Source organism: Amblyomma mixtum, chromosome 7 (assembly GCF_055824585.1).
Source record: "Amblyomma mixtum isolate Tamu chromosome 7, ASM5582458v1, whole genome shotgun sequence".
In the NCBI taxonomy this organism is placed as follows: Eukaryota; Metazoa; Arthropoda; class Arachnida; order Ixodida; family Ixodidae; genus Amblyomma; species Amblyomma mixtum.
In genome coordinates this window covers 87929976-88001676 of record NC_143018.1, presented here as the reverse complement: position 1 = coordinate 88001676, position 71701 = coordinate 87929976, and the positions used below count along the sequence as shown (strand labels likewise).

The window sequence follows — 71701 nt, the reverse complement described above, 5'->3', positions numbered from 1 at the left end:
TTTGTTTTTATTTCTGCGGGAATTTTGGGAATCTGTGCGTTTGAGTTGGTAGCTAGCGCCAGCGCAATGGCTGCCTCCTCCATTCACGCAGAGGAGGCAGCCATTGCGCTGGCGCTAGCTACCAACCCAAACGCTAATGTACTCACAGATTGCCAAAATTCCTGCAGAAAAATAAAGGAGTAATCGATCAATCAGGTTTCACACTCTTAGCCAAACATCCTCTTAATCAAGCCTCAATCATATGGTTTCAAGGGCACACGGACTACATGGGAGGGAATGATGCCGCCCAGCGTCACGCCTGAGCTGTCATACCGGGATTCCCCTTTAGCCGAGGAGGCAGAGGAACACGTTACACAGCCCATAATCAGAGTCGCCGAACACCTACAGGCCTCCAGACAGGCCAGACAGACATACCCCACACCTCACAAAACTCTAGACAAAGCAGAAGAACACACGCTTCGCCGGCTACAAACAGACACTCTCGTAACTCCACTTGAACTCCACCAATGGTACCCCTCACTCTACAAACCAGAGTGCCCACACAGTGGAGAAATAGCAACAGCTTTTCACATGGTGAGGGCATGCCAATTCCATCCTGCTACAGACGCACTTCCGAATCCCGATTTGGAGCAGTGGGAGGCCATTCTGCACAGCGAGGACCGCGACCAGCAACGAGGACTGGTTCGCAGGGCCCACGCTGCGGCGCAGGCCAGTGGGCTGCCGGAATAGGCGGGCCACCCAAGGCTCTGGTAATTGCCATTGTTTAAATAAAGTTTTGTTGCGAAAGCAACACTATGCTAGTCGCCGAGCCATTTCGCGGAGCTCTGGAAAGGCCAAGCTGCGCATGCGCGAGGAGCGGGTGACGTCACACGACGCACAGCTGGCGCGCCGGGGCCGCCGCCGGAGCTGCCGCGCGCTCTTCATCGCCTCGCCGACCGTCTCCCTTTCTCTCTCCCGCTCTGATGCGCAGTAGCGATTGCGCATCGCCATCTGCGTGGTTTGTGGTGTATATAAAATTAACAGTGGCTTAGACCTGCTATGCCAGGATATACACAGCGTGAGGTGAGGGCGAGATGTCCATATCTCGGTGGACACCTGAACCAGAGGGAAGGCGCATAACTGCCCTCTTGGAACAGTGGGCACCTCAACCATTAACCTAAGTGGCGGCGGTAGTGACAGATGTGCGCTGCAGGCGTTGGCATTGACAACGTTAACCAACAAGATGCTTCGTAACCTCGAAGATCAGTCCGTCGAGGCACTCACGGACCTCTTCAACCAACACTGGCATGAGGGTCGCCTTCCAGACACTTGGAAGCATGCCAAAGTGATTTTCATACCTAAGCCAGGCAAACGACTCGAGCTGGGCAGCCTTCGGCCCATCTCGCCCACGTCCTGCCTGGGAAAGGTCATGGAACACGTCATACTCAATAGACTGCACACTCACGTAGACCAAGAGGACCTTTCCCCCCCCCCTATGATCGGCTTCAGGACCAGCCTCTCCACTCAAGACATTATGTGGCAAATCCAACAGCACATCCTCGATCCGAGACCCATCCGAGCTACACGAACCATCCTAAGCCTAGATGTCAGCAAGGCTTTCGACAACGTGTCACATGCTTCCATCCTGGCAAACCTCTCACAAATGAATGTAGGCACTCGCACTTACAACTACATCGCCGACTTTCTTCATAACCGTACAGCAGAACTTCACATTGCAGACCTCCACAGCGAGAAGATCACACTAGGCACCCGAGGAACACCACAAGGAGCAGTCCTATCTCTGTTCCTTTTCAACACTACAATGAGAGGCCTCCCTCCGCTCCTGGAAGAGATACCTCACATTAAACACTCAATATATGCCGATGACATTACCCTATGGACCAACTCTGGCTCTGACGGGGAAATGCAAAACTCCCTCCAAACAGCAATCGATAAAGTACACTCCTTTGTACAGGCGAACGGGCTCACATGCTCCTCCACGAAGTCCGAATTACTAGTCATCAGGGACAGACGAGCTCGCCTGCTCGTCCCCGACCCGCAAGAACCTATTGTGCTTCAAGTCGACACACATCCCATACCTCCGGTCCGCACCATCCGCGTTCTGGGTATGTTAATACAGAACAACACGCAAAACTCGGAGGCCATTCAGCGCCTCCGCACCACAGCCAATCAGATCAACGGCCTTATCCGCCGCATCAGCACCCGCCGCAGAGGTATGAAGGAGGATGACCTCTGTCGGCTCACGCAAGCTTTCCTCATTAGCAGGATAGTCTACTCCTACCCCTACTATCACCTCCGCCGGAAGGACGAGGAAGCTGTGAACAGCATTATACGTTCAGCGTACAAAGCGGCACTGGGGCTACCTCAGTACGCCAGCACACAGCACCTCCTCCAACTCGGCATCTACAACACGCTCACAGAACTCATAGAGGCACACAAGACCGCCCAAATCCACCGCCTCTCCCGCACTAAACACGGGCGGCTCATACTTGACCGTCTCAACATCAACCCCATAGGCGACGTCCACCCCACGACGCCCATTCCGATAGGGGTCTATAGCCGCCTAGTTATAAAACCAATCCCCAAAAACATGCTACCTGACCGCCATGATACGCGCCGTCAGCTGAAAGCCCGAGCACTAGATGCCACATACCTTGCCGACGAACACGCAATATACGTAGATGCTGCACGGCAAAGTGAAAACACATACGTGGCTTGTGCAACCACGCCACAGTCTACTCTCGTCACCGCCGCCACAGTAGTAGCTCACTCTCCGACAGCTGCAGAAGAAACCGCCATCGCGCTGGCCATCGCTGACCCACGTACGCGCACAGTCCTCAGCGACTCCAAAAGAGCAATACAAAATTACTCGGCAGGTTTTAACTGCCACCCCGCTGCACGCATCCTTCGCGGCTGCACTCCCGACCATAAGATCAACCTGGTCTGGGTACCCGCCCACGCGGGAAATTCTGGAAACGAAGGGGTCGACCGACTAGCCCGAGGACTAACCAGCCGGGCGGCCGGCCCCACGGACCCAGACGCTCTTGCCGAGGCTCCCCAGACCTTTGCCGAAATTACCAACCTCTACAAAGAGATGAGACGCCAGTTCCCGCCTCCACACCCCGACTTGAATCGAGCGCAAGCCACCTTGCTCCGCAGGTTGCAGACACACTCTATCCTTAGCCATTCTAGACTTACACTCATCACAGATGGGGAATACGACCCCGTCTGCCAAAATTGTTACCAGGGAGAAATCGCCACACAGGCTCACATCCTCTGGGGTTGCGCGGGAAATCCGCCCCCTCGAACCTTACTGCCAGCTCCCTCCGAAGACGGATGGAACCAACTCCTCAAAAGGCCAGACAAGAGCATCCAACTGACACTCATTTCGTGGGCCCAGGAAGTCGCCCCCACCTGGGGGCCACACCAAGCCCACCTGCCCTAAATCCCGCCAATCTATGGCAATAAAGTTGTTTCCCTCTTGTGCCAGAAACGCTGCGCTGAAGCCTTAGGCCGTCGGCGTTCCTTGTGTTCAATGGCGTTCGCGTTGACCACGTTTTACACTCCGATGATTTTAAGGAAAGGAAGTGCGCATAACTGGCTCCCTGGGTCAGTAGGCGCCTGAATCGTGCTTATAGGTACGTGAGGTGATGAGAGAGAGATGTGAGCTGCAGACATTCACAAGGTTGTGCCAGAAAGGCGGCGCTGAAGCCATTGGCCATCGGCGTTCATTGTGTTCATTGGCGTTGGCGTTATCAACGTTTTACACTCCGATCATTTTAAGTAAAGGAAGATGAGTGCGTGCGGCGAGGCACGCCAGCTGTGTGTAGTGACGTCACTTGCTCCTCGCGCATGCGCAGCATGGTCGTGCAAGAGCACGCAAAACGGCGACACAGTGGGCAATGTAGCTCACGACTCTACATCCACAAACACAGGCGGCCAGGCACTACATTGGCTAAACTCCGTAAGGTGGGGGACCAGGTGGGCCGCATGGTCCGCCGGGTTTCTAACAAACGCGGAGGGTTACGAAGTAAGGATGTCTTGCGGCTGGCAAACGCCTTCGTAACTAGTCGAATTCTCTATTCGACTCCTTATCTCCACCTACGGAAACAAGAGGAGGATGCCCTTGAGGTCATCCTTCGCAAAATTGTTAAACGTGCCCTTGACCTCTCCATCACTACTTCGAACAGCCGGCTTATGGCCCTTGGGATGGTGAATACTTTCCGGGAGCTCCGGGAGGCGCACCTTACAAACCAGTACACGCGTTTGTCGCTAACGGAGTCGGGTCGCCGCCTTCTTGCTCGACTCCATATACAACACACCCCTCCAATGGAAGACAGGTTTCGCATCCCGGAACTGTGGAGACGTGCCCTCCACGTGCGGCCTCTTCCAGCAAACATGTCACATGAAGACCATAATGGTCGGCGCCTGGCACGAGCGGTGGTGGTGGTGAAAAACATTTATGGGCAATTAAATTTTTACAGAAAGGTGATTGGGGTAGGACCCTATTGGCCCTTTCCCCTCACAGTACTAGGTGGAGCCCCTATTCCGGGGCCCCATTGGCAAGCAACGCCGCCCGCGTCCGTTGAACCAAGGCCTTTTGGCTCTTTAGATCTTGACAGCCGAGCAGGGCCGCCTCCCAGTCCTCTCTGGTGGGGTTGGGGTTGGGGGGGATAGATGGGTTAGATTGGCACGCCCAAACCATGTGGAAGGTGTCAGACACCTCCCCACAGAACTGGCACGTGCCATCAAAGGATGTATTGAAATGTTTAAGCACCGCCGGGCACAGTACAGTGTTAGTGAGAATTTTGATGAGGAGGCGCTCGTCAGCGCGATCCAGACCCTTACAAGGGGCCGGGTAGCGCCGGTGCTCCTCCTTGTAGTAATCGGTGATTTGTTTGAATGTAATGGCCAGATTGTCTGATTGGGAGTACCCTTCCAAGGACAGGGAGATAGCCCGGTGAGAGAGTGCGCGGGCGGCCTGATCGTCCTGTTCGTTTCCCTGGAGTCCCTGGTGACCGGGGGCCCAAATCAGGTTGCGTGGAGTTGGATCTTCAGATCGACAGCTATATTCCAGTGCAAGCGCTAGCCCGATATTATGGCAACAAAACAGGTGTATACTACGTGGACGCCTCCGGCCCTCACCACGGGGGATGGTACACGGCCGCGGTAGTTCACAACAGCAACACAGTTAACGGCCTCACTTTCAGAGCCCGCAGTGCAACACAAGCAGAAGAGGTTGCGATTGCTCTCGCGGCCTCACATTCCAATTCAAAATACATAATTACCGACTCGCGAGGGGCCTGCCGGAACGTCGAACAAGGCAGCACTCCCTTCCTAGCCTATCGAATATACCAAAATTGCATACGGGATACGGACCCCGCACACCGTCACCTCATATGGGCCCCTGCTCATCAGGGGTTGGCAGGAAACGAGGCAGCAGACGCAGCCGCCCGCGCGCTCTCTCACCGGGCTGTTTTCTCCTCCCCACCTGATCAGGAACCCGATTTTAATCCGGTTTATACGTTCAAAAATATCGTAACCTACTTTCAAGATAGCCATCGCCTTTACCCTAGCCCATGTAAAGGCCTCAAGAAGGCGAATGAGCGGCTTCTTCTCCGCCTCTTCACCAATACATTGCTGTGCCCGGCAGCACTAAAACATTTTGACCCCTCCTTTAGCGGCAGCTGCCCGCACTGTGGTGCGGTGTCTTCGGACACCTATCACATGGTGTGGGCCTGCCCCTCCAACCCGGCCATTCCCCCTATCCCCAACCCAACCCGGGAGGACTGGGAGGCGACCCTGCTCGGCTGCCACGACTTACAGGCCCAACAAGCCTTAGTCGGGCGCGCCCGGGCGGCGGCTACCGCCACTGGGGTCCCAAACTAGGGACCTCCACCTAGTGTTTGTAAGGATCGGTCCCTTACGGGCCGATCCAAACACCTTCTGTTCTGAATAAATGTTTTCACCACCACCACCACGCAACAATATATGGCTACGCGCAGATGTTGCTTTCGCAATCCTCCAGGTTTAACCAGACCTAAACCACAGCCAATTTTTCAAACATGTGCCCTTTGTGCCTGTCGCCTCACCTCTTTCATTTCATTTCTCCAGTCTGCCTGCCATCCCCCTATTTCCGCTGCCCAAGCACAGGTGCTGCCAGTGGCGGTGGCAGATGCCGGGGATAGCAAAAATCATTTTTCTTCCTTTTAATTGCTCTTTTAGTCAACCACTACAACTACTACTGTAGTTGCGCGCTCGTGAGGCAGAGCGACAGCGTCAATGACGAGATCAAACAGTTTGAGGTGACCGTGTGCTGTCCGATGTCAGCGCACGTGAAAGGTCCCCAGGTGGTCGAATTTATTCCGGAGACCTCCACTTGGGCACCTCTCTCTCTCTTTCTTCTTTCTCTCCCACCTTCCTCCCTTCCCTTACGGCGCGATTCAGGTGTCCGCCGAGATATGTGACAGAGATACTTCACCATTTCCTTTCCTCAAAAACCAATTTGCCAATTTATTTGTGTTATGCGCTTTAGCGCCCCAAAGCGAGACGCCGTAGTGAAGGACCCCGGAAATTTCCACCACCTGGGGCTATTTAACGTGCACTGACATCGCACAGTACACGGGGAGCGAGCGCGGCTTCGGCCGCTTATCTGTTTTTTAGCCAGCGTCCGCTTCGGCGGACGCAGTTGTTGCGACGCACGTCTTTTTCTCCCCCCTTTTTACCTTTCCTCATATCTTTCAACTCTCTTCTATCTGCACGTGGCAGCGGTGGTGGCTCGGCTTGAGCCAGTAGGCAGGCCCGTGCACTTACCTTTTCATCCTTCCCTCAGTCGCAACCAACCAACCAGCACAGTACACGGGCCTCTAGAATTTCGCCTCCATCGAACTTCGGCCGCCGTGGCCGAGAGAGAGAGAAAACTTTATTTACAGAGGAATTCGGGGCACGCCCCAGGGTCCCCGCACGACCCCACTGCACTCAAGTGTTTATGTTCCGAAGGTCCATAACACTGGCAGCACGGCCGGTGGCGATGGTCTGCACGGCCGGGTCCTCCGAGCGCAGCAGGGTCTCCCAGTCCTCCCAGGTCTTGAGGTTCTCTAGGTCCCGCGGGGGAGGGTCCGCCGGGCAGAGGGAAATGATGTGGAGGGAAGAGGCGACGGGTTCTGGGCATAGAGTGCATGCCGGAGTGGGGAAGGAGGGATGATAATGGGCTAGGTTAAGGGGTGAAGGGAGTGTGTGTGTCTGTAGTCTGCGCCAGAGTGTTGCGTGTTTGTTATCTAGGGAGGGGTGGGGCGGGGGGTAGAGCTGGCGTGAGGCTGTGTGCGCCTGGGTCAGCTCACTGAATGAGTGCATGCGCTCCTTCGTGAATCCCCGATCAGAGGCCACCTGAGCCCGGTTTAAAGAACCTCGGGCTAAAAGGTTGGCGGCCTCGTTTCCGGGATTCCCGGAGTGCGCGGGCACCCATATCAGCTCCACTTGGCGGGGCGGGGGGGCATCGGGCGAGTCCAGTATGCCAAAAGCAGGGACATGGACTCGGCCTCAAGCAAAATTTAGAATCGCAGTTTTAGAATCGGATAAAATGTACCGGGCTTCCGTGCGGGTTATAGCAAGGGCAATGGCGGCTTCCTCTGCAGCCTCTGGGGACGTGTCTGGAGGGAGAAGTAGTGTGAGGAGGGCGGATAAAGAGGAGTCCACCACAGCTGCTGTCGCTTCATCACCCGTGCAGGCAGCGTCCACCCACACGGCGTCCGGCTGGGGGCCGTACGCTCGATGAAGTGCCTTCGCACGGGCTCTGCGGCGCTGCTCATTGTGGGACGGGTGCATCTTCCTCGGGAGCGGCCTGATGAGGAGCTCTCGGTGAAGGGATCGTGGGATGGCGAGGAGGGTTGGGTCGTTGGCCGGTATTTTGATTCCGAGGGTGTCCAGGATATACCGACCTGTGGAGGTTTGTGTGAGCCTGATGTATTGGGCCTGTCGGTGGGCCTCCACCAGTTCCCCGATCGTATTGTGGAGGCCCAGGCCTAGTAATCTGTCTGTGGGTGTGTTGAGGGGAAGGTGAAGTGCTACCTTGAATGCCTTGCGAATCAAAGCATCCAAAGCGTTTATGTCATGTTTGGATAGGTGTAAATATGGGGTAGTGTACAGCACACGGCTCAGGACAAAGGCATGAATGAGGCGACATAGGTCGCGCTCCTTCATGCCTCTATGACGTCCCGAAACCCTGCGGATGAGGTGCGATATCTCGCCTACAACCTGCTTGAGTTTCTTGAGGGTGGTGGTGTTTTTGCCATCGTTCTGGATGTGCAGGCCCAATACACGGAGGGTTCCAACCTCAGGTACCGGGTCACCATTCAGTTCAATGGCAATGGGGGAGCGGGGGCAGCGGTGGTTCTTAGGCCGGATGAGGAAGAGTTCGGACTTCTCTGGGGAGCAAGACAGTCCGATGGTCTGTGCGTAATTTTGGGTGAGGGTGGCTGCTTCCTGTAAGGTGTTCTCTATGTCTCCGTCACTGCCGTGAGTGGTCCACAGGGTGATATCGTCGGCATAAAGAGTGTGCTTCAGGTGGGGAATAGTGGCCAATTTTCGGGCGAGGGGGATGAGGGTAATGTTAAAGAGAAAGGGAGAAAGGACGGACCCTTGAGGGGTGCCGATACTCTGAAGAGTGTAGGAGGGGGAAGACAGAGGGCCGAAGTGTATCTCAGCTGTGCGGTCAGTGAGGAATGCTTGAATGTAGGCATACGTGCGCACACCCACATTCAAGGGGGATAGAGCAGTCATGATCGCTTGATGTTCAATGCGGTCAAAACCTTTGGAGAGATCCAAAGCTAAGACTGCCTTGGTGTGACTCGGAAGAAGCGGGTCAAAAATGTCGTGTGTGAGTTGCAGCATGGCGTCTTTCATCATGTCATCAGCCGGGCACCGTATCCGTTGAGCCACCACTGCGGCCCAGAAACGGCAATGGATACCACAGCTAGAGCTGCGGTATTCATGCAATATGTTTAACCTGTTTGACTTCTGTCATGATTCCACGCTGCGAACATAATCTTAAGTGTCCACTGACATGTCTGCGCGACACCGCCGCACTTGGAAAATGCCGCGAACAGCGAATGCTGAATAATTTGAACTTGGAAACAGAAGATTATTTCTTCGAAATTTTCAGAATGAGAAAAAAAAATGTGGAACGCTTCACGATTTTGCGTGTCATCCTTGCGCAGGGGCCATGCTAATCTTCGTTCCAATTTTAGTATATGTACTTGGAAGTACAAACTGGCACCTTTAGTTGCCGTATTTATAGTCGCAAGGTGAGCGCTGAAACATTTCACAGTTCCGCTCGCAAGATATGAAGAGTTTTTTTTAAAATAATTTGATTTCTCGTAATCACTACAATGTATTAAATTTTTGAGATTCACTCACAAAAGACTGTTAGTTGAAATAGTGCAATTACTCATTTTACTATGAACAAAATGAATATTGTTTGTCTTGATCTAATCGTCTTTCGTAATACAGTTTTTAGTGGCCTCTTGTGAGTGTTGCAGCAACTTACTTTACCCGCCCAATTTTGAATCCTCTTCCGACGCTCTGCCGTAGCTCTCTTCACGGTCAAAACTCTTACACCTATGGGAGACTCAACAAGGCCTCCAAAAACGCTGGAAGAAGAAAAAACACTACAAGAGAGAACGCAAAAAAATCACTGAAATCGAGAGGTGAATCGAGGAACAAACGCTTACACTCCAAATACAACAATGAAACCAAATATGTGAAAGCATGAACAGACAACTCGGAAATGAGAAGACGTGGCATCTTGTAAGACACCTGCTTGACCCAGAACAAGACTTTGTTCTGGGTCAAGCAGACTTTGTTGACTTTGGGCAGAGGTGAAGCAAAGTTTTGAGCAAAGTTGAAGGAGGCTATGTTGCACGTCCCGTGCAACAAAGTCAACTATACAGACTCATGCATAAATATGGGACAAGTGAAGACCTAATCAAAGAGCTAGCACAGCGCTACCTAAACACGGATGAGGGTACCATGCAACCAGACTACCGGGGGACCCCAAATCCAAATTTCGATGCGGACATCACAGACGCAGAGGTCTGGTACGCAATTGGAAAACTGCGGACAACATCTCCGGCAGGACCACACAAACTAACGAATAAGACTCAGGAACTTAGACACAACATCAATCGCGGCGGTTACGGATCCTATGAACAAATACTAGCAAGCAGGCAACATAGCACAATGTTGGAAACACGCGAAATCACCTTTATTCCTAAAGCAGGTAAGAGACTCAGCACTGAAAATCTACGCCCCATTTCTTTAACATCATGCCTAGGCAAACTAATGGAGCATGTCATCCTCAAAAGGCTCCAGAACTATGCGGAGGACATGAACCTCCTGCCTGAAACAATATTAGGATTCAGGGCCTAGCTATGTATGCCCAGGACATATTCTTGCAGCTTAACAAGGACATAATCGAAGCTGACGAGGGAACAGGACCGAAAGCAGTATTGAGTTAAACCTTATTAAAGCTTACGACGACGGCACTCCCAAAGTCATTTTGACAAACATGTCAGAAATCAACCCCGGAGAAAGGACGTACAACTCCTTCGTCGCTGCGGTGGCTCAGTGGTTACGGCGCTCTGCTGCTGACCCGAAAGACGCAGGTTCGATCCCGGCTGCGGCGGTTGAATTTCGATGAAGGCGAAATTCTAGAGGCCCGGGCACTCTGCGATGTCAGTGCTCGTTAAGGAACCCCAGATGGTCGAAATTTCCGGAGCCCTTCAATACGGCGCCCCTCATAGCCTGAGTTGCTTTGGGACGTTAAACCCCAATAAACCAAGCCAAACCAGGCCAAACCTACCTCAATAACAGAACAGCAGTGATAATGTTCAATAACAGAACAGCAGTGATAATGTTCGGAACAATAAGAGTCTGCCCCAATTACACTAGGAACAAAAGGAACACCACAGGGCACCGTCCTGTCCCCCTTCCTTTTCAACCACTACCTCATCAAAATTCCGCCCAAACTGGCACAAATAACAGACCTACATTACAAGTTCTATGCAGATGACATCACGCTTTGGGTAAGCAAAGGATGCAAAGGCTATAAGAAGAAGCAGTGGGCATAACTGAGGCATGCGCATGGGAATACGGCCTCACTTGTTCAGAGGAAAATGTGAACTCTTCGTGATAAGACATAAACAGAGTTAGGAGAACTACAACCCCCCTTCTGCAAATAAACATCTATGTCAGTGGACGATCCGTCAAAGAGGAACAAACCATGAGAATACTGGGGTTCTTTTACAAACAAATGGAAAGAATAATGACACATTCACTACGCTAAAATGCATGGCAGAAGCAACGACGCGATTAGATAGCTAAACAAAGGCAAGGGGTGAGGGACAAAGATTTATGCCGACTAGTGCAGGCCTTTGCGCTAAGCAAGATACTCTATGCCACCCCTTATCTCAACTTTGCGAAAGCAGGAAAGGACAAATTGGATTGCATGATACGGCAGGCCTATAAAGCCGCCTTCGGACTTTTACTAACGCCTCAACCGAAAGGCTGATGAGGTAAGGAATGCACAACATATACAATGAACTGAAAGAAGTCAATTTAATGGCTCAAGCGGCGAGATTAGCAAGTTCCAGAAATAGCAGAAGTATTCTAACCAGGCTTGGAATTGAATTTCATACTACGAGTCAGGACGCTAAAGTAGACTTGTACCGCGACTATACGGCGGCCCTACTAATCAAACCACTTCAGAAAAACATGCACCCCATACACCATGAGGGTAGGAGACAAGCACGTGCCAAAGCCTTACAAACATACGAAGAATACAAACATACGAATGACTTTGCAATTGTGGTTGTGAACGAGAACAGTGACCACATCGCCTCGGGAACAAACAAAACGAAATCCTCTGAAACGGCAAAAGAGGCAGCTACCATAGCCCTCGCCCTAGCGAATACACAAGAGAACATCATTCTCAGCGACTCCAAAATGGCTATCATTATATCAATAATTTCTCAAAAGGGCGAATTACAAACACCTCCCTCACCAATTCTCAAATTCTCCAAATTCTCACCAAATTATTCCGAACTGATATTGGTCCCAGCCTATTCGGGGAATCCGGGGAACGAGGCCGCCCACAAAAAAGGCGGGACAACGACAAGACAAGCGCTTGTCTTGTCGTTGTCCCGCCTTTTTTGCGCTGTTCGCCAGTATGAATGCATACCAACTCGCCCAGATCTCATCCTTACTATTGCGACTTGCTCCGCTCGCGTTGCCATCGGCAATACCATGCTGAATGCACCGGTTCTCGTCTTTGGAGGTCTATCCGCTTCAAGGCGCGGGTAATTATCCGGCGCTGGTCAGCAGCAGCGAAGCTGGCCAGGAGTCTCCCAGTATGACTCCGCCGTGGTTGGGGATGGTGGGAAGGTAGAGCACGTGAGGAAGATGTGAATAAAGTCTCCTGTTTTCCCGAAGAGCTTACAGAAGGAGAAGAACTGGGCGCAGATCGGAGCCTCAGTATATGAGATGGTGGTTTCGTGGACACAAGTGAAAGGAAAATGAACGAGATGGATGGTTGGTAAAACTTTATTCCAGATTCAATGCGAGGGTCGCAGCACTTTGTACTCTTACCCCCGCTAGGCGTCGGCCGTAACCCCTTGGGACTCGGCGACGGGCAAAGCTTGACGATGTTTCTTTGTAGTTCTGGGTCTGGGTTGCGAATCAGAGCCTCCCATGAGTCTGGTGTGCGTGTGTTGTCTTTATAACGTGGGCATGTCCAGATCATGTGTACCACGGTCGCGCAGAGCATTCGAGCTTCGAAACGGCAAAAGCTACATGCATGTTCAGGAGCAGTTCTCTCTGGACATCGTTAGTAAGGTGGCCTACAGTGTCCAGGAAGATTATGCATGCTTGTTAATGTGTACTCATGTTTTTGCCGCGGATGCCCCTCCTGCCTGGGCCATGTATATGTATGGTCTGCAGTATCTGCACATAAATAAAAATAAATAAATAAATTATCGCAATCGACAGCAAATGGGACGAGCTTTTCAAGTAAAGAATTGTTAGAATTGTTTATCTACAGGAAATTACATTATGCTAGATATTGAGGGAAGCTGTGCTTTAGTCACTGCAAAACAGAGTTTCTTCGTATTCCTTCGGCGCACCTCGTACTCAGCAGCGGAACGCCGTAATCTTGGCACAGAATACACAACGCGGCAGAACAGCACCGTGATGGGTGCCTTATAGGGATCGCGTGAACGACGCAGCAATCCTCTTTCCAGCGGAATAGCCCCGGACAGCAATGAATTCGAAAGTGACACAGGGAGTGCCTGAGTTTACAAAAGTGATTTTAAGGCGCAAGACTTTGATGGCTCATGCTCGCTGTATCTGTCCATCCATGCTCGTGGTGTCCGCCCATGCTCGTGGTGTCCGTCCATGCTCGCGGTGTTCGCCCGTGCGCTGGAATCGTGCCAACTGTGGTCACCGCGCAGCAGCGCAGCCTAGGAGGTATTGGCGCAGCCCCCTTATTTCCTTGCCTCAAATTCATTTTCTTCATTACGGCCCCTCTTTCTGTTTCTGCTTTCACACCCACGTCCCCCTTCCTCTGCAAACGGATGACGGGTGTCCACCGAGATATGTGAGACAGTTACTGCGTAATTTATTTTCCTGAAATAAAATTTTAATTTTCTTCACTACGGCCCCTCTTTGTCTTTCTTCTTTCACTCCCACTTCCTCCCTTCCTGTACGGTGCGGTTCGGGTGTCCACCGCGACGGTTGCTAGGCAACGGCTCATACGGCCGCATCAACAACACAAAAGGGCGTTTCAGGCGTGCACTGACCCAGAAAGCCAGTTTGCGCACTTCCTTTCCTTAAAATGATCAGAGTGTAAAACATCAACGCCAACACAGTGAACACCGAGACCCTCAATATGACAAATGCACTAATCATTAGCCGCATTACATATCACCTTCCATACCACATACTCACTCAGCGGCAAAGACAACAGGCAGACATCCTAATACGCACGGCTGTCACCTCTGCCTTACGTCTTCCACGGACGGTTAGCACGAAACGTCTCCTGGCCACTGGTACCCACAATACAGTGATGGAATTAATAGAGGCTCAGCGCACCAACCAATTAGTCCGCCTGAGTCGCACGGAAACAGGACAATGCCTACTGCGACAGCTACGTCTCAATCCACCAATTCCCACCCCAACAAGTCCTACACCTTACATGATTTCTCTGCGCACGCAGGATCACATATATCAGAAGCCCCTACCGCGCAATATGAGTGCTAGTCTCCATCACGGTAGGCGGCAGGCACGAGCGAGCTATTACACGAAAACATACAGCAACCGCTCCGATATCCTTTATGTCGACGCGGCACAAAATTCTAAACCAGGATATTTCACGGCAGTCGCAGCCTATGAAGACGGCACAGTGGGGGCCGCTGCCACTATTCGAACTAATTTGCCTGCAGAGGCGGAAGGAGCCGCCATCGCACTTGCTCTGGCCCACTCCATCATTGACAAAAACATAACAGAAATTTGCACAGATTCACAGGCCGCGTACCGCCACTACCTACAGGGCGTGGCGACTCCGGCAACACACCGTATTCTTACCACGGCCACCTCTCTCGACCGAACGGTTACTCTGTCGTGGGTCCCTGGGCATGCCTCGATCCCCGGTAATGAGCGCGTTCATGCGCTGGCCCGAGAACTCTCCTCCCGGACCCCGGAGGATCAGGCACCCAACCCTGCGCAAGAAGCCCCTTCGGTCCTCTCTACATATCACCAAATTACCACATTTTACAAATTTAGCCGCATGACACTGCCACCACCCCACAGTACCTTGTCGCCCTTATCCAGCGCCACATGGCGGCAATTACAGACAGGCCGCTTTATTTCACCCCACCGCCTCTCATGCTTTCATCCCACCTTTCCTCCTGATTGTAACACCTGTGGCGTGCCCAAATCCACACTTTTCCATTACCTTTGGGAATGTCCTTCCCCAAAGGCAGTATCCCCCATCCCCAATCCCACTCATTCTTCCTGGGAGGCTGCTTTACGGACCGCTCAGCCCGCCGGCCAGAAATGGCTAGTGGATCGGGCTTTACGTGAAGCACAAGCCCGTGGACTCCTGGACCAGTAGGGGACCACCCTGGAAGATTTTTTTTTTGTGTAATAAAGTTGTTTCCATCCATCCACCGAACGGGCAACGGCGACGGCGACGCCGCGAAACGGGCGCCCAAGAGCTGCGCTCTAAAACAATACAATAAAAAATGCGACTGCCGTCGCCAAAGGCAATAAAAAATTGGTGTGGTTTAGCTCTGGTTAAACCTGGTTGGTTGCGAAAGCTTAGCTTGCTCCGCTGCTTCTGATTCACGTCGTTTCCGCAGTCGCTCTTCTCGTTGTTCTTCTGTTCCCTGGGTACCTTTCCGCTTGGCTTCATTCCGTTTAGCATGCCTAATCCCAGCTTCTGAACTCGATACAGCTTGTTTAGCTGCTTCGGCTTCTCGTCGTTTCCGCAGTCGTTCTTCTCTTTGTTCTTCCGTTTCTTGAACACGTTGTCACCTCTTTCTTGCATTCTTCCTAGCTTTTCTTGGCTGTCGCCTTAGAGTTAAACTGTTAAGAAGCAGTAGAGCAACTAGATTCAGATACAGACTCTTCGTCCGTGACTTCCATGGCGAGACTCTTCGAGGACCGCGGCACGACCGCACTACCGGCTCCTCCTGGCAGCGGTGTAGAGATCAAGCTGACGTCACGAGTCGCCATAGCAACGGAGTGGCTGACGTCACAACATCTGTTAGGCGCGGTGGCAGCTCCTCGAGGAGGAGGGTGTCCATGGACCATGCGACGAGCGGTTAGACCTGGCGTAGTATTGCTTTCGCAATACTTGCTTTCGCAATATTGCTTTCGCAATAAAACCGCACATGCGCGAAGCCCGCCACGCGCCAAGCGGTTCTAGATAACAAACAAACAACGCACTGGCGCAGACTACAGACACACTCTCTTCTCTCACCCCTTACCCTAGCCCACTATCATCCCCCCTTTTCCACTCCGGCATGCGCCCTATGCCCAGAACCCTTCGCCTCTTCCCGCCACATTCTTTCCTTGTGCGCGGCGGACCCTCCCCCGCGGGACCTAGAGAACCTCAAGACCTGGGAGGACGGGGAGACCCTGCTGCGCTCGGAGGACCCTGCCGTGCAGACCATTGCCACCGGCCGGGCTGCCAGTGTTATGGACCTTAGGAACATAAACACTTGAGTGCAGTGGGGTCGTGCGGGGACCCTAGGGTGTACCCAGAACTCCTTTTACAATAGTTTTTTTTCTCTCTCTCTCTCTCTCTCTCTCTCTCGGGGAAGCAGCAATAGGTTGTCCACAAGGCATTCGCCAAGCACACTTTAGAATTTCCAAAGCGTCTTCGGTAATTTTTGATGAAGGGACTTACTGGCCAGGCATGGCGACCAACACAGGCAGCAGCTATAGCACAGAGCAGTACAGAACAACCAGCGCCTGGTCACAACTTCAACGCGAGTTTCGGGTCCGGGCTCCCAGTGATGATGATGATGATGATGTACTCAGTCTTAATAGCACATACCAACGGTGGGGGATTGGCCACGGTGAATAGCGGATACAAGCGCACTCATGTACTAGAAGTATTTGGATAATTTTGGTGTTTCGACTACAGTTTGTACCAAAAAAAGCTCAAAATAAAAAGCAGTGCATTCTCTTTCCAGCAGAGGAATCTACTTGATGTTTTATTTATAGGCGTGAATATAATCGCTCACTGGTGTCAGGGCATATCCCTTGGATGGCGACGAAGCGTGGCGGCGTTGAGTGGTCACCTTTTTCTATTAAGGCGGAAGCCTTTAATGTCTCATCGTTGTAAGCAGCAGTTGTCGACAGAAAATGTCACGCTTTTCAATTGGTGGAAACGGTCGTGACGTCACAGTGCGCGAATTTCAAACGGGGCCAATTGCCCTTTGGCTAGTAACCATACAACCAATTGAAGGGATCGTATAGTGATGCTCCAAGTAAGTGGGACTGAGCTTAGTTAATTGCGTAATTACCCAATTAGCCTAATTAGCTTTACTAGTCAGGCCATATAAATAAATAAAAGCGATTAAGAAATTGGTCGAGCTCAGGAATCGAACCCCGGTCTTCGGCGTGAGAGACGAGCACGCTATCCACTCCGCCATGCCAGCTCGATGGTTTGGAATGAACAAAGGCGCGTCTAGTGAATACGGTGTCTTCACTCACCCTCATCCTCCTCCATTCCCTTCCAGCGAGGTTTAGGTGTCCACCGACAAATGAGAGACAGATACATTTCCTTTCCTCAAAAACCAATTTACCGACGAGCGAGGCGTAGAACCGAATGGGCGATGGCGTTCTATGGACTCCTTTGCAGCGTTGCAAGACGCTGTCGCGTTCCACTCTTAGGGGCGAAGCTTAACATCTTAACCACACATCAGTGACCACACTTTAGGTCAAAAAAGTGCCCCCCTGAATTTTGACGGGTGTCCACCGAGATATGTGAGACAGTTACTGCGTAATTTCCTTTCCTCAAATACAATTTTCATTTTCTTCATTACGGCTCCTCTTTATCCATCTTCTTTCACTCCCACCTCCCTTCCTCTACGGTGCGGTTCAGGTGTCCACCGAGATGACAGAGAATTACTGCGCCATTTCCTTTCCTCAAAAAGCGTTGCGTTCAAAGGGCAAGGCATCGCGCCGAACGGGTGGTGGCGTTCCGTGGATTCCGTGGCAGCGCTACAACACGCTGTCGCGTTCCGCTCCTAAAGGCGAAGCTTAAGCGTCATTAGTTAGCAGTTAATTAGTATCCAGGCATTAATCAGTAATTAACAATTACTTAGTGATTTGCCATCACTTAGTAATTAGTACTCAATTATATGTGACGCCACCAGTGCCACAGAAACAGCGAAGGTGGTGCGGAAAACGCTTCCGCCTCTACCCACTTTAGACAGTCAAAGTGCCCCCTGAATTTTTCTTCTGTTTACTAATTAATTTTTTCGTTGATTTGTTTATCATGTTTGGTCACGGACCAGATGGCATCAGAGGTGTGAGTGAGGAGTGCTAATTACTAAGCAAGAACAATTAATCCATGAAACTTTATTAATAATTATAAAAACTAACCCATGCGGATCAAAATTTAACAGCAGACTAGTACAGTTTGAGTGGACGAAATAGGGACTATAAAGTATAACAGAAAAATGCGCATAACACAGCGAATATTTTAGGACGAAAATTATTTTTTCTTTACTGTTAGGGTAAAAACAAAAATTGCACATTCTAATATAACACGGTCGGGATTTTTTTTTCGAAGCAGTTGAAATACCAGCAAAAAACAGCAATGCACAATAGTACAGCAGGTATCAAGTATCATAAGAACAAACCATAAACTTGAAAACGCAATACACAATTACAGTGGGAAGGAAAACAATATCAACTATTCTAAAGCAAAACGTTCGTGTAACCATTGTTTCAATTCTTCGATACTGTTCAAGTAAAGCTGCCAGCACGTAGTTGCATTAATATGAAGTCCCGTTATGAGCACTCTCAGTTCGCAGTGACGGTTGTAGAAAGGGTACAAAATATTATAAAGTACTCAGTTTTATCCTTTATAATTTCTGAAAACAACGGATTAGCGAACGTGTCACCTGCTACATAAATTTAAAATTCAAAGCGGATAGCGGAAGTGGATCCGTTTCAATGGATAGGTCATCAACCCTCATTATACATGTATTGTAAACACACGCAACGGAAAGGGCCAGGCGTAAGCACCGCATCAGACAGCACAGCTCGCTTTAGTGCGACAGGCCACGTATAAGGGCAAGAGCTCCCCAGATGAAGGGTGTCTATGGGCATTCACAACACGGGATAATTCAAGGGGCCCTAGTTATAAGGGTATACAAGCTCGTTGCGTACTCTCATTACTAGGGCCCCTTGAATGATCCCGTGTTGTGAATGCCCATTGTCCACCGCGACGGTTGCTAGGCAACGGCTCATACGGCTGCATCAACAACACAACAGGGCGATTCAGGCGTCCACTGACCCAGGGAGTCAGTTTGTGCACTTCCTTTCCTTAAAATTATCGGAGTGTTAAACATCAACGCCAACGCCAATGGACACAATGAACGCCGAACGGGTAACGGCGACGGCGACGCCGCGAAACGGGCGCAAAAGAGCTGCGCTCTAAAACACAATAAAAAAAGCGACCACAGTCCCCAAAAACAATAAAAACCGCACATGCGGGAAGCCCGCCACGCGCCAAGCGGTTCGGGGATGGAGTGGTGGAAAACATTTATATACAAATACACTTAAAGAGGTTATGTACGAGCTGGCCCAAAGGGGGCCAGCCCCTACAAGTACTAGGTGGAGGTCCCTGGTTCGAGACCCCAGTGGCGTTGGCCGCCGGCCGGGCTCGCGCGACCAAGGCCCGTTGGGCCCGCAGGTCAGAGCGCCGAGCAGGGTCGCCTCCCAGTCCTCCCGGGGTGGGGTTAGGGTGAGGGGGGACAGCAGGGTTGGAGGGGCAGGCCCACACCATGTGGTAAATGTCCGAAGACTTCTCCGCACAGTGCGGACAGCTGCCCGAGAAAGAAGGGTCGAAGTGTTCGAGAGCTGCCGGGTACAGCGAAGTATTAGTATACAGGCGAAGGAGAAGCCGCTCATCTGCCTTTGAGAGACCTTTATACGGGCGGGATAAAGACCGTGGAGAGATTGATAAAGTAAAACAATTTCTTTGGTTCGAGGAAGCGGCAGTGGGTTGACCGCAAGGCTTTCGCCAAGCACAGTTTAGAATTTCCAAAGTGTCTTCGGTAATTTTTTGTGATTAGTCCAGCCTTTCATACAAATCCCAATTCAAATATAAATGGCAATTCATACAAATATGTCATAACAAACGGAAAGTTTAAACCCAACCATTTTACATCTTTTTGAACATATAATACATCACTTCCGCATTAAGGCTGACGAATCATCATTTTCCATCTTAACGCAGACTACAAGCTTTGAGTTATTTATCTACCGGTGCAAACATAGACGCCCATAACAATGACTTCATTTGGAGGACACACCAATTGGCGAACCTCGATCCATCCCATATCGCTGACTTCATGCCTGGGAAAACTCCTCGAATACGTTATTCTCGACCGTCTCCGAAACCACATGCACCACCAGGATCTCTTCCCCCATACGATGCTGGGATTTAGAAGCAACCTGTCCACGCAGGACGTGATGCTCCAGATCTCCGAAGAAATTCTACACCCCAGACACGCCAAGCGCACGAGAGCACTACTAGCCCTAGACCTCACGAAAGCGTTTGACAACGTCCAGCACCAACTAGGCGCCCTATCTGACTTAGGCGTAGATACTAGAACACACGCTTACATAACCGACTTTCTGAATAACAGAACGGCGGAGATCAGGTTTGTGTCCGCGGAATCCTCCCCCTTACCCCTAGGAAGCAGGGGCACACCCCACGGCTCCGTTTTCTCTCCACTACTCTTCAACATTACCCTCATACCAATGGCACGAAAATTAGAGCGCATCCCACATTTGTCCCATTCCTTCTACGCAGATGACATCACCCTGTGGACGACCACGGGAAATGTCGGCGAAACGGAGGAAACCCTCCAAGCGGGAGCGGACGCGGTAGCCGAGTGCGCGGCCTGCATAGGCCTCGCATGCTCGCCGACTAAATTCGAAATCCTGCTGCTCCACCCGACCGCGGACAGTCACAACAAGGGAAACCCCTCTATAAGCGTGAAGGTCGACGGCCTCCCAGTACCGGAGGTACAGAAACTCCGCATTCTGGGAATGTTCATTCAAAGCAACGGCCTCAATACAGAGACACTCTCCAAACTCACGATCACGACACATCAAACTGTCAGGCTAATCAAAAGAATAGCAAACAAGCACCCAGGCGTGCGAGAACATGACCTCAGGCGGTTAGTGCAAGCATTCGTGATTAGCAGAATGGTATACACACTCCCCTATCTTCACCTCACAAAGATAGAAGCGGACAAAGTAAACTCGCTAATAAGGCAGGCCTACAAATCGGCCCTAAATCTCCCACAAGGGACCTCTAACAACAGACTCCTCGGCATGGGGATCCACAACACTCTACAAGAACTGACTAGCCCAACGCACAGCACAGTTGGACAGACTATCCTCCACAAACACGGGCAGACACATTCTAGCCGCATTAAACATTCAACCAACGGGGCCCCCTGCGGACAACACCCACAGCATTCCGAAGCAAATCAAGGAAAAGCTAATCGTCCACCCACTACCCAAGAATGTACACCCAACCCACAACCGGGAAAGACTCGAAGCACGCGCCAAAGCCCTGTATAAAAAAACACGCGGACAACGAAGACGCAGCCTATGTAGACGCGGCAGAATATCCATGCAACCCAGCGTACGCCCTAAGCATGGTGTCACACGACCTCAAACACACGGCTTCGGCCTCGATAAGGGCAACCACCTCTCTCGAAGCGGAAGAGGCGGCCATAGCACTGGCCATAGCATCTTCTACTGCCACACTCATAATGAGCGACTCCAAAACCGCAATAAGGAATTTTGCAAAGGGACAGATCCATCCAGCCACCTACAAAATTCTCCAATCAAACCCCCACGACTCAGACCAATTCAATTAGTTTGGGTGCCAGCCCACGCAGCCAACCCCGGAAACGAGGAGGCGCACTCTATTGGTCGAGCGTACGTCAACCGAGCAGGCCGAACAGTGGAGAGGGATTGCGCGCGGGACAGACTAATCACCTACAATGAAATCACGCTACACTATAGAGAGGAAAGGCTCACATATCCACCACCACACCCCACCCTCACGAAGGAACAACAGACTATATGGAGGCAACTCCAGTCCAGAACGTTCCCTACACGTGTTGGGTGGACCGGGTCGGTTAGAAGAGTGATGCCCAGCGTAGATATAAGTTCCGCCAACTTACGACCACGCTTCTCTTCCTTGCAATAGCCCCACATGGGACAGGGCGCGTTAAAATCGCCCACTATCATGAGGGGGTCGCGACCCGCGATCCTTAGCGCTGCGCTAAAGATGTTAGAAAAAGTGATGTTTTTGAGTTTCGGGGGGCAGTAGATATTAAGTATGTGTGCGGGGCTATCTGTTCGCCGCAGGGGGAGGACAGAGACCATCACGTACGAATATTCCAAATTTAGATCGAGATCAACCTCCTGCGCTGTGTAACCCTTATGGACTAGGATACAGGTGAACGGGTCTCGTTGAAAAGCGTTATAGCCCGTGAGCTTAACCGCATCTCCGGTTTCTTGCAACGCAAGGACTGCGGCGGGGTGTTCAAGGTTGTCAATGTACGCCCTTAAGTGGGCGCGTTTGGTCCTGTTTTTGAAACCCCGACAATTCCATTGCACAAGGGAAAAAACTTGCTGTCTTTGCGGGGGGCGGCGCCCTTTAGGGTGTTGGTTGGGAGGGGACGCAGCCATGTTGATTTGAAGGGAGACTGCCTTGGAGAGCCAGCACAGGTTCCGGCACCTGCGGCTGGATCGGTTCCGGCTCTTCCTTGAGTTCGGTTAGATCGATGACCTTACCCTCGTGAAACACATCCAACACGCAGAGTGGATCAACACCGAGGACACCCTCGGTAGCGACCACTGCATACTGAACACTGTCATTTACACTCGGCCCTTACGTCGCCCCCTTGCGCAAGCCAAACTTCCCGACTGGAACGCTTTCCGCCAGGCCCTCCCAGTAACTTCTCTCATGGAACAGGACTACTCCACTTGGGCACAAGGACTCATGCAAACACTCCGTTCGCACGACAACCATATCCAGCTTACGGAGCGTGCACCTGACGTGGATAACCACCTGATTCACCTCTGGGAAGCTCGCCGCAGCCTCACTAAGCGATGGCGGTGGCAGAAACACAACCGTAAACTCCACGCTCGCATCTCTGACCTCACCCAGCAAGCTGCCGAGTATGCTGCCCAGCTCGCAGACACTAACTGGGTAGATCGATGCAACAGCGCAGCAAGACATATGTCCAGCCGCAACACTTGGCGGCTCTTCAGGACTCTCATAGACCCCACACAAACACGCTCGGAAACACAGAAACACATCAATCGCGCGATACACAACTTTCAAGGAAACACGAAGCAGCTAGCGAACACCTTGCGCTCACAATACCTCAATCAGGATCAAGACCCGCGTGGGCAGGATTATTCGTATGCAGGCTGCGATAATCCGGAACTGGGTCAACTTTTCCAGCTTCACGACCTTCGCGCGGCTCTTGCCAAAGTGCGCAGGGGGACGGCGCCCGGGAGGGATAAGGTCACAGTCAAATTATTGGCGAACCTTCCTGATCGGGCATACGAAACCCTACTCGAATATATTAACGCCATTTGGACCGGGGACACTTCGTTGCCACCGGATTGGAAGACACCATTGGTAACCTTTATCCCAAAGGCGGGGAAACCGGTAAACACAGACAACCTCCGGCCCATCTCCCTCACTTCATGCGTAGGAGAACTGATGGAAACGATGGTCCGTGACCGCCTCTCAGAATATCTCGAGAGCAAGAACTCGTTTGCCGACACCATGTTCGGTTTCCGACCCAGTAAGTCCGCACAAGATATCCTTTTACAGCTTCATCACGAGGTTCTCGAACCCATAGAACACCCACACAACGACAAAATAGTCCTAGCACTCGATCTCAAGGGTGCGTTTGACAATGTTAAACACGGCGTCATACTAAAACACCTTAGCGAGATTAACTGTGGTCCTCGTACATTCAATTACATCAAAGATTTCTTAACAGACCGCTTGGCCTATATACCTATACAAGAGACCGAGTACGGCCCGTTTGAGATGGGAACGCGGGGCACACCACAAGGCGCTGTGTTGTCCCCGCTTCTCTTTAACATTGCTATGATATATCTCCCGGCACAGCTGGCGGCTGTCGGCGGTGTTCAGCATGCGCTGTACGCCGATGACATCACCATCTGGGCCACTACGGGAAATATAGGACAGATGGAGGAATTCCTGCAAGCAGCGGCGAGCATAGTTGACCACTATGCCACGTACTGCGGCCTCCAGTGTTCCCCGTCCAAGTCTGAATTTGTGCATATTCGATCTCCGAAATGCAAAATCTCCGTTCAGCTTTCTCTCGCAAGCGGCCCCATCCGTGAAGCGAAGGAGCTACGAATATTCGGTCTCTTCATTAATCAACATCGTAAGGCAGACACAACTCTTGCCAAACTCCGCAAAGTCGGCGACCAGGTGGGCCGAATGGTTCGCCGCTTTTCCAACAAGCGAGGAGGGTTGCGAAGTAAGGATGCGATGCGGCTCGCGCATGCCTTCGTAACAAGTCGAGTACTGTACTCGACTCCTTACCTCCGCTTACGGAAACATGACGAAGATCACTTGGAGATTGTACTCCGCAAAATTTTCAAGAGAGCCCTCGACCTCCCGATATCCACTTCCAACGCGCGACTTCTCGCGTTGGGGGTGGTGAACACCTATCGAGAACTCCGCGAGGCGCATCTCGTTAACCAATACACGCGTCTCGCCCAGACCGTGTCCGGTCGCCGCCTCTTGGACCGGTTACATATCAGACATGATCACCATACCATGGAACGGGTTCGAGTGCCAGAACTGTGGAAAAGCGCCCTCTACGTTCGACCCCTTCCGACTAAGATGAACAAGGAGGACCATAATGGCCGGCGCCAGGCGCGGGCGAATGCCCTGCACCGCCTCTATGGCTCAAAGAAACACGTCTTCTACGTCGACATTGCAGGCCCCTACCGCTCCAGGGGGGAATGGTACACGGCTGCAGTCATACACGAGGGAAAACAGGTGGACGGCCTCTCGTTCAGAGCGCCCAACTCAATGCATGCGGAGGAGGTGGCGATCGCCCTCGCAGCCTCCCATCCCGACTCTAAATTCATCCTCACAGACTCTCGAGGAGCCTGTCGTAACTTTGAGTTCGGTTGGATCACTCCACTCGCTCACCAAATTTTGCACCGCAGTACTCGCGACGGCGATCCAACTCATCGCTCAATCATATGGGTCCCCGGCCACCAAGGCATGCCAGGTAACGAAGCCGCCCATGAGGCAGCCCGCACACTCACTCACCGGGCACCAGGCGTCCCTTGGGAGGAGCTTAACCCAGATCATAGCCCTCTCCTTTCATTTAAAGAAATTACTGAGCACTATCGTGCCGAACACCGGCGATACCCAGTTCCTATGAAAGGACTGGGTAAAGCTGGCGAACGAATTCTCCTCAGGCTCTTTACAAACACCCTGCTGTGCCCGGCGGTTCTCAAGCACTTTAATCCTTCTTTTGACGGCCGCTGCTCATTCTGTGGGGAGGTGGCCGACACCTTCCACATGGTTTGGGCATGCAGAAAAAATCCTTCTCTCCCCCCAATCACCCCTTCCCCTACCCGAGAGGACTGGGAGGCGGCCCTACTGAGCTGCCAGGAACTATCGGCCCAGCAGGCCCTGGTTCGGCGGACTTGTGTAGCGGTCTCGACCAACGGGATCCCGGAATGAGGGACTCCGACTAGTATTGTAAGGGGTGAGACCCACTAGGGGCCTCTCCCCGAGCACCTCTCTGTACATTACCAAATAAATGCTTTTCTCCTCCTCCTCCTCCTCCAGAACGTTTCCTTCACCGGCCTATCTGGCACTAATACACCCGGATCAATACAAGCCCGAGTGCTCTCTTTGGGGGGCTCCGAGAGCAAACTTCGAACACATACTCTTCATATGCCGAGAACTCCAACAACCATCTCGCTGGAACCTCACAGACCTAGAAGGTTGGGAGGTCGCGGTCTCTAGCTCCGAGCCGGCCTCACAGAAGAGGCTGGTGGAATGGGCGGAGAAGGTCGCCAGAAGTCATGGACTGATGGCCGCCAACCGGGGTTAAGAACCAAGCCAACCAAACCTCCCCTACTTCCTTCCCTTACTTGGCTCATCAATAAAGTTTTTACCTACCTACCTACCTCATTTGGAGGAAAATTTCAAGGACGTACATACTGCCCCAGTAATATAGAAAATTAAAGAATGAAACGACACGCGCATGGGACTTCTTTTTCTTTACTATTTGGGGAATGAATTCAGAATGAATAAAACGAGACAAAGAAAGGAAGAAAATATGCTGCTGTTTAGCTCTGGCTAGACCTGGAGGATCGCGAAAGCATCATCTGCGCGTAGCCATATATTGTTGAGTAAGCTACATTATAGTACCTAGAATAGCACTATCTCTACATTGCCCACAGTCTCGCAAGAGACGTCACCACGCACAACTGGCGTGCGTCTCCGCGCGCGCTCGCGTTCCATTCCTTAAAATGATCGCAATGTAAAACGTTGACACCGCCAACGCCAATAACACAACGAACGCCGAAGGCCTATGACTTCAGAGCCGCGTTTCTGGCACAACGTTGTCAATGACAACGCATGCAGCGCCCACCTGTCACTACCACCACTTATCTTAAAGCATGGTTCAGGAGTCCACTGTTCCAAGAGGGCAGTTATGCGCCTTCCCTCTGGTTATGCGCCTTCCCTCCACCGAGATGTGACGTCACCCGCTCCTCGCGCATGCGCAGCTTGGCCTTTCCAGAGCTCTCCAGAACGTAGTGTTGCTTTCGCAACAAAAACCTCCAGAGGGGACAGGGATTCAAGCTACAGGATGAGTACCTTCAGCACGCAGTAAATGAGAATGTGTCCGCAGTACCGCGACACTTTTTCTATGTGCTGTTGGCTTCGGAAGCTGCATGATTTCAGGCACCCGTTTCCTGCCAATAAAACGGTGACTTTTATTGCGAAAGCAATACTACGCCAGGTGTCGGCTCTTCGCGGTACCGTAGCCTACCCTTCACGGTCGGTGGTCAGTCATGTGACTACTGACGTCATACCAGAGCGAGAGATGGGGCACCAAGTCGGCTCTTCAGCGCGCCGAAGCTAGACTTCGCGGCCGAACGACATTTGGCGGTCGGTCATGTGACTACTGACGTGATACCAGAGGGAGAGATGGGCCACCAAGTCGTCTCTTCAGCGCGCCGCAGCTAGAACTTTGCGGCCGGTCGACCACCTGCGAACGGCGGCAAGCGATTGACGTCATACAAGTTGCAAGAGCTTGCAGGCCTTGCTGCGGTGAGGGATGTGTGTTGCAGCGTGTGGTGGGACGTCATCCACAGACATCCAGGCGCTATCGGGTGTAGAGAAAAGCAGCGCCTGCTCGCCGGTTCTTCGGTATAGCTATGGAAGACTTCGGACGCGAGTCAAGATTCTTGTGTTGTGTTACCGTTTAATCTGATGGAGGCTATGGATATCGAAGATGCTACAAGTGGCACCACTTGCTTTCGCAATTACCTAGGCTTAACCAAAGCTGAGCCCCAGAAATTTTTTTCATTGCCTCATCAACTTTTCTCTAGACTGTGCATAGAGGCGCAATCACAATAAGTATAGTAAAAAAAAGCTACTTTTCTCCTGTTCATAGCATTGACCAATAGTTAAAGAGATGCTGATTGTGTTAATTACGCAGTTAACTTAAATGCGTTGAGAAAGCGGGGGGAGGGTGGGAGTCGAACAGTTTCGTAGCCACTGGAGAGGCACTGTATGTCCTTGGAGCAATATAGGCGCTGGCAGCCGTGAAGCTATTATGGTCGTCATATTGCAAGGTTCTTCATACCCCGCCAGAGAGTAGTTTTCTTTTGGGACTGTATGCCTGCGTTCAGTAGAAGCTAAGCGCAATTACCCCTTAATTTGAGAGTTGAGAGTTGAAAGTTTATTGAGGAATACAATAAAAGTTGCAATTGTATACAGCGCGGGGTCCCATGGTAAAAGACCGCGGGCGGGACCTCCTATGAAAATAAATTTCAATATGCAACATAATATAAAATACACAACACATTAATTAGCGACGCAACAGAATAAATATAGGCACATAGTGTAATATTAGTTACTGAAATATTTAAATACAAACAATGTAATGTACAATAAAACACTCAGATGCCGCGATACATCTCACAAATTAAGAAGGAAAAGCTTTAGTTTGACCTTGAATAAAGAAAGCGTATTAGTTTGTTTGATGTCTATGTTCAAAGAGTTCCAAAATGATACGGATGAAAAATGAAGGCATTGTTTCCCGAAGTTAGTTCTGACCTTAGGTAGTAAAAAGTTATTACGCAGCGCAAAACATGTGACGATGTTGCTCATGATCGTGCCGGGAGAAAATATGCTTAGTGGGAGATAATGGTGAAGAATCTTAAAGAATAGGACACCAATGTTGTAAAAATAAAGGGCCGAGATAGGTAGAACGTTTAAATCTATGAAAAAAAAAATGCGGGAGGGTGACATTCGAGGGGTATTGGTTATGATGCGCATGGCTTGCTTTTGCAAAGATGTTTCTCAAAGCACATATGCCGTTCTGTCATGCGAGGCAAGGAAAGCTTTGCCCAAAGGAGAGAGCTATAAGACCTATGAGAGCTTTGGTAGAGAGAGGGTGTGGTAGATGGTCCTTGGCGATCACAAAATGAACAAGGGAGGGGAAAACCTCAGGTTGCTTGAGCCAACGTTTCGACAAGGCGACTTGTCTTCGCCCAGACGAAGAGAAGTCCCTTTGTCGAAACGTTGGCCCACGCAACCTGAGGTTTTCCCCTCCCTTGTTCATTTTGTGATCACCTATGAGAGCTGTGAGCTATAAGACCCTATTATGTGGCACAGCAGTTATGCACTCAGCGAAATTTCGTATATATGATGCTCGCCTCGCCCAGTGGAAGCGAAATGCATGCATAGATGCGCATGTGCTAAGGCTTCGGTGCATAGCTGTGTGAACTAACTCGCAGCTTTCAGCTGCTGCAGCTTTCAGCTGCTGCAGCTCACGGCCCAGGCGAACTACTTTTGAGAGAACAAATTGGTTTGTGTGCCTAAAAAATTTTATTGCAACAGCCAATACTAGACAAGAAGACGAAGATAGGAAAAATGATGGGCTCGTTATAAAACAAATCAAGAGAGAAAAAAGTAATTGAAACCAAGGACACGTTTTTTTGTTTATTAAGAGCGTTAGCTCTTGCTCATCACGTTTCGAGATTTCGTGGGGTCTGCTACCACCCGGAGATCACAGCGCCATCTGTGGCAGCAACTAGAAAACAACACATCTCGCACTGGGACTTGTAGCGCCATCAATGATAGTATTTAGAAACAACCACATGCCGCGCGCTTTAATCTCATTCATATCAATTGTAGTAAACCAAACAGTAACGCTCGTTACTTCAACGTCTTCCAGACGGCGGCACCCTTTTTTTTGCAGTGTTTATCAATGGTAAATTAGCAGTGTAACCATTTCTATTATCTCAAAAATGCATGCCACCGAAGAGGTCCAAACCAACGAACTCCGCATGTTGCGGAACTCGTGGGTTGTGCTAGTTTCACTTCGATTACATTCGACTCATATCAAAATGTCCTGTTGATTGCGTTATTGCAGACGACGGCACATTTCTTCGTTCCTCAAGCATCCTAGCGCCGGTGTGACGTCATGAGCGTCCGGGTGGCCGTGGTCGGGGCCGGCATCATAGGGCTGACGTCCGCCGTCAGAATAGCGGAGACGGTGCCTGACGTCGACGTCACCGTGGTCGCTGAGAACTGCACGCCACACACGACGGGAGACGTGGCCGGTGGTTTCTTCGAGCCGTACCTGGTCAAGGGCGTGAGCGATGATACCCTCAGGTACAGATATCATGACTATTATATACACACCCGATCAGTGATCAAGAAACTATTCTGCAATGAAGATTTTGCTTATCGTGCGTGACATCGCCCTTATGACCTCAAGTCCGTTGGAAGGGGAGGTTCCTCATGACACCGAACATAAAGTCTTTACAGCATAAAAAAGCCCCTTAGATAAGAGGTGAATGCTGAGCTGTGTGTCTCGTTTCATGGGGCTTAACGTCCCAAAGCAGCTAAGGCTATGAGGGACGCCGTAGTAAAGGGCTACGGAGAATTTCGACCACCTGGGGTTCTTTAACGTGCACTCACATCGCACAGTATACGAGTCTACACAATTTCCCCTGCATCGAAATGCGACCTCCACGGCCGGGATCGAGCCCGCGTCTGTTTGGTGTTTCTTTGACTTCCAACACGTCAGCATGCAAAGGCAAAGACGCATCCTCTATGAGCCACATAGCAAATCATAGTACTTCATAGATTCACTGCTCTTCAAGGATTTTTAAGAAAATCTCGACCTGAGCCCCAGTGCAGCATTAAGAGAAATGAATGCGTCGGGGCCAGTGTGCATCGCTTAGGGCTGATGGAAACTGGAGTGACAAATGCCTTGCCAAAATTTACTCCTGGCGTAAACCAGATGTAACAAAAAAAATACGAGTGTGAACAACAACACATTTCAAGGATCCTTATCGTTCTCCTTACTTATTTAAAAAGTTTCCGACAAAGAGCAGGGAAACCATACGGCGCGTCGTTCACGCCGCCACTAAACGTTAGAAGCCGCAAACCTAGACATTTCGACTCCTGATTAAGTAAGGTGACACTGCGATAGATCATTCTGCGAATGAACATTACTACTCGTCGCCTGCTCGAGCAGACGACTTCTGCCAAGCGTCTGCCGAGAATTCGCAGAATGATCCGCTGTGGTGTCGCCATGGCGTCATACGTTGTGTGGGCAAGAAATTTTAGTGAGTAACGGCAGAAAGAGCTACTCAACGCCAATATCGATTCATCAAGTACTAAGTTGGCCCCTGTTGCATAAATGCGGCCTAACCAGGCGCCAAAATGTGTCCCGTCGCGAATGGAGTGATGTGACTGATATAACGGAGGAGCAATTGGCCTTATCTGACGCCGCGCCGGGTCAAAGAATTTTGTAGCGAAAGCTACATTGGCCACGAACTTGCGATTTCGCTGTGGCGGTGCTCCGAGGAGGCACAGAGACCGACCTTGAGCCGTTGCCTAGCAACCGCCGCAGCTGGTGGGCGCCGCGTGCTCGCTGCGCCATCTGGCATGACGTCACACCGCGCGCCTCGCCGCGGAGCCGCCGCCGCCGTTTGGTATGACGTCACACCGCTTGCCTCGTCGTTGCGCTCGCTTTCGCAACGTGTATCCTGGCATAGCCGAGCTAAGCCACTGGCAATTTTTTAGAAGAGCGTCGCGAGGTTAGGCTTTGTCTTTCAAGTAAGACACGCTTCTTACTCGCATGACAGCATTCAATTCAATTCAATTCATTTATTTCACCACATATATACCTGGTTGGAGCTCTTGGGAAAAAATCTGTTCGGAGCAGCTTGACGAGGCCCAAGAGACCGTGATTATTAACTTTCGTGTTTTGATTCAAAACAAAATCAAGAAAAAACATCAAGCGCATAAATGAGAATTATCGCGCCACGCAACAATGTTTAACATTCTTGGAGAGAAATTTCGAAAATTGGAAAATTGTAATTCTTATGCTCAATTCTTATTCTCTTATGCACGCAACTGCAGGGCTTGGTGCGTGGAGACGTTCGACTTCTACAGGAACCTGCAGCAGATGTACAGCAGCAATATGCTGGGCCTCGTCGTCACGTCAGTCTACGAGCTTGGGGAAGAGGCCTTCGTGAGTCAGCGCATGCGCGTTTGTGTGCGAATGGAGTCATCACCAAGAAGGTGGATGTGTTGGGGGGGGGAGGGGGTTGGCTGCAATCACTCCAGCGGAGATTTCTAGTTTCAAAACCGATTTGCGGAACACGGCAGTGCAATAGTGGTTCTGTGGATATGAAATGTTTTAAAAATCACTCAGTCTCTGTATTGCGCGGAAGACAGACGTAACCTCCTGCACACTGCTCTGAAAAAGAAAGGAACAGATAGTTATAATAAGCCCTGGAAAACTCGCTAGGATGCATTTATAATAAGGGAGCAATTACTCATTGACATCCACCCAAACGCAACCTTACGGCTACAGAGGAAGGCTACGCTGCTTTCTTATAAACTTCGCAGTTCGCAGCTCTACTCCACATTCGCGGATTCCCCTAAAACATTTGACCGGCGCAGGTTGCATTTACGACCAGTAACCAATATTAGTAAGCATGTGTGTTCCGCGCACAGCCGAAACCTGCGTACGCCGACGCCTTCCTGGAGTACCGGGAAATGACTGCTGAGGAGCTGGGACGATTCTCTGGAGACTACAGGTAAGAACACGCTTCTTCGAAGAAAAACCTCGCTTCCAGTAAAAAGATATACTTTTTGCTATTGTACTGTTGAGCTTATAATTTCTTTTTTTTGTCAGATTATTCTTCAGGTAACAAGAAAAGATTTAACGGCGGACTGCTTTTTTGTCACGGAGGAGGAATTCTGTGCGGCGGTGCTAAATGTGGGCGGAGTTTCATTGCTGACCTAAGTTGTATCCCACTATAGCTTCCAACAATATTCCGAACTAGTTACCCTAGTATACCTCTCGAACTCAGTCAGATATCTCGAAAGTATTTTTACAGTTAGCCTGCCTCCCTGGCATTTTTGAACGGTAGAAGTCAGATTTTAGTAACCTATTGGCATATTCCATTCGACGATCTCGAGCATCCCTTGGAATTTGCAAAGCGGTCAGATATATGTCGCTGTCCAGCCAGAACTCAGGATCCGAACACCAATCCCAGCTCATCTGTTTTGCGGTACAAAAAGACTTGCTCCGTATCCCCTGATTGGAAGACGCCATACATCCGTCGTCAGTACGATGTGGGATCCACTAATGTTCCAGCTGTTTCTTGACCGAATGGATTCATTGCTGCTTGAAAAGCTTTTTCTGTCAGTCCCGAATTTCAGAAGGCAGAAAAGTGTATGCGGAAACTAGTATAGTGGTTTGTTTTAAAATAAAATAATAATAAAAGGAAGGAAAAGATTGTTGCTAGCCCCGGCATCTGCCATCGCTACGGGAAGCACCTGAGCTGGGGCAGCGGGAATGGAGGAATAGCAGGCAGACGAGAGAAATTAAATGAAAGAGGTGAGGGGACAGCCAGAAAGGATAGGGGGAGAGAGGTACTATATACAAGTAATCTATTTGCATTGTAACACATATACAGGTCGGGCGCGTGTGATGTCCCTTCTCGGAATGACGATTTCTGCCACCTGCGTCTCGTTTGCGATCGCGCACACCAGCATGGCAGTTGTTACTGGCGTCGGCACTAGATGGTGCCACATTTTCAAGATGACGGCGCTTTTGGTAAAACAGTCAATACTGGGATACAGAAAACTCGCAGAAAGGACCACAAGGAACTGATGTTTCCAAGCACGAAGCAAATAAATCAAAATAGCCCGTTAATTCTTAGCGCCCCGAATTCGCCACATACCGTTTGAATGTCATGAGCTCTCAAGGAGCATGCATTAAAAGTTTAACCTCAATATGTTCTCAGCAGCAAGCGCTTTTGTCAAAACTGTTCCGCCTCTCTGTGTGACCAAGAAGTGTGATGAAAAAGGAGGTGCGAATGTGTGAGGAGTGACTGCGCGGCGTCCAACAATTTCTCGCCTATAATTTTCTGGTAAAGGCTGTGGGGAAACATATGGTGCTATTCACTGAGTAAAAAGTTGTTGATTGTATATGAGTCTTGGTACTGGTTCCAGACTTTCGATTCGGCCTCCCTCACTGTTCGGACTAACTGCACAAATTCGTCCAAATGGTTATTGGAGGCATACCGATTTCTTGAATATTAGCGGCACTGGCAATACTTCGGCATTGGCTTTTGAGCGCTGGTACATTAGCAAGCATAATCTGGTCCTGAAATTTTTCGTCATAAAAAGGTGAAATGTTCTTAACCAGTCACAACAAAACGTACATGTTGGAGAGGAGAACCAATTGGCCCAAAGCTTCCCTTTGTTAAAACGTACATGTTGATCACATGGACGCTTAGCCTTCTCGGCTGGACTCAGACCCATGATGTGAACACAATAAAAAACTAACGAGACAGTTAAAAATTATTATTCTCTGACGGACTGCTATCCGAGGTGATGGCAACTGTTAGCAGTAAATACTAATTATTGTTTCTTTATTTCCGATTGAAAGGACTGATAATTGTGTATAATGCCGCTTGATTTTCGATGCTGCCTTTTTATAAATTGTTCAGCAAGACGGTTCAGGGCCGACGAGGAAAACGCTTCCATAGATTTCCAAAAAGTTCTTGTTCTATTGAGGTGAACATACAAGCACTGATTGGCGTCTGACAGTGGCGCCGCTTGCTCATCTTCGCAGAGGTGAAAAACGTTACAAAGAGACGAGCAACGTAATACGTAACTTAGCACATCTACTACGCACAGTACGCAATAGTATTAACAACACAAGTCAGTAATGCATACACGTAATGGCACAAAAAAAAGCAGGCTATTTTAATAACGCACGATTTTAATCACAATGATATCAAGGCAATAGGGAAGAGTTGTAGTCGTTGTGGTTTTGTTGGAGTTGACGACTTTCTTTTTCTTCCCTCCGCAGTGTCGGCGTGTTCCTGATAAGCATGACGGTCGAAGGCGAAAAGTTCCTTCCTTATCTGATGCAAAGGCACGTATGCGTACCATTCTCAGTCACCGTGGCAGGGAGCGCTGCGTTTTACTGGTCGATCGTCTTGTGGAACATCAATTGATTGATTGATTGATTGATTGATTGATTGATTGATTGATTGATTGATTGATTGATTGGTTTTGCAAATGATCCAATCGATCCGCCAAACGCCAAACGCGAGTGTGTGCGTATACCAGCGGCCTACGGGAAAAATCACAGCATGCGCTGGGGCACTTTGCCGTGGCCTGCATCAGTAGGGCTATTTGTCTCGCGTTTACCACTCAATGCATATAGAAACATCCCCCACTCCCGTGTCCACCCCAAGTCGATGCCTCGTCCTGTTGGTACGCAGTGTCCGGCGATGTTATTGCCTAACAGTGCTCGCCAACAAGCCACAGCATCGATCGCATTTGATCGAAATCTAACCCCTGTCTAGACACACATACTCCCTGCGTCCTCTGTTCAAATGTATTCGAGCGGCTACCACTGCTTGTTTCATTTCATCGTTAACGACGCTTCCGTACGGGAGCCGAAACGTCTTCTTTACGTTTCTTTTTTTATGTTCCGCGTCTGGATTTTCGCGTTTCCATATATGATTGTCCCTGACCAGACTATAGTCTTCATCCAGCTCTCGTCTTCATGGCGCTGCATTAACCTTTCAGTTCTAAACAAATGCAATGCTGTAAAACTAACGGGACAGTGTCTGCACTTTTCGCGCAGGTTTGTTGCTCGGGGTGGTCGTTTTCGGAAGCGTCGGCTTGAATCCCTAAACGAGGTAAGCTAAAAACAAGTACCGAGTCACTAAACGGCCGGCGCGTTGTGAAGTCTATTTCGCGTAACATGTGGTTGTGTTATGAAGTATTCACTCGTCAGCCGTCGCTGCGCTCCAGGCAAAACGAAAATTGCGTGTTTTCTCCGTTTTCACTGCGTGCGAGACAACTGCCCTATTTTTTTCACGTTCCCACGCACGCCGCTGACGTCAATATTTATCGCCTCAATGGGCGCGCTGACGTCATGTTTCTTTGTCTCACACAGTAATGCTGCCACTAAAATAACGCTGCATGACTAATTGCTTTGTTTCTCGGTGAGCTGAGCAAACCTTTGTGTCACGCGCGCTGGCATACCAACTTTTAGTCTTGATAACGGTTTTAGCTTTATTGGGGTTTAACGCCCAAAGCGACTCAGGCTATGAGGAACGCTTGATAACGGTTTTGAATTCAGTTTTATTACATACTCGTTTTTCCTCAAAACAGTGCGTCATTGTGGCCGTTAGCGCACGTCCCTTACAAACATTTTTTAGACAGTCTATAGATGTCCATAGACATCTGTCTATTAAGTCTATAGACTCTCTATAGACAAATCCTAGAGAACAGTCTGCAGGCAATACAAATGCTATAGACAGCCTATAGACAATTTATAGATTTATGGTCATACACTTTTAGTAGACTTTTGTCGATAGACAGTCTATAGACCATAAATAGACAAAAATAAATGTCCATAGGAAGGCAATAGTCTATAAGAAGTCTATAGACTGCCTGTAGACCATTTTTATAAGGGGTACGCATTGCTACTGCGATCATTGTCGTTTTGTTACCCTAGACGAAGCAATCGTACGAGCCCATACTATACAGAGCAATCGTATTTTCGTGTATTTTTTGTGTTCGCCTCTGCGAAAGCCCTGTAGAGGGTCGGTAGTAATGCCATGCGTATCAGGTATAGCTCAAAATGCACAGATATACTTTTCCTGCCAGTAAACAATATCGAAATTTCACAGGACTGCGCGAAGCGCACCTGCTAGTTTGTTTCTAAAATCAAATTTTCAGCTGCCTAAGACGCAGAACGCATGCTGTGATGTCCTTGGCTGAAAAAAAAGCTAAACATCATGCAGGCCCAACGGTAACAAATGTCAGTGTTTGTACGCCCAGGTCAACAGTTGAGGGAATGGGTTTGAAATTTGTGATTATTGTGTACGCCTGAAAGTGTGCCCGCTGTGCATCGTACTGCGCGGGTACCGTTGCATAAGTTCCGAGGAAACGGGAATACGTCGGAATTAAGCTGTACTTTTCCAGGCCTCCCATTAAAAATGCAAGCATAAAAGAACAGAGCTTCTTTGAGACAGCCACCATACCACTGCGATGTTCTCTCGGTGTCCGTTAAATCGCTCCTATATACCTATGTTTTCTTTTGTGCTTCTCATTCTACGTTCCCACCATGCAGCTCGCCACCGAGTACGACGTGGTCGTCAACTGCTCCGGCGTCGGCGCAAGGACGCTGGTGCCGGATCCACTGGTTGTTCCGGTTCGGGGACAAACTATACGGGTAAGCCTGCCCTAGACGGCAAGTCTTGATTCCTACGGTTCATGTCGGCTGTTCAGCCAGCAACTGAGTACTTTCATTAGATATCCGTCACCCAAGTGAGTTGCGGCGCGCCTGCTAACTTTCTTAAGTTGTGGAGCCATTTTAAGCACGACAGGAAGTACTGTATCTTGCAGCAGCGAAGTTCTATAGTTTATCCTGCATACCATGTGTAGTATATAGGGCCAAGCCGGGGCTATGTATATACAAACCTGTAGGATCCGACCCGCGTCGGGGTCAAGCGTATGAGCAGTGGCGTTTATACAAGTGGACTTTAAATTGTAGTGGTGAGCAGCCTTGTCTAGAGCGCTTGAGCAGTGCGCACTTGGTAACAAAAACCGAAATTAGAGAGCAGCCCCTCATTACAGGGCAAAGTTTTCGTGCCTGCTTTGTTTACGAGGCTATCTGGCGCTACTTCCGTGCAAGCGTTGCAGCTGGACCCTAGAGGCTGCCACAAAATCTGGATTTGTTTGCAAGAAAGTGCACCGCCCGAGCGCTCTAGACAAGGCTGCTCACCACTGTACTATCCATACTGGCACAGCACGAAAGACAGACCCAAGGGAAGGCGGGACAACACGGCGCTGTCTTTCGCGCCGTCTGTCTTTCTGTCTGTCTGTCATTCGCGCAGTGCCATGCTAGTACAATTGAAAACCAACTCGCCCTGCTTTCCGTCCTACACAAGTGGACTAGCATACTTACAGCTCTCTTGAGATCTTTCGTTATTTTTTTTTCACTAAGTTTCCGGGAATCAGTCGTGTACAGTGCACCGCTTCACAGAGCACTGGTCCAGCCTTGTTGAGTGTAACTTGAGATAAAAAAGGCATAATCACGCGCATGCTCAGCAGGAGGAAGACTTTCGGCAAGAACTTCTCTACTCTTCCCTTGGTTCTTGTAGGTGCGAGCGCCCTGGATAACCTCCGTCGTGGTGGCGGGGGACTACTACATCATACCCAAGTAAGCTGGCCACCTGTGACTCTCAATGCGCGGGCTTCATTAGTGAGTGAATGCAGAGAGGGGCTGTGAACCACCCGTTGAGTTTGGCGAGCTATCACATCCATCAGGTATAGACTGCGCCACCCTTGAACCCTTGGACCAAGTTGCGTGTTTCTAAATGAGCATATTGTAAGCACAACATGCGACCTTCGTCTTCATCTGTACATATCCATCATCATCGCTCAAAGCACAACATGCGATCTTCGTCTTCATCTGTACATATCCATCATCATCGATCATCTTCTTCTTCGAAGGGTTGGTCGCCATACTTGCGGGTGCCATTAAAGCTCGCTCCATCCTGCGCTCTGTCTCCTGTCTCACAAGTGGTGGAGTGTGCTCTCGATCCCTGCGTCCTCTCCGCCGCCAGACTGCAGCTACGTTCCGGTCGCCACCTGCTCGTACCATCCGCACCGATGGATACCGTCAGCGACAACACCACTCGTACTACCGATGGGCCCCCCGTTCTTCTTCCTCTCGATTCGAACCGTCTGGAGCCAGCAATGATGAGCCAACCCGGTTCTTCCCAATCTTCTGGCCACCCCACTTGGACCATCACCACACTCCAGCGCGAGCCTCCCATTTTTGCTGGTCTTCGTGGGGACGATGTCGAGGACTGGCTCGACCAATATAACCAGGTCAGTGCCTATAATCGTTGGGACTCAGCGATGAAACTTGTAAACGTGTCGTTCTACCTCACTGCCGTGGCCAAGACTTGGTTCGTCAACCACAAAGATGCCATCCCGGACTGGGCTCACTTCTCGGCACAGATACGACAAATCTTTGGCACATCTGGTGCAAGCCCCGCTGTCTACAAAAAAAAGCTAGATACGCGCGTTCAGCTACCCGGTGAGTCCTACACATCCTACATTGAAGACGTGCTTTCGCTGTGTCGACGTGTCAACAGCGCTATGTCAGAGAACGATCGGGTACGTCATCTTCTGAAAGGGCTTGGGTCATTTGCCTTCAACACGCTTGCTGCTCAGAATCCAACGTCAGTCCAAGACATCCGAACAACTTGCCATCGTCTTGACGACCTTCAGTCACTTCGATTAAAAGACACCTGGGACACCCCACTTTCACCCGACGTGGACTTACGCTCCCTGATTCGCTCCATTATCCGGGAGGAACTGCACGGCTCCACCTTACCGCCAGTTGATTCCCACCCGCCTCCAGCCCCGCCGTCCTCGCCTTTGCGTGATCTCATCAAAGACGAGCTCGCTTCGGTCACTCGCCCCTTGGCTGCGGAACCACCTGTACCGCGTTTTGTGCCTACCTATGCCCAGGTTGCTGCGACGCCTCCTGCTGCTGTTTACCCGTCGCATCCACAGCCCGTCCAGCAAACTCCGGTCTCTGTGTCCCCGAGCCCCGCTATGTGTCCTGTTTGGAGTCCGCCTGCACGTCGGCCGGTGTGTCACTACTGCGGAATTCGAGGGCATGTTGCCCGTGTGTGCCGTCGGCGTCAACGCGACGAGCGCGAGTGGTACCCAGACTTTCGCAACGGAGCTACGTACTCGTCGCCTGCTTACCGTCCGGCGTTTGCCTCCAGTCCTCCTCGTCGCCCATCGTACGCGGACTTCTCCCAAGACGCTCCGCACTCGTCGTACGCTTACCGCCCACCGTTTGCTGACCATACCAATTATCGTCCCTCCTATCCCTCTACCTCTCCGGACCGCTCCTCGACCGACAGGCCGTCGCGCCGCCGCTCCCCATCGCCTTTCCGCCGCTCGTCGTCGCCTCTACGTCCACCATCCTCCCAGACAACTGGCCACACGGAAAACTAAATTGTGCAGTTTCCGGAGGTAAAACTGCACCACACGCCGCCCTCTCAATTCCTCCTGCACAGCCATCGAACATGTTAACCGTTGACATTGAAGGCACTGTTGTAGAAGCATTGATCGATACTGGCGCCGCCATTTCTGTAATTAGTTCTGATTTATGTTCTCGTCTTCGCAAGGTGCGCACCCCTTACAGTGGTCCTTCTCTCCGTGCTGCCAATGATGAATCAATGCGTCCTTCCGGATTGTGTACGGCACGAGTCACTATCGACGGAATCCTGCACTACATAGTATTTGCTGTGCTTCCCTCCTGTGCTTATCCCCTCATCCTCGGCTGGGACTTCCTCCACTCTGCGCAGGCTGTAATTACCTGCTGTCCCCCTACTCTACAGGCTTCTGAATCCGACCTTTCTGCCGTTTCTGTCCTGCCTTCTCATCATCTGGTTACCACCGCTGATCATGTACTTTACCCCGGCTGCGAAGATGTCCTCTCTGTTGCTTCTGCCCACGTCAACGCTGGGGATGTTTTCGTCACACCAAGCCCCCGTCTTCTCTCAAGGGGCATCTTTCTCGTCGCGTCCCTGCTCCGCTTCACCAATGGGTCTTCACTACTGACTGCCTTCAACACTACGCCGGAACCCATTCTTCTGCGTCAAGGCACAGCCATCGCTTCTGTGGATACCACTCAACCTGTGGCCGTTCTTTCCTCTGCCCCATCAAGCTTCGCTCTTTCGACCCCTGCCTCTGCCTCTGCATCTATTTCAGCTGCTATTAGCCCCGGTCTCACCCCCACTCAAAAAGATGAATTGCTTGCCGTCTTGACCAAGCATGCCGCTTCCTTCGATACCCAGGCAACAACCTTGAGCCAAACCACCGCAGCTAAGCATCGCATCTACACAGATGGTTCGGGCATCATTCGCCGTCGCCCGTATCGTGTGTCTTCTAGTGAGCGCAAGGTTATTCAAGATAACGTAGCCGACATGCTCAAGCGCCACATCATACGCCCTTCTTCGAGTCCTTGGTCTTCGCCTGTCGTGCTGGTTCAAAAGAAGGATGGCTCAGTACGCTTTTGTGTTGACTATCGCGCCCTTAACAAGATCACTAGAAAAGATGTTTATCCGCTGCCTCGGATTGATGACGCCCTCGACTGTCTCCAAGGTGCACAATTTTTCTCTAGTCTCGACCTAAGATCCGGATACTGGCAAATACCTATGCATGAGGCCGACAAGGAAAAAACTGCTTTCGCCACTCCCGACGGATTATACGAATTCAACGTTATGCCGTTCGGCCTATGCAATGCTCCGGCCACGTTCGAGCGCATGATCGACACCGTTCTCCGAGGCCTGAAGTGGAAAACGTGCCTATGCTACCTCGACGACATAGTCATTTTTTCTTCGACTTTTTCTGAACACCTTGTTCGTCTCGATGAAGTATTAAGCGCACTTTCTGAGGCCGGCCTTCAGATAAACACCAAGAAATGTTGCTTTGCTTCCACTTCTATCAAGGTACTCGGTCACGTCGTTAGCCAGAAGGGTGTAAAGCCTGATCCCGATAAAGTGGCTGCAGTTTTGCATTTTCCTCGCCCATCGCGCGTCAAAGACCTGCGCAGTTTTCTGGGGCTAGCGTCATACTTCCGGCGCTTCATACGCAACTTTGCCTCTATTGCGGCCCCTTTGCATAAGCTCCTCTGCGCTGACCAGCCGTTTGTTTGGTCTGAGGCCTGTGAGGTCGCTTTTACTACCTTAAAGAAGGCTCTCACATCTGATCCGATACTAGCACATTTCGACGACAATGCTCCAACGATTTTACACACGGACGCCAGTGGACACGGCATTGGTGCAGTTCTTCTGCAGCGGCAGCACTCTTCGTGCGAGCAAGTCATCGCCTACGCCAGTCGTACACTGACTGCAGCGGAGCAGAACTACACGATAACTGAGCAAGAGTGCCTCGCTGTTGTCTGGGCCATTCAGAAATTTCGCCCTTATTTGTACGGCCGCCAGTTCACAGTTGTCACTGATCATCATGCCCTGTGCTGGTTGTCCTCGCAGAAAAACTTGTCCGGCCGCCTCGGCCGCTGGATTCTCCGTCTCCAGGAATATGACTTTACCGTCACCTATAAATCGGGCAAGAAACACCAGGACGCCGATGCGCTATCTCGTTGTCCCCTCGCCCAAACCCAACCTCCGCATCCGCAACCCGTGTCCTCCGCATCCTCAAACTGCCAAACTACCCCTTCGACGGCTATTTCAACCTTGACCGCCGCACCCATTGACTTGATGCCAGCTCCCAGTCTTGGCGATCTCGCCTCAGCGCAGCGGGCCGACCCTTACTGCCGGACTCTTATCGACCGTCTGAGCGGTGCTACGCGGCCACCGAATGCCCGCCTACGTCGCCAACTTAACTCTTTCAAGCTAGTCGACAACATCCTTCTTTGGCACAATTACAGCCCCTTCGGTGACTCATGGGTCCCTGTCGTACCCCGTTCTCTTCGCCGAGAAGTTTTGCAGGCCTTTCATGATGATCCCCCGGCTGGCCACTTAGGCTTTCAGAAAACTTATGACCGCATCAAGCGCCGTTTCTTTTGGCCTGGCCTCTCAACCGCTGTTGGAAAATATATTGCGTCTTGCATCTCTTGCCAACGTCGTAAACGGAGCACGTCTGCCCCTGCGGGCCTTCTACAGCCTCTCCCCTGTCCTTTCTCCCCTTTTGAAGTCGTTGGGATTGACCTCTACGGTCCCTTACCATTAACACCAACGGGCAACCGTTGGATCGTCACTGCCATCGACCACTTAACTAGATACGCTGAAACGGCCCCTGTTCCTTCCGGCTCTGCTTCAGAGATCGCCCACTTCTTCCTGAACGCCATCCTTCTGCGCCATGGAGCTCCTCGTGTCCTTATTAGTGACCGCGGCAAGTCCTTCCTCTCCAGCATCCTTGCCGAAGTTCTTCACGCCTCCAGAACCGTGCACAAAACCTCTTCAGCTTATCACCCTCAGACCAATGGGCTCACAGAGCGCTTTCATCGCACGCTGTCCGATATGCTAGCCACCTACATCCAGCCCGACCACACCAACTGGGACACCATGCTTCCCTTCGTTACCTTTGCATACAATAGTGTCGTGCAAAGAACCACCAACTTCTCCCCATTCTTCCTTGTGTATGGACGTCAACCTACCTTCACCCTCGAAGCGTCTTTCTTCTCCGCCCCCTCAACCTCTTCCAGACTCTCTCACGAACAGTTTACTTCTCGTCTTACCTACTGCCGTGCCATTGCCCGCCTGAATACCGACGCCTCCCAAGCCTCCCGGAAAAACACCTATGATCTCTCCCACCGTGCCATATTTTTTCACCCTGGTGATGAGGTACTGCTGTGGACTCCAGTGCGTACCCCGGGATTGTGTGAAAAATTTTTGAGCCGTTATATTGGTCCGTATACTGTACTCGAACAAACGTCCCCGGTGAACTATCGCGTTGCCCCTGTTCATCCTGTTAATGATCGTCGTTGCCGAGGTGCCGAGATTGTTCATGTTTCACGCCTCAAACCCTTTGCCCGTCGCCCTACTGTGCTCTAATCTGCGCCCGGGCCGGTCGCTTTCGTACGCGAGGGGAGAAAGTGTAAGCACAACATGCGACCTTCGTCTTCATCTGTACATATCCATCATCATCGCTCAAAGCACAACATGCGATCTTCGTCTTCATCTGTACATATCCATCATCATCGATCATCTTCTTCTTCGAAGGGTTGGTCGCCATACTTGCGGGTGCCATTAAAGCTCGCTCCATCCTGCGCTCTGTCTCCTGTCTCACAATATTACATACAAGGCAGAAAAGTGCAGTATCCTCCAATAATTCCTCATAAGGCTCCTCTGTCTTGTCATCACAATGTAATAGTGGGGCCGGCGGGGATGGCTCATCGCCGCCGCCAGCCTTAAGACAGTGACCGACGCCGGGTTTAACGGCGACCGGGCGCGACCATCGTATATGGAACGATGATTTTTCTTTATTCCTCTGGGTACTAGGGAAAACGGGAGAGAATTCGAGTTGAGAGAAATGGGAAACGATAGCTGGGTGATCACTATCATCATTATCGGCCCAATTAGTAGTAGTAAAAGACTTTTAATCGACCATAATTTACAGGCCGAGCATTTCGACCGCCTGGGCGACCAGAAGCCGCTGTTCTTCTTCCCCTTCAGCGCCAAGCCAGTCGAGCCAGGTGGTGATGGATAGAGAGGGTGGGGGGAAGGAACCCGACTGCTGAGAAGCCGGGCAATAGAGGCAATGGGCCACGTCCGCATAGATACAGGGGCAGTTGGAACAGGAAAGGTCCGATCGATAGCGATAGAGGAAGAGGCGGGACGGGGTGATAACTGCATTCATCTGAATGTGCCGAAGAAGGCGAGACTCCGGCACCGTGAGTGATGGATGAGGGGGAGGGTAAAGGCGTTTGTCGAGGCGGAGCTCAAGGTAGACCTCTTTTATGGTGCGGCGAAGGGTGAGTCTCCCACCGTCCTCCAAGGGCTTGGGCCAGGGGATCAGCGGTGCCCGGAAAAGTGTGTCGCGGGCGAGCTGATGGGCCAGCTCATTGCCGTCAATCCCTGAATGCCCAGGGACCCAGCGGAGGAAAACGATGGAAGGCTGCAGTGCGGAGACCGCTCGTTCGACCTCCTGTTGGAGAGAAGGGGTCAGGGTGCGTTTTTGTATGTGGTGTATAGCGGCTTGTGAGTCCGAATAGACTGTGTACTCTTGGAGAGAGGGAAGGAGGGAAAATGACTGGAGGGCATGCGCAATGGCGAGGACCTCGAGGGACAATGCGTCTGGAGGGTGTAGATACGGCCCGCTGGTGTGGGTTTCAGGAGCAGGGAGGTGTGGATGGTACAGGGCGTAGCCGCAGGAACATCGAGGAGCCACGAAGGAGGCATCCGTGTAAGCTACACCCTGGGTATCAAAGAGAGGGGAATGGTGCTGTGCGGCCGCATGACGACGTCCGGCGTGCAGGACGGGGGACATGTTGGTCTGGAGGGGAAGGATACGAAGATTGGGGGCCGGGGTGGGAATAGGAGAGGTAAACGGGGAGATTGGAATGGGCGAGATACCCGCTTGAGTCAATAACCACTGACCCTGACGGGTAAGGGAAAGCCGGGCAAGCTGCGAGTCACGATGGAGACTGAGAAGAGAACGAAGAGGATGGAAGAGGCCTGTGGCAAAGAGCTTAGTGGTAGAGGTAGTGATAGGGAGGTTGAGAGCTGCCTTGTAGAGGCCCACAAGGGCAGTCTCGAGAGCGTTAAGTTGAGTCTGAGTGAAGGAAGCGTAGGGTGCAAAGTACAAGACCTTGTTGAGGGCCAGCGCGTGGGCAACTCGGCATGCGTGAGCCTCGTGGAGACCTGAGCGTCGAGTGACCACGCGCCGCAGGAGGTGAGTTACAGAGTGGCAGGTGGTGACAGCGCGGTGAAGGGATTGCACATTCTTAGCCGCATGCAAAGGGAAGCCAAGAACTTTGCACTGTGTGACGACATGAATGGGAGAGCCAGAAAGGTGGAGAGAGACGAAGTGGTTGTGTGAGTGCTGGTAGGAGGAATGGTTGAGAAGGAGAAGCTCGGATTTCTCAGGAGCAGGAGAGAGGCCAGCGGTGGTGAGAAAGGAGTCGATGAGATCTAGGCCACGTTGCAGGGTGTCCTGTACGTGACCGGGAGAGCCAGATGAACACCAGAGAGTGATGTCATCGGCGTAAAATATATGATGCAGGTCGGGAATTTCAGCTAGCTGGGAGGCGAGAGGGGCCATAGCGAGATTGAAAAGGGTAGGAGAGAGAACAGCACCTTGAGGAGTGCCACGGGTGAGGTGGTGTGGGTTAGACAAGTGGGTATCTACTCGAAAGCGAGCCACACGTTTAGAGAGGAATGAGCGGTCGGCCCAATTATACACGCTGTAGGACAAATACCTCTCCCACTTCCGATCTTAGCCGTGCATGTTAGCGGACTCTCTATCACCCCTACTTATACGCTTGTCTTACCCTGTCGCGTCATACCCTTAAGGCGGAGCTTAAGTGTCACTTCCAATTTTTAAACCAAATTTGGCGTCCCCACATCGGTGCAACACTTTCGAGTCTCCACTGTTCAACTGTATAACAACCATGACCAGCCAGCTCTTTAAAAGCGTACTCCGTGTGCGCGGCCCGGAGGTAATTAATAGGGTCAGTTACCCATGTTATCCAGGTGGAGCTTGGGAGAGTAGAAAGATGCATGTTGTAGGCAAAGAATAACCTAGCCTCGATAGAATACAGGGGCCTCCAGGAGCACTGGGCGGCAATGCAATTTAGCGGCACTTGCACTTGCAACGCATCGTGGGTGTATTCGACTCCTTTTGTAGCGAGAGCTACACTATTCGAGCCTTCAGCGTGGCACTCCTTGAGGTGCGTGGCGGCGGCGTGGCCTTGAGCCGGTTGGTCACGTGGTGCGGAGCAGCTGCTGCTGCCGGCGGCGCGGCGTGCCGGCGAAACTGAGCTGCAACAGTTGTGCGCATGCACCGAGTCGAGTGGGGGGGGGGGGAGTGGAGAGGGGAGAGGTATCGCAGCTGTATAAGTAGGCGGCTCGGCGGAGCTATCGCGTCACTCCAGGTCTAACCAGAGCTGAACTGCAGCCAATTTTTCTTGTTCTTTTCATCGTCCTTCAACCCAGCGCTGACGATATCGTTCTGGGAGGAACAGCAGAATACGGCAACGACTCTTTGATTCCGGACGCCGCTTCTCGGGAGGAAATCTGGAAAGCGTGCCTGGGAGTTTTTCCGGAACTCAAGGTTCGTATCGTAAAGCTTTGTTGCTGCCCTGCAGTTTGTTCCCAACAAGCTGGCCATAGTCAATCGAGGGAGTAGTTTCTCACCAGCATCTTAAACCGAGCTCGGCCATGCGGTTACGAAGGAAAGCTACGCAGTATCTGCACATCTTCGGAGCTGAAGAAAAATCCGTCCTTGACCGGGGCTCTAACCTAGGGACAGCCGTCTCTTAAGGGCGGTGTGTGTTCTAACCAAGCAATCAATTCAGATTCCAGTTGGCTGGTCAAAGAGGAATAGGCTAAGGACTCCAAGCTAGAGCAGTGCCTGTTCAATGACTATTGGGGAAATTCCAGAGTCAGAGTAGATTTCATTCAAGATAGCCATTGCTCATATTTGGCAAATAGCTACTTAGGCCTAGCCAAGGGCATAAGTATCCGCTCTCTTAAATGAAATCAACTGAATGAAATCTATTCAAGGTAGCAGTTGCTCATATTTTGCATATAGCTGCTTACGCTTAGTCAAGGGAATAAGTATCCGCCCTCTTGAATGAAATCTACTGGCTTTGTAGAGATTTTGGTTGAATACACTAGACCGACACAACAGGCGTCGTTTTCACAACGTAAGTGTATGTGCAAAGTCAAAGTGAACGCGAAGCTTCTCAATCACTGTTCTCAAAATCGCTCGTAGCGCAACAACGACTAGGAGTGGGACCACATCCACCGAGGAGACTAAATAAGCTCCGACAACTAAGGCGCTAGAAAACCGCGCCGCGTTTTTACGTGCTTCAGAGATAAACGTGCCTCATTTTGTCCCGATTCATTTTTCCCAGTATTCCTCCCGCTCACTTGTTCCTGGCACCTACCATGCACATGTTGCGTCACGATTGGTGTTTAGCAAGCAATATCATGCACTGGCTATCGCAGGAGGACTGGCTAATAAAAAATTAGCTGTGGCTTAGCTTAGTTAACCCCGGTAATTGCGAAAGCAATATCCGTACCTACGCTATGGTACAGCTGGTAGTGTAGCTGGTGGTGGTGCTTGTGGTTAGACTTGTGGTGATGCATCGATTATACACTCCAATCCAATCCAAACCAATCCAATCCATTCCAATTCAAATCAATTCACTCCACTCCAATCCAATCCAATCCTATCCAATCTAATGCAATCTAATCTAAACCAATCCAGTCCAATCCAATCCAATCTAATCCAATCTAATGCAATCAAGGTCAAATGAAGGTCAATGGTGGTCACCGCCGCGGCACGATGGTGGTCACCGCCGCGGCACGGCAAAGGCGTGAAAGTGCAAGTAGTATTGCTTTCGCAAAGGTCAATGGTGGTCACCGCCGCGGCACGGCAAAGGCGTGAAAGTGCAAGTAGTATTGCTTTCGCAATAAAAGAGGCAAAATACACTATGTGTTTGCAATGCGTAGCATAGCAGCTGTTCATGCCATTACCAGAAATTATGTTAATTCCGCTCTAATGACGCCTCTTCCGACCATCCAGACAGCTAACTTGATGACCAATGGCACATACTTTTTTCCCCTAATGAGACTTTTGATGCTGTCGCATTAAAAAAAACAACTAAAGTGAAGCACAGATAGAATACTCAGAAAATACGGCCCCATGATTCCTATCATCAGAACTTGCACACTGTGCTCATGATTATAAATATCTAGAAAAATAGAGCAGTGTATACCCCTTCTTGCCATCACTGAATGAATTAATCACGGTATGGCATGGTATGGTATGGTGTGGTATGGTATGGTGTGATATGGTGTGATATGGTGTGGTATGGTGTGGTATGGTGTGGTACGGTGTGGTATGGTATGGTATGGTACGTGGGCTTTAACGTCTCGATGGTGCACATGGGCCATGATAGACACCTCAGTGGAGGGCTGAGGTGGAGGGCTGAGGACTGATTTCAACTACCTGTTCTTTAACGCGCTAAGAAATAACACAACAGCAGTTTACAATAGGCAGCCAGCCGCTGGAAGTGGTAATGGAATACGCCTACTTTGGGCAGATAGTGACCGCAGATCCGGATCACGATGGTGAAATGACTTGAAGAGTAAGAATGGGGTGGAGTGCACGTGGCAGATTGTCTCAGATCATGAATAGCAGTTTACCAATATCCCTCAAGAGCACTGTATCTCACCGGTACTCACATACGGAGCAGAAACGTGGGGGCTAACGAAAAGGTTTCAACTAAAGGTCAGCGCAGCGAACTACGGATAGAAAAATGTTGGTTGTAAGCTTGAGACCGGAAAGGGCGGAGTGTGTCAGGGAACAAAAGCGTGTTAACGACATCCTAGTCGAAATCAAGAGGAAGAAATGGGCTTGGGCAGGGCACGTAATGCGAAGGCAAGATAACCGCTGGTCCATAAGGGTAACGGTGTTGGTTCCAAGAGAAGGCAAGCGTAGCAGGGGGCGGCAGAAAGTTAGGTGGGCGGATGAGATTAAGAAGTTTGCGGGGATACGGTGGCCGCAGCAGGCAAAGGACAGGGTTAATTGAAGAGATATGGAACATGCCTTTGTCCTTCAGTGGGCGTAGTCAGGCTGATGATGATGATGATGATGATGAAATTGCACGCCACTCGGGCGTTTATTATTTTCGCCTCGCGCACTCCCAGACCTTGCGATATAATTTCGAGTGGATCAGCGTGTCACGGTGCAAGAGGATGCCGCTCAGACTGGCGGCGTGTGCAGTGTACCTGTCTATCGTTTTTCTTATGCACACAGAACGGAAAGATCCTGGGGGACTACGTCGGCTTGAGGCCCGTGAGAAACCCGCTTCGTCTGGAGCTTGAAACCCGGCTTCTAGACGACGGCACGAGGAAGGTGAGGAGGAAGAGAGAGAGAGAAAAAAACCTTTATTGTACAAGGAATTCGGGGCACGCCCCAGGGTCCCCGCACGACCCCACTGCACTCGTGTTTATGTTCCTAAGGTCCATAACACTGGCAGCCCGGCCGGTGGCGATGGTCTGCACGGCCGGGTCCTCTGAGTGCAGCAGGGGCTCCCAGTCCTCCCAGGTCTTGAGGTTCTCTAGGTCGCGCGAGGGAGGGTCCGCCGGGCAGAGAGAAAGGATGTGGAGGGAAGAGGCGAACGGTTCTGGGCATACTGCGCATGCTGGAGTGGGGAAGGAGGGATGACAGTGGGCTAGGGTAAAGGGTGAGGGGAGAGAGTGTGTCTGTAGTCTACGCCAGAGTGTTGCTTGTTTGTTATCTAGGGAGGGGTGCGGCGGGGTATAGAGCTGGCGTGAGGCTCTGTAGGCCTGCGTCAGCTCGCTGAATGAGTGCATGCGCTCCTTCGTGAATCCCCGATCCGAGGCCACCTGAGCCCGGTTTAAAGAACCTCGGGCTAAAAGGTTGGCGGCCTTGTTTCCGGGATTCCCGGGTTGCGCAGGCACCCATATCAGCTCCACTTAGCGGGGCGGGGGTGCATCGGGCGAGTCCAGTATGCCAAAAGCAGGGACATGGAGTCGGCCTCGAGCAAAATTTAGAATCGCAGTTTTAGAGTCACTTAAAATGTACCGGGCTTCGGTGCGGGTGAAGCAAGTGCAATGGCGGCTTCCTCTGCAGCCTCTGTGGTGGTGTCTTAAGGGAGAGGTAGTGTGAGGAGGGTGGATAAACAGGAGTCCACCGCAGCTTCTGTCGCTTCATCACCGGTGCAGGCAGCGTCCACCCATACGGCGTCCGGCCCAGAGCCCTACAGAACTTATTAAGTTTAATATGTCAGGGTATTTATTGAAGAGTTGTGGAATTTGCGACGATAACCTCTGTAAGCCATAGTTTGTACGTGATCTGGCCCTAACTATTTCGCTCTGTCTTAGTTCATACGGGGGCTGTTTAGCTTGATAGTTTTCTTGAAATTTCGGTATATCTGCACGGTACTGGCGTAGCGCTTCCAGAGATAGTTTTTGTTTAAACAGTTGTTTTACCTGAAGAATGCTATATCTGGTAAAATATGGGGCAGTGCTTTCCATGTAGGGAACGTTTCCAATGGCCCGCATAGCTCGTTTTTGTAATGATAATGGGTATTTCATATTTGTCTCGGTTCTCGTTGACCACACCAGAGAACAATAAACGAGACGCGAGTGGACAAGTGCATAGTATATTTTACGTTTAACCCCAGACGGGAGAAATGATCTTATTTTATTCAGTAAGCCAACTGCTCTAGCTATATCTGCTCTTAAGGCGTCGACATGAGGTGACCACGACAGGTTTTCATGGAACACGATTCCTAGGAATCGGATCGTTGATGTGCGTTGAATGGATACTCCCTGAAATTCTATTGGTAAGGGTGGAAAATTTGTTGGTCCTTTCGACCTGAACAATAAATATTTTGTTTTTGTCGTATTCAGTTGCATCCTATTTGAGTTTAACCATGTATTTAAATTTCTAAGCCAACTATTAGCTTCCGCGCATATTTCATGTATGTTATCTCCTGAGAAAACGACGTTTGTGTCATCTGCGTACAGAACCATTTTTTTTTGCTCTCTACATAGAAAACACTATTTTTAAATATAAAAGGCAGTCTTCCTTGAAGCACCTGGTATAATGCACTATATAAAACCTTGTTCGCACGCCATCTTTGCTTTCAAGCATTTGTTACTTTATTAGGCTTTTCCAAGAGAATTTTATTGGACCCCATGGTTACACGATAAGGGACCACAGTCCCTCAAAAAATACAAGAGTACAGTTCGCGACTAGTGCCGCTCGATTACGGAAAAGCGATCACTCAAGACACGACGGCGACTCCTGTCGCCCTGCAAACAAAAGTCATTCACTGCACGTAATAATGTCCACAGTGTCCATAATGTCCGGATGCCGCGGGGGAAGCACGCTCCCTAACTAAATAAGAAACGCGCAACAACACCGCGCACTGCACACACTCAATAAGGCAGTGCACTAGTACGGTCACGCGGCCCCTGTCGACGGCGATGAAGCGAGTGCTCCAACGCCGAAGGAACTCTTCCTCGGGGAGCATCACTCGGTCCAGCACGCCTGTTGGAAGAGGCGCGCCCGAACCCGCTGGAGCAGGGGGAACATGGCTCGCTGCGGTCGGCCCTGTAGAGACGCGACGCCACGCTGGCGCCACGACACAAAAGCGCCCATACAAAGGAGCAGGCGCACAAAAAAGTCGCGCGGCCTAGTGCGCGCGTCGAGAGTTACAAAAAACATGCGGGACAAAAGTCTCCAAAAAGTGCGCGCCACGACGCACTCGAACATGGCGTGCTCGAGGGTCTCGGTCGCACCGCACTGGGGACACCGCGAAGAAGGAGCGATACCCCACGCGGCGATGCGGACCCCCGTCGGAAGGACACTCCAGCCTCGCAGCCAGCCGAAGTCGCGGACGTCTGGTGGTAACGTGTGTGACGTCAAGTCCCGCCACCGTACCCGCCTGCTCCGCTGTAGCTGGTCGGGTGTAGCCTCCTCAATTGCCAGGAGCTCGCAAACGCGGGAGGCCTGCGTCTCAGAGACGTCGACCTCGGGCAGGGTGGCGGTGAGGGACTCGGCCGTCCGGCAGACATACCGGAAGAACGCCGGCTGCTGTTCGGCTGAAGGACCTGTGCAATTACCAAAAAAGAGGCGCCGCGAAGTCCCGAGAAGGTAGGCGAGGAGCCCTCTCCCCGGGTAGTCGGTGGCGTTGACTAGGTCGCGGACGCCTCGAACAGCAAGGACGCTGCACATAGTGCGCAGGTTGGGCAGGCTAAACCCGCCCATGTTCGTGGGAAGACGGAGGAGCGCGCGAGCGACGGACTCCGTCTTTCCCGCCCAGAAAAAACTGCCACATAGTGTGGCCAAACGACGCGTAAAAGTGCGCGGCGGGCAAGCGACGCGGGCGATGTAAAAGAGCGACGCGCACACGGACGATCTTATCACGAACGCGCGCTCTGACAGCGAGAGATGGAAATTCGCTGCCACTGCCAGACGTCGCTCTGCGGTCGCTCTCAGCTCGGACCACGTTTCTCGGGCCACCTCCCCTGAGGAGAGGAACACGACACCTAACACCTTTACCGCCGATACCCACTCTACGTCGCCCAGCAGGTCCGACGAAAAGGAGCCAAAGCGCAAAGCTTTGCTCTTGCCCCTGTTAAGCAGGGCACATGACAGCTCGCTATAACTCGAGAAAAGCCGTAAACACGCTACGTAGCTGTCCTCGTCCCGCAGAAACAGGGACACGTCGTCGGCGTATGCGGAAACCTTGACCTGACCTTGACCTTGTAGGGGGAATCCGCGCACCGATGGACTCGCTGCTATGCGGCGCAGGAATGGGTCCAAGCATAGGACGAACAACATTGGCGACAGGGGACAGCCCTGTCTAATGCCGCGTTCTATACTAAACGGGTCGCTTAACGAGCCGTTAAAAAGCAAACGGGCTGTGAGGCCCGAATACAGCTGCTCTAAACGCTCCACGAACTCTGGCGGAAAGCCGAAAGCCCCGAGGACGCCGAATAGGTAGCGGTGCTCGACACGATCAAAGGTTTTAGCCTGATCGAGCGAGACGAAACAACCCGGGATTCCCGTTCTCGAGGTGAACGTGAACAAGTCACGCGTTAGTGCGAGAGACGAGAAAACCGAGCGTCCGGGCACACTGCAGGTCTGCGCAGGGCTTACAAGCACCGCTAAAACCTTGCTCAACCTTTTGGCCAGCAGTGACGCCACGATCTTGTAATCTGCGTTAAGCAGAGTGATCGGGCGCCACGCCTGCGGGTCAGATGGGCACCCGCCAGGCTTCAGGATGAGCACTACACGGCTCTCTCTAAAAGACTCCGGCCTCTCGCCGTCCCTGACAAAAGCGTTCACCATCTGGAGAAGGTGGGACTCCAAGACGGTGTAGAACCTCACATAGAAGCTGGTGGGTATGCCGTCAGGGCCTGGAGCTGAGGCGGTGTTCATGCCTTTCACCGTGGCGAACAGCTCGTCGGGGGTGACCGGGGCGCTAAGCTGCGCGCCTAAATCGTCCGGAACTTGTGGTAGAGTGGAGCAAAAGCTACGGAGGGCGTCCGTGAAAGGGCTGGTGGCTCGCCTTTCGGTCCCAGAAGCAAAGAGCAGCGAAAAGTGGCGCGTAAATGCGTCACGGATGACAGACGCGCTGCTGCTCCTGGTCCCGTCTGGCAAAACCACCTCGTCGACGCGAACCTGCTGCGATACATCGAGGTTACCTGCCCGTACCTGGCGTAGTACGGTGAGGTCGGACACGGGTCTGCCCTGTGCTAATGCTCGGGATGCCGCACGCGGTGACTGGCGTAGCAGCGTGTGATAGCGCGCCTTTAGTAAGCTTAAGTAGTCGCGCATCGCGAAGGTGAGCGGCGCGCCTCGCTGGACGGCGCGTATACGGGCGAGGGTGGTGTTAATCTCGCCCGTGATGCGTTTCCTTCGCTCCCTGCCTTCGCGAACTAAGAGCGCCTGCCACGATGCTTTTCTCTCGTCCCAAGAGATGGGACCCTCGTCGTCTCCGCCCGGGTTTCCCAGCGCGTGTTCAAGCGCTACCACGCTCGACCAATCTGTCAGCAGACATGGATCCATACTTTAAGAGCGTACGTTGTTGGGCTAGTCGGTCAATCATGGTGAATACAAGGGGGGTACTGCGCACAAAAAGACAAGGACAAGAAGATAACACAACAAGCGCAGACTCGCGACTGAAGCGCAGACTCAGTCGCGAGTTTGCTTTTTGTGCGCAGTACCCCCCTGTATTCACCATGGATCCATACGCCACGCGTCTACACGTGGGGCGCCCCCGCCGATGGCCAGTACTGCTGACAGTGGTCGATGATTGCTGATGCGTGGGGTGCCCGGGGGAAACGCGAGCACATCACACGCTACTAAACAACACTCAAGTTCGCGCGGGAACAAAAATTTGTCAATTCGACTGCCAGACATGCCCCGCTCCCAGGTGCCACCAAAACTGTCTCCGTGTAACTTAACCCACGCGTCTGTTAAACAATACTGAATACAAATGTCCCGCAGAGACCGGGCCCCGGCGTAGGGTCGCCCCTGGCCTGGACCGCGAACGTCTCGTACGGGATCCAAAACACAATTGAAATCGCCGACAAGAAAACAAGGCTTGTTTAGAAAAAATTTTATTTACATATGTACACATGCCAAGGTTACCAGGTACAGTGACATTTTGAAGAACACATGACAATAAGCATGTAAGGCGAGCCAATTAAACAGCTACCATAAACATCTCTAACTAATATGAATTGCTCGTGGGCGATGTAAAACAGGATAGAATACCTATTGACACAAGGGTGAAAAAAGACACCTTAGCGCCAGTTTGGCCTAAAAACCAGGACAAGACGACTATTATTCACAGAAATGAATGGGCATGACCATTGCCGGAGGAACTCTTCCTCACCCAAGAAAAAGAGTTCTTCGGACAAAAAACTGATGAGCTCCCGTCGGAGACGGCCGAGAATCGGCCACACAGCGCGGCGTCGAAAGCCACCAACGACCGCGGCGCATCGACTGCGCCATAAACTAAAAAGACCCGCAACAATTAACAGGCGAGCAAAACGGCCGCTGGGGAATCGGCCACGGGAGACGAAGTACGAAATGCCCTGCCCACGGAATCCCGCATGAACCGCGCGCCAAAAGACACGCGCTACCACGCAGGTGACTCTAGCGTGGCGGTTAGATTCCGGGAGTGGGCAATTCGGACAGGTACTGGAGCGTAAAACACCCCATCGCTCTAACCGATCACAAGTAGGGAGCACTGCCCAGCCAAGTTTCCAGACAAAGTCGCGTAGATGGCCTGGGAGAGGTGTCGACGCTAAGTGCGCCCACTGAACGCGGCGCATAAGTGAGCGGCGAGCCGCCGGCACAACAGGCAATAATAGCGAGCCCATAATGTCCACCACACGGTCTGCGACGATGTTGACATTAGGTGCTACTGCTGTTACATGCCTGTAAAAGGCCACTGACAAGGCATAGAAAGCGGAAGGTTGCTCTGACTGAGGTCCATGATTAACAGGGGCCGCGGGATCCAAAAAGCGCAAAGAAGGGCCCAAAAAGTACCGAGTCAGGGTTCGCGCCGGAGACGCGTTTCCTAGCAGGATACGCAAAACATCCTTTAAAGCTAACAGCGAGGACGTAACAGACAAATTTGGAAAGGCAGAACCTCCAGCATTGCTTAAGAATAGGGCGTGTTTGTCCTGGTCTACTTTTTTCGTCCTTGCGCGCACATGATGTAGCTGGTACAACGCTTGGTTACACATATGCGAAAAATGAACGTTTATTAATCGACACCAGCTCAGTGCTCCTTAACTGTGCACCGACCTTGCTTCTTTTAGTTATTTTTCTACTGAGTCACGAACCAAAAAAAAAATCAGCAGAGACGCTTAACACTGCTTACGTGTGGGACTATGAAAGCATGTCGTGGACGCAAGGCGTAGACGTTTCGCTGCGGTTTGCGAACTGAGTTTATCTCAGGCGTTCAACTCTTTTTTTTTTTTCGAGATACGACGCCACCCACACACATACGCGCCGGCGCGCGTATGACAGCAGCGGAACGCTCTACGCACTGACACCGTGTACTGTGCGATGTCAGTGCACGTTAAAGGTCCCCAGGTGGTCGAAATTATTCCGGAGACCACCACGATGGCACCTTTTTCTCTCTTTCTTCTTTCACTCCTACCTCCCTTCCTTCCCTTACGGCCTTACGGCGGAGACAGGTACTGAGCGATTCCTTTCCTCAAAAACCAATTTACCGAACAAACTAGTCGTTTTTTGAGGAAAGGAAATGATGTACTAACTGTCTCACTTTTTGGTGGGCACCTTAACCGCGCGGTGCATTACAGTTGTGATATGAAAGTCTGGGAAGGCATACAATTGAAAGTGCATATGTCGTCGGTTCGAATCTCCATGACAAGCTAGCCTCCAACTTCACTAGCACATGTAAGCTATATGCAACGTGAAACAATATCACACCACTCAGAACGCTGTCCGACAAACGGTTGCGTCAAAATTTTGGTACTAATGTCACCACAGGAATGACGCCACATTGAGGTCGGCCAGTGGCGGGCATTTATAGACGAACGGCTTCTATAGGATTGTCCGAAGTGGCGGTGTACGGCTTGCTGCGTGCGTCATACGACCGGTTGATGACGTCATCATGTGCCGTGATGACGTCATCACGCCGCCAGCTTTTCTCGTAATGGAACTGCAATGCTTTCGCACTTAAGCGAGTCTTTATTTGTTCTCGTTTGTGTCAGTTGCCGATCGTGCACAACTACGGCCATGGCGGGTGCGGTCTCACCTTATCTTGGGGCTGCGCCGGTGACGTGGTCCGTCTTCTTCGGGACGTCATCCGGGATGCTCGAAGAACGAGGCGCTCCATGCTCTGATCACCAATGGCTATCGTTTCTAGGATGTCTCCGTCAAGACACCCCCACACGTGCTGTCGGTACCTCACGAAGGCCTTCTCATGTATACAATGAAGATAATTGCAACAACTGCTTAGGAGAAAATACGTCTCCCGACCCGATCCCGTGTTGTTTTCATTCTGTTTCTCTTTACAGTCCCCGATGATTAAAATGACCGCAGTTGAGCCAACTTGTGTCCAATCGTTTCTCACAGATTCTTTACCCAGTACACGAGTGTCCCCTTAGGACGTGACGCAAACACCACTACTTTTATTACTATTTAGGCCGCCGCGGTGGCTCAGTGGTTATGGTGCTCGGCTGCTGACCCGAAAGACGCGGGTTCGATCCCGGCCACGGCGGTTGAATTTCTTCGGAGGAGAAATTATAGAGGCCCGTGTACTGTGCGATGTCAGAGCACGTTAAAGAACCCCAGGTGGTCGAAATTTCCGGAGCCCTCCACTACGGCGTCTCTCATAGCCTTAGTCGCTTTGGGACGTTAAACCCCATAAACCAAACCAAACCAGGTTACGTTTCAAAATATTCCTTATTTGTGGAACTCCCAAGCACCGTCACTTATTGTTGGTATTGTTGGTAATACCTAGCTTATTGTTGGTAGCAACAATACGCTAGGTGTGAGCGATTTCGCGAAGCCCCGGAGAGCCCAACTGCGCATGCGCGAGGAGCGAGTGTGTGAGACAGTTACTGCGTAATTTACTTTCCTCAAATAAAATTTTCATTTTCTTCATTACAGCCCCTCTTTCTCTTCCTTCTTTCACTCCCACTTCCTCCCTTCTTGTATGATGCGGTTCAGGTGTACACCGAGATGACAGAGAATTACGGCGCCATATCCACTCCTCAAAAAGCGTTGCGTTCAAAGGGCAAGGCATGGCGCCGAACGGGTGGTGGCGTTCCGTGGACCCTGGCAGCGCTACAACAAGCTGTCGCGTTCCACTCCTAAAGGCGAAACTTAAGCGTCAAAAATTACCAGTTAATTAGTACTTTGTCATTATTCAGTGATTAGCCATTGATTAGTAATTTGTCATTACTTAGTAATTAATTGTGTGTGACGTCATCCAGTGGTGTAAGTCATCAGTGCCACGGAGGTAGTCAAAGTTGTGCTGAAAACGCTTCCCCCTCTACGCACTTTAGACAAAGTGCCCCCTGAGATGCCGCCGCCGCTGCGATTCCTGCGCCGTTGCCTCCGCAATTCTACTCGGGATGGTCATTGGTCAAACTACAGCCAATTTTTATTTTATTTATTTACATTACTGTTAGCCTCATCATGAAATCGCAGCAGGCGGTCATTCAGTGCAGTTGTAAGTTCAAGCGAAATAAGAATGCATCCCAAAGAAATATAACTGCCTAGTGGGCAGATTAACAATCACTGCTGGGAACACTGTGTCGGAAAAGCAAGCATTCATTCAGCAACACGGCAAGCAGGTGGAATATTTTACAATAAGCAATAAGTATGAACAAATCAACAAATATAAAAATAAAATACCAGCAAATGTTTGCGATCATGTGAAGTGACCCGACAAATCCGCTTTAGCAGCGTTGGTTTTACATATATATTCACTTTTACAGTTACCGCACCCTACTGCGTCTATGAATTAGATTTCGCCGTCGCCTTTTCGTTTCGACGCTGCGTGTGGTCCTGGTGGATGGAGGCCCTATGGGTGGAAGGAGGCTCGTAGGTAGTAGATGCATTTTAGTGCGCTAAAACTTACAGTGACTATTCACCGCATTTGGCTGCTGCCTGCCCGGCTGCCTACCTGCTTGCTTGCTTGCTGGTTAGTTAGTTAGTTTGTTTGTTTGCTTGTTTGCTTGTTTGCTTGCTTGTTTGTTCGTTTGTTTGTTTGTTTGGAGCGTGACTTCGCTCGCGCAGAAAATAACAGTCTCAGCAAACCGGCTTGGCCAGCAGCGGCGACAGCCCGCTCCGGCGACTGATCAGCCGCGGCTACCGGGCCTACTCCCATAAATGTGGTTCCCCTTCCATAGAGCTGTCCTCAGTGTGCCTTTAATCGACGTCATTAATCATTTCTCTTGCCCTTTCATATCACCTGTTCTCTTTCTCGCCGTTCGTGATTGTCACACCGAACCATCTTCCCCTTCACTTTCCCTCCTTTTCTCTCCACTCCCCCATCTCCCTTTCTCTCTAAAACTTATTAATCACGAGGAAGGCATATACACGCATTGGGCGGTCACGGGAAAGCAAGCTGAACGGTGCTGTCAGTTACAACAATGAAATCAGTCCATCCGTGATTTCAAATCTTTTAACCCGCTTACAGCTCCGCGAACTAGTGTGGTCAGTGAAATATGGGCTGTCGTGAGAAGCCCGTATACTCAGACCACCTGAGTGTGGAGCCCATATATGCTGGTAAGTGCTTAACTCGCGTAGTGTCCAGCGAAACAAGAAAGATGCCTCGTGCTTATGGCTGTTCCTTGTTGGCTGTGCCCTGGGGCGATATCTGCCATCAATATTTTCCTTCGGGCCTGCGAAGCTCTCACTGCTATCATCTCTAGTTCTAATGGCACCCCTCACGTTTCGTCTTATCGAGAACGGCCTGGAAGGACCCCGTCGCTCAAAGACTTATCACGGTACGTCTTGTGACCAGATATCAATGGCATTAGGTCACCCGCTGAGCTTTCCACGAGCCAGTCACCTTCACCTGTTCTGCCATCAGAGAGTTCCTTGTTTATTTGCAGCCACGCTCGCTCAGCAACAGGGCCTTTTGATATCACATTCATTTTGCTGTCCGGAAGTCACCGCTGGTTCGCTCCTCCCAACAAAATATCAGCACCGCGAAGTCAGTCGCTTATAAGACAATAGAAAGATTAAAGCATGATGAGGTCATGGGCGTCCGGAGGGGGGGGCAAGGGGGGGCGGCTGCACCCCCCTGGAAAATCACTCACTCTAACCGTGAGTGATGGCCGCACACCAGGGGCGGCGGTGCGCTCAGCAAAAAGAGTAAAAGCGGCCCCGCTTCCAGCTTTGGGTCACATCTGCGAAGTGCCGCGTCCGGGGACGCGTCGTTGCAGACATACAGCGGCACCGGCGAGCATGTGTTTCGAGGCGTCTTGAAATGGGTGCCTGTTTCTTTGATCTCTAGAGAGATAGCCACACGGAGGCAGACAGTGCACATTCCGGCCACCGATGAATTCTTCAGGAGGGAGGGACAAATCAGCCGTGTCCACCCCCGCTTTGTCGGGCTGCTCAAGGGCAAGCAGGCGATGAGTTGGCGCCGCCGCCGCTCGCTGTCTCCTCCGATCCACGGGAGAGCGCAGTTCGGTAGAAGCGCCGCTTTCAGAATCTTCGGCAAAGGGGATTAGCAGTTGCTTTTGTTCACGGCGACGCAGTCTCCAGAGGCGCCCCCACACCAGCGTTCCTTGCATCTTCTCCGGAAACCAGCGCCTTTGGTCAAGGCAGCCCGATGGCGCCTGCCTGGCTCGCCTGGCTCGCCTGTCACCTCTGGCTGGGCCTCAAATCCCAACAGCGCCCATGTACTGTGCGATGTCAGTGCATGGTAAAGAGACCCAGGTGGTCGACATTATCCGGAACTCTGTACTACTCCGTCCCTCATAGCCTGAGTCGTTTTGGGGCTCTGAACCCCATAAAAACACACAAAACAAATTTTCCGACCGGAGTGGCGAGTGTCCCTTCCCCTCGGAAGTCACGAGGCGTTCCTTTCACCCCCAAAGTGCGTATTCGGGGATACTGCGGCAAGTAGGCCTTTGCATGTGTGCGCGCCTCTGTGTTTGTGCTTCGGTATTTTTAGTGGCCGGTTGTCAACGAAGCTGAGAACAATCAAGACAGCGGACGAGAAAACGACGAGCGGCGAGTAGTGTGTGTGCAAATACTCGACTGTGCGGTTGCGCGAGCAAGATGGAGCGAGGTGTATGAAGCTGCGAGCGTGCATTTATCTTGTAAATAAGTTTTCGTTGTATATATAGTCATTTTTTGTTTTCAACGTACGCATTCAACCGTTTTTTCAATCAATGTGTATATATTTTTAACACTACCAACCCCGAAGAACTCCATAGCCAGCTTTGTCTCCCGCGGTTCCGAATGATGGACATTCGGCGCTTCTTCAAGCGTCAGCGGTTGTCTGACGAAGCGTTATCCAAATGCGCCCCTGCAGATTCTGGTGTGATATGTGACAACGGTGTAGCATTTGAACAGAGTGATGCAAGCTTTTATCACCGGACAGTAGCTGATGTCGTCGACTCCATGGAAGGGACTCTGTCAACAGTGAGTTCAGGTAATGCAGCAGGCCGAGATGATTCCATTTCTCCTTTCTTGGGATTTAAGTCCGGATTTGACCAGAGCGATGCAACCTTTCATCACCGGACAGTAGCCGACGTCGTCGTCTCCATGGAAGGAACTTCACCAGCGAGCTCCGGTCACGCAGTAAGCCGAGACGATTCCCTTTCTCCTTGCTTGGGATCGAAGTCCGGAGACAACATCAAGAAAACAAATAACTTGCCTCAAGAATATGACTTAGGATAGTTTCTAGGCAAAGCTAAACTCACTGGCATACCGGACTTTTTGAAGTTACGTCTTCTTACTAAGCCATGGTCGCCAAATGTTACATACGATTTTAAGAAGGATGTAACACCTGGAAAGAGGCCTTTTCGACATCAATGGCTGGGAGATTACGCCCCCTGGCTTGCGTACTCAGCGACAGCGAAAGGCGCTATTTGTCGCTTTTGCGTCATTTTTCCTCCACGTGTTCACCGGGGTACTCAAGGAAGTTTTATCGTGCGCGCTTTCAGTAACTACAGAAAAATGCACGAGGCGTGCAGGGATCACGTAAAATCCCAATGGCACCAGGAGGCAATGACGGCCTCACAGAACTTTATGGATGTGATGAAAGGCAAGCAGCTACCCGTTGTAGAGCAGCTGAACAGAGCACTGCACGCGCAAGTTGAAAGGAACCGTGAGAAACTATTTCCAATAGTTTCCACCATTGTCTTTTGCGCGACGCATGACTTGCCAATTCGCGGCAAGCAGTCCGATAGTGGAGTCTTCAATGATCTGCTTGACTTTCGTGTAGAAGCTGGAGATACTCTACTTCAGGAGCACTTCGCTTCTTCTGCTGGCAATGCCAAGTACGCTTCTGTCCGCGTCCAGAACGAGATCATCACAATCTGTGGCGACATCCTGAAAGAGCAGATAGTTACCGAAGCTAACAAAGGGTTTGCTTTTTCCGTTCTTGCTGACGAAACTGCAGATATTTCAGGAAAAGAGCAGATGTCTATAGGCGTTCGCTTTATTGACAAGGCGGGAGCCGAAGTGTGCGTTCGAGAGCAGTTTTTGGGATTTGTAGAGCTGGAGCAATTAAACTCTGCTTGCATCGCCGCGGCAATCTTGAAGTTTTTGACGAATGTCGGGCTGATTCTTTCGAACCTCGTTGGACAGGGGTACGATGGATGCTCTACAATGGCTGTAAAAGAAGCTGGAGTGAACAAAATTATACAAAAACAGTTCCCGAAGGCACTATTTTTCCACTGTGCAAGTCACAAACTAAATCTCGTCATCAACGATCTGAACGACGTCTCTGAAATTCGAAACACAATTGGGATAATCAAACAAACCATAAACTTCTTCCGCGAAAGCGTACTCCGGAGAAAATTGGTGCCGAACATTCCGATGCTGTGTGAGACAAGATGGTCTGCAAAATATAAGTCTATTAGGATCTTCTCTCAGCATTACGTGGCCATAGTCGAAGCACTCGAGGAGCTCGCGTCCACGGAATCATGCTCGAACGCTGCAACTAGACAACGAGCTCACATCCTCTACTGCGCAACAACAAGCTCATCTTTCATCGTCTGCTTGCATATTGTAGCGAAGTACAGCGCTCGGCTCGAACCAGTTACGAACATTCTGCAAGGTGTATCCATGGACTTCCATTCTGTGCATGACCACATCACTGAGCTGCAACGTATTTTTCGCGGCCACCGGACGAACGCTGTAGAGGAGTTCTCTAACATCATGAATGCAGCAAGGGAGGCAGCCAATCACTTAAATGTGGTGATATCTGTGCCAAGACAAGTCTCTCGTCAGGCCCACCGAGACAACTACGGGATTCAGTCGCCGGAGGAATACTACCGTGTGGCAATATATGTGCCGTACTTGGACTCCCTCACTGCTTCTTTAGCTCGGCGCTTTTCTGAAAGCAATGAGAGGAGCTTCAAACTTCTCCAGCTGCATCCATCAAAAATGAAGCACTTGAGCCGTGTTGAGTTCGCTGTTCTCGCCGAAGAACTCCAGTGCTTTTACGGCATCGACAACTTCAAGGAAGAGGCCATCTCTTGGTACGAGATGTGGTGCAACAAAACTGGGGACCCATCAGAAATAACTTACTGCGAGCTTCTACATCAGGCCAAGACATTCTTCCCTGGTGTTGCAAAAGCCATTGAGGTGGCTCTGGCTTTGCCAGTTACTACCTGTACGGTCGAACGCTCCTTCAGTACAATGAGGAGAGTGAAAACGTGGCTACGCTCAACGATGACAAACGACAGACTGGACGGCCTTTGTATGATGAGTGTGCACCGAGAGCGTGTAATGAAGCACAGGAATGAATTTATCACCCGTGTCATCACGCAATTCGCCCAGAAAAATCCGAGGCGTCTACAGTTGCTGTTTACTGACTGACTGTCGTTGCGTGTTTGTGAACATATTGTGCTGTGTGCTGGTCATCAATCCGGGTGTGTCGAGAACCCGTATGCAGCAAGACTGAGCACTCTTCTCCACGAAGTGATAGTATCTTTTTGCATTTTTATTAATTTTAATTGTTTCTTCGTTGATAAACTCCAATGTATCTCTCCTAGCCACGCTTTAATTTGCTGTTTGTAATTTTTCTTTCATGTGTGTATTTTACTTATTTATTTTATTTATTTATAAATAAATAAATTTACTCCGCAAATAGTGCCTTTTTGCTACGAACATAACCCCCCCCCCCTCCGGCGCCAACAGCCAATGGGGCCCCCCCCTGCAAAAAATTCTGCGGACGCCCTTGGATGAGGTGCTGCGCGATTTGTCCCCATAAAAACGCTTATTCTGCTACGGACAAGTTTGTATCACTCCAAACACGAATGCTCCTATATGAGAGTAAAAAAGCAGTAAACTGTTTTCTAGCACACACAATTTTATAGAAGGGAGTGCGATTGAGAGCAGTTAACTCGCTTTCCATTTCTTTCTGTTTAGAGTGTATTCTAAACACACTGCAAGAAGTTCGGGAATCACAGCTCCTAGATGAGTCATTCCAGACACCTTTAAAAATTGGCAAAGAGATCAAAGTGACTCTCAAAGAGTATTACTACCGATAAGAACTAGTCAGGGAGCTAAATTGGCGGGAAGGGAAGGGTATGGGATCTAGATAGATAGATACATAGAGGGGGTTAACCAGAAAGGTTCACGGTTGGCTACCCTTCACTGGGGAGTTGGGCTCGGGCAGTACGTGGGAGGGAGACCACCTGGGTATGGGATACAGTTACAATAGAACAAAAGCGCTTTTTGAAGCAAGTTTTCGCGTACATTCATTACTGTCATTTATACATACTGCTAACTGCAACCTTGGGCCTATCGCAGGGTTGTTGCAATTATCCTCAAAACACTGTGCAGGCAACCAGTCCAGACACCTTTAAACATTGACAAAGAGATAAAAGTGACTCTCAAAGAGTACAACTACCGAAAAGAACTAATCAGGGAGCTAAATTGGGGGGGAAGGGTAGGGTATGGGATATAGTTACAATAAAACAAAAGCGCTTTTTGAAGCAATTTTTCGCGTACAATTATGACTGTCATTTACAAACTCTGCTAACTGCAACCTTAGGCCTATTGCAGGGTTGGCGCAATAAGTTAACAAAGAAGACAACACGGCTCCAATTAGAGTTCATGGAAACCAGCGCACCATGCGGAAAAGCAATGCTTCGGTAGGCGATAAACTTCCGTTTCTCTTTAGTAACCTTCAGATCGAAATATATATAGTATATGCATAAAAGGCGAAACCATTCCTTCTAGAAACAAACCGAATTTTCGGTACTTCGGAAATCTTAAGAGCGCGTCATCAACGAGGTCAATGTATGCGCCCTCTCCGCTTTATTCCTGGATCACATGACCACGACATAAACACAAATTACTAACATTGTTAGCCCACCAGCGTTCTTAAGCTAACTCAACGCTATTTCCGAAATTTCTATTTCATACTGGTTAGTGCGTCTTAAGTGACTACTTCTCCCTTTAAAAACAGCCATTTTAGATCTGATATCTTTATTTTAAGCACAAACCTCACAAAACTATGTGTTAGTCAAACCGGCCGCTTAAAGGCTAGTTAGCGAGTCTAATTTTACCAAACTAATTATGATCCAAAACGCTCCAAGTAACCAGCATAAGTTTTCTAGGCGCACAAATAAGATTGTGGGCTCTATTTGTAAATGCCTCCAAGGGTCGTCCTCCCGATAGTATCTTAGATTATAAACAAGATAGACAGTGAAGCATAATGCTTGGAGATATCGACACCCACCATAAAATTTGCAGCCGTATTCGACGCATATTTCGAGGCGAAGATGAGAAGCTTGACTTTCCAGCCGGGCGTCAAATGTGTTGGGCAACCCACTTGAGACGTTCAAACGGGTATATACTCTCCAAATAACTTTATGGTATTTATTTAGAAGCGAAGTGCAACTATCGGTTGAAAGCAATGTGACTATTCGCACATGCCTCTTATTTCCTTGTGCAATAAATGCGGCTGCACTTGAGTATTAAAATATACTAAGAATTTCAAAATTGCAGTTGGTATTAATTTGCGGTAGCTTCGCAGTGCTCAAACAAACAAGGCAAGATTATCATAATACATATAGGTCGGTCATTTCAACAGCGCCTGCAAGAAAAAACACTCGCCATACATAAAAATGTTCTTTTCATGAACAAGGCCAGCTTTTGAATCATTTTGCAATTATAAAGTAAGAGATAGTCACAGCTGTGCACGTTGTAAGTAAAATTGTTTATTAGTTACTTGTTTCTATCGTCAAGAGGAGGAAGAAATTTTTTCCTAACATGACGCAGGCTCTGGAAAGTTGGTTACAGTAACAAAACTATCTACATCATCCAGCATCTAAGTCCGTCTCAAGGCCTTCGTACTTCAGTTTCGTGCTACTCAACGACGAAGCGAATCCAAAACGCATTTTTCCGCACAAACCCACCTTCCACCATCTGGTTCACGGCCATACACTGGTCTATGCCGATCGCGAAATTTTCCGCCATCTTGGGTCGGCTCAGTCGGGCTTTGGCAGCCCTCGGTATCTTGTCGACGTCCATGAGGTCGTCAAGCCATAACGGTATGTCCCGCTGCTGGTTCCACGTGTGCATCAACAGGAAGCAGCACCGTCGCCTGAAAGGCCACTCCAGCTTCGCGTCATTGGGCCCCTTCTGAATCCTCATGTAGAGCGCCAAGAATCGCGTCGGGCAGTTGACGAACTTGAACTTGCCCTCCAGCCTTAACTTGTAGCCATTCTCGCCGACGGTCACAACGTCGCTTTTGAATTCTGGCCACGGTGGGTTGCGGTACTTGCGGAAAGGCTGCACTACCCAGTCGAACGTCACCAAGGGTTGCGTTATTGGTTCTGGCACTGTTTCCACTGAAATGCAGGACTCCACCACCTGAACTGCGTCCTGGCTGTCGTTGGAACAGTTGGCATCAGTCTCGGGAGCTGACGACTGAACCGGCGGATCTCGCGTTGGGCTTCCACCATCACCGCATTGTGTTAGAAGGTCACCGCTATGCACAGAAGAGACCGTCGACTCGAAGCTCGACCACTCCTGGTCAGTCTGTGTTGAGTCGTCCGTCGGTCCATCGTGCCACAACCCCACAGTCGCGGTGGTCTCAACGTCGCTGAAAAGGCCGGAGTCAGCGTCGCTAATACATCGCGCCCTTTCTTCGGCTTCGGTCTCTTTCCTCTCAGGAGTAGTTTTAAAGGTCGCGATGATTCGTAAGGCGGCGGACAAGCACTCCTCTTCTTCCGAGGCAGCGCTGTGTGCGCTCGACACGGACGAAGACGTGAGCGCGTTTCCCAAGGACAGGACTCCACCAGCGCAGCCGTCTCGAAGGTGGGCCAGAACGTTAACCCTCGCCACGGGCTTGGCGCAGGCGCCGCAGTAGACGACGTGGTAGTCGCACTCAGAGTAGTAGTGCTCGATCATTTCGGACATGCGGCCAACGTAACCGCATCCGAAAGCCCTGTTGAGGCAGTACGACTGGCAGGCGGTGACGTAGCCCTCGGACGCGGAGTCACAGCTCATGCTGACGTTCCGGAACGCCTTGTCGTCGAAGGGACAGACGGCGACGGTCGAGTTCAGCAGCAGGTCGTTCATGCAGGCGGCGCAGAACACGTGATGGCAGCCCAGGCTGAAAGCCACGTCGGCCAGGACGCTGCAGACGCTGCACAGCCGCTGGCAAGGCATCGGGCGAAGGAATTCGATGCTCTTGCGGTCCGCCTTGGGCGAAAAGCCGAGGCAGGTGTAGCGGTGAGACGCCATGCTTCCACTACTTCGTCTTCGCAGTTTGGCGAAGGCTTGTGTATGACTGCGTTAGCGAAAACAGGAGTCGAGTATTGAGCAGTCCATCACCAGGCGGAAAATACTTGGGCTCGTGTCTGGTTGCAGGCTGTGGCCACAAAGAGAGCGATAACCGCCATCCTCGAAAATGTCAGCTTTTTATCTCCGCGCACCCATCGCGCCGCAGAAAGCATGGACCGTCTGATAACGAGATAAAATTGTATTGATGACGCAAGGTGCGCGTGGATAGATCTCTTACCTTAGAGGTTGTTTACGCTCAATGTGTGCTTCTTGTGCGTCTGGTTGAATCCGCGCAAAATTATGTGCGCTGCAAAATGGCTTGTGAGTCTTGACTTCCTTGATTCACTGATTGGAAACGCGATGAATGCCACTTATGAGTCATCAGACGCTGTCTGCATGTTTAGCGTCATGGGGTGCAATTAGGAGCGATAAGTTAATACAGCAACGAAAAATAATGTGCCCTTCAGTAAAGATCAGGTTCTTCTACTCTCCTTCTTTGCACCAGAGGTGCACCGCCAGAGACGGTTTGTTCCAACTTGAAGACTGAAGCTCTTCGCACCAGGGGTGCCCGTCAGAGACGGTCTTGTGTTCAGTTGAGACGCAGGGGTAAGGCGAACACTTCAAATTTTATGTACAGTATTTACAACAGATACAAGTTAAGGCACTAGAGACAAATTAACGGCACAAAGAGACAAAACAACAACAAAAAGGTGGATCTGGCTAACACTAGGGGAGGCCCCTAACTCGGCGTTGCCGAAGATGCGTAGCATCTCACCTTAGCGCAGAACCCCGCTCCCATCTCCGGGGCCCGGTTTTAAAGCCCTAAAGGCCCGGCCCACATTCGGTAACTTCCAATCATGCTGCGCTCTTAACATGGTTGGTTCATCCAGGGCATGGCCAGCCCTCCAGCTTCCGTAAGGTAGAGCGCTCTCTCCACCACAAAATAAAACAAAAACACAAATATACATTCGTGCCAGAACGTGCTCTAATCGGTTCCGCGGGGCGGGTGGACACCCGTACTTCCCGGCGCGTTCGCGAGCGGCCGCGTTCCAAGAAAGGAGACGCTCCGCTTTGAGTGCCCCCAGCCGCGTTCCAATGACCCCCGCGGACGCTACCGATACCTTACACGCCCTTCCCAAGATTCTACAAAGGGCTAAAATGCCACTTTTAGAATTACAAACAAAAGGGATCGGTGTCTGACACGAAACTACCCTTCGGGTGACATAACATAAACAAAACGTACACATTCAAATGCGCGTTTCACACCTGTAAAACCAGCGCATTCACCGAAGTCCAAGCTGTCGCGCTACGACCAGTTGCACGAACAAAACCAAAAACAACAAAATGCACACGGGCACCAACACAACATCACGCAAAATGCACACTTAAATACACACAGTGGCATGCCTGCCGTGCGCCGTAACACAGCGTCCAAGTTGGTGCGTTGCACCCAGTTCGCCTGCATGCACGCCGTCGTCCTGCTCGCGGATGAGCACACAGACACAGACACTCGCGACTGGAGCGTTCACAGCACTCGCCCAATGCCCACGTGAGCCTCCTTAGTCGCACCGAGCGTCCCTGTGTACATTCGAGCCACCACGTGTTGTCAGTAACACAATTAACGCCTAAACGGTAACTCACTCATTAGGCTGGCGCCACAACGGGGCGCGAACTGAAAAGATGGTGCCCTCCAGGATCAAAAACGTCCCGGGTTTTGATGGGTCCAAACCCCTCACTACATGACGCACCTGAGGGCCCGCTCTCTCTGGCGCGCCGGTACGAACCGCGTGCTGCGTAAGGAACATCTCTCTTGCCGAGTTCAGCTGTAACAGTGCGGCCGGCTTTCCTGAACATAATTTGGCGTACCGCAGCACGGAACGTGCTGTTCCACGCGCCGACATTCACTGTGAAGGCTATGCGCCTGTCCCCTGGTACTTTGGAGCGTTTGGAGCTATTTGCACCGTTCCTGCACGGGCAAACATTTAAATCGCCGCTCCCTGCTTGATAGACGCTGGCCGGCTTCGTGGCATCGCCTGCTGCACGAGCTGACTCGCCGTCGCCTGACCCGAGCTTGCCTTGCGGCAAGTCGCCACTCATTTCCGGGTACTCAAATGACCTGGCCAGACACACATCAGGTGCGTTCCACAACTGTGTGGCGCTCTGCCCGGTCGGCCCAGCAAGCCCGCCTCCGTTCCCTGGCTCGCATGGAACGCTCTTTCCATCAATGACGCTACGGGGCCCTTCATGCCCTATGACCGACACAGTGTGCGGTTCCAGCAACGCTAGACTTTCTCCTGTCACTAGGTCCGCGATCTGACATCTGTCGTCGCTGGCCGTTCCCTGCTGAGCTAAATGCTCTTTTCCGCAGCTTGCTTGAGACTGCGTTTTTGGAATTGTGAGACTCACTTCCAACAATCCTGAGCACTCGTCCGCGTCCCTGGTGTCATTTGGGATTGAGCTAACCTGGGCGGCCGTGTCGTCGGCGTGCGCGTTCACCGCCTCTGATACCGCGACGCTGCGTTCCGTCAGGCTGCTTTCTTGAACTGCGACTCCAGCTTCGCAGAAATCTGGCTCACCCTTTACCTCTGCCCGGCTGTCCTCTTGACCTGCGCCCGGCAGGCATATGCCGTTGCCTTCCCGCACTGGCGACCTCTCTGCTCGTGACTCGGAGCAGTTCTCCCTGGCTAGTTGGCTAGCTCTCCTAGACTCCTTGATCTTAGAAATCTCGAGCTCTACCTGCTGGCGTCTCGCTTCTAATACCCCCAAGACATACTTAACATCCTGAGGTTCTTCCTCGCGAAGCAGCGCCTTTCCGCCATTTACTTTCGCAAGTTGAGCCTGAAGGTCCGCTAAGCGCGCCTTCGCTAACTCAACTTGGTACTTCACATCAAGTGAGGGCCGGCTTGGATAACTCTCCATACCGCCTTCCATACCCCCCAGCTGTCCTACCGGCTCGAACACAGGGACGTGAACAATGCGACCAAGGAAACTCACGGTTTCGATGCGTCGATCCGCATTGCCAGCTCCTTGGCGTCGGAGTACACCGCCACTTTCACCGGACGCTGCGATGAACTGCCGTACGCCGCTGGTCCTGTGCCCACAGTCGTCACTTGCTGCGACCCGCCGGTGACCGTCGAGTTGTCGACGCGTTTTTATCCTTGACCGGACGCAGTCTCGCGTCGCTGTACTACTGCCGTGGTCCTTGCGTCCTTGCCCCCGTCTCTCCGCAGGTCCTTTTTCGAACGCTGCTGTTGCCTGGCCGTCGCCTTTATCTCTGCGTTCAATCTTCTTCCTGCGCCGTCTTCCGATGGCCGCAGGATCCTGTCGACTGCGCCAGTAAATATCCACAGGTTCTTCCACTCTCCTTGCGCCAGGGGTGCACCGCCAGAGACGGTTTATCTAACTCGAAGACTGAAGCTCTTCGCACCAGGGGTGCCCGTCAGAGACGGTCTTGTGTTCAGTTGAGACGCAGGGGTAAGGCGAACACTTCAAATTTTATGTACAGTATTTACAACAGATACAAGTTAAGGCACTAGAGACAAATTAACGGCACAAAGAGACAAAACAACAACAAAAAGGTGGATCTGGCTAACACTAGGGGAGGCCCCTAACTCGGCGTTGCCGAAGATACGTAGCATCTCACCTTAGCGCAGAACCCCGCTCCCATCTCCGGGGCCCGGTTTTAAAGCCCTAAAGGCCCGGCCCACATTCGGTAACTTCCAATCATGCTGCGCTCTTAACATGGTTGGTTCATCCAGGGCATGGCCAGCCCTCCAGCTTCCGTAAGGTAGAGCGCTCTCTCCACCACAAAATAAAACAAAAACACAAATATACATTCGTGCCAGAACGTGCTCTAATCGGTTCCGCGGGGCGGGTGGACACCCGTACTTCCCGGCGCGTTCGCGAGCGGCCGCGTTCCAAGAAAGGAGACGCTCCGCTTTGAGTGCCCCCAGCCGCGTTCCAATGACCCCCGCGGACGCTACCGATACCTTACACCTTCGATACCGCTTTCGTCGAGTTCATAAACTTTGAGTGAGTGAGTGAGTGAGTGAGTGAGTGAGTGAGTGAGTGAGTGAGTGAGTGAGTGAGTGAGTGAGTGAGTGAGTGAGTGAGTGAGTGAGTGAGTGAGTGAGTGAGTGAGTGAGTGAGTGAGTGAGTGAGTGAGTGAGTGAGTGAGTGAGTGAGTGAGTGAGTGAGTGAGTGAGTGAGTGAGTGAGTGAGTGAGTGAGTGAGTGAGTGAGTGAGTGAGTGAGTGAGTGACAAAAAATCATTACAGTAAACAGCACTGCTGTAAGGTGAGGAATGCCCAAAATA

At 51.0% G+C, this 71701-nt stretch overlaps 2 protein-coding genes and 1 pseudogene across 2 annotated transcripts; 1 reads left to right on the top strand and 2 right to left on the bottom strand.

The window, feature by feature from the left end:
• Positions 1-9170: 9170 nt before the first annotated feature.
• On the bottom strand, positions 9171-9264 carry LOC149336749 (U6 spliceosomal RNA; annotated as a pseudogene).
• A 22196-nt stretch (positions 9265-31460) lies between these two features.
• Positions 31461-57080, top strand: LOC149336748 (D-amino-acid oxidase-like). Its single transcript, XM_089553101.1, has 9 exons — positions 31461-31628; positions 32117-32199; positions 34488-34553; positions 35274-35328; positions 36771-36872; positions 37804-37862; positions 46351-46468; positions 49184-49282; positions 56662-57080. Exons 1-9 carry the CDS (start codon positions 31563-31565, stop codon positions 56791-56793), a joined length of 780 nt encoding a protein of 259 aa, XP_089409227.1. The 5' UTR covers positions 31461-31562; the 3' UTR covers positions 56794-57080.
• Positions 57081-65797: 8717 nt separating this feature from the next.
• Positions 65798-67855, bottom strand: LOC149336747 (uncharacterized). The gene has a single exon (XM_089553100.1). The coding sequence runs from the start codon at positions 67346-67348 to the stop codon at positions 65966-65968; it is 1383 nt and encodes a 460-aa protein (XP_089409226.1). The 5' UTR covers positions 67349-67855; the 3' UTR covers positions 65798-65965.
• Between the last annotated feature and the right edge of the window lie 3846 nt (positions 67856-71701).

Coding starts and splice junctions, on each gene's coding strand:
- LOC149336747 (XM_089553100.1), bottom strand. CDS start 67,348: ATGGCGTCTCACCGCTACACCTGCCTCGGCTTTTCGCCCAAGGCGGAC.
- LOC149336748 (XM_089553101.1), top strand. CDS start 31,563: ATGTACAGCAGCAATATGCTGGGCCTCGTCGTCACGTCAGTCTACGAG. Junction 35,329..36,770: donor GGCTTGAATCCCTAAACGAG/GTAAGCTAAAAA, acceptor CCCACCATGCAG/CTCGCCACCGAGTACGACGT. Junction 36,873..37,803: donor TTCGGGGACAAACTATACGG/GTAAGCCTGCCC, acceptor TGGTTCTTGTAG/GTGCGAGCGCCCTGGATAAC.